Genomic DNA, 72,089 nt, shown 5'->3' with positions numbered 1-72,089 from the left:
GGTAAAAGAGATATCCATCTTTTTTTCACCATCATGTCCCTTTAGGGGCTACGTAGGCAACAGATGTTCACTGCATATGATATAAAGCTTATACCATGCCTTATAACTGCTTTAAATCATTTGCTAATAATGTTCATGTCACTTACTTTAATTGTTAACACTTATTATTTATACTCATGTTTATGTCACTATTTCCGTTTTTATAGAAAATCACAACCAATCATAAACATCTAGGAAGTCTCCATTTCAATATGCTTTCGCTGTGATATACTTGTTGCATTTGGTCAAAGTCTGTTAAGGAAAGTCTAAGTTTGAAATTTCAATTTATTTTTAATATAAATATTAGGCTCTACTTTGCAGTTCTTCATGTTATGAATGACAATAAAAACAGATCTGATTTTCCCATAATGACTGGAATCTGTCAGTTTGTCATAAAATTATTGCGTTTTTAATCAGTACATATCTCAAGAGACTGAGTCTAATAAACTGTCATTTTATTATATTATCATCATCATTATTATTGGATGGTGGCACTAATCTCAGGTGAGTTCCTGGTTAGGACACTAAAGTGTGCTCTAGGAGTTTAATATGCTCACTACTTGTGTAAATGATTTAACAGTCAGTAACAAAAGTTAAAGGGGGGGTGAAATGCTGTTTCATGCATACTGATCTTTTTACACTGTTAAAGACTTGGAATCCCATACTAAACATAGACAAAGTTTCAAAAGTTAAGGTGGACGTTTGATGGGAGTATTTCTTTGTCAAAAATACTACTTCCGGTTAGTCATAAGTTTCGGCAAGTTTTTTGAGATCATGCGTCCCCTTTGACGTTAACGGGGGCGGAATTTCCTTGTATGGGCCTTACGGACAATTCTACCGGAAGCGCGTGAGAGAGAGAGAGGGAGAGAGCGAAAGTAACAGGCTACGCCCATCAAAGCGCTGGCTCGTAGGCTGCGCTGCACAGGTGATGTGCACAATTAACAATGACATCAAAAAGTGCGTTTTTGGTTGCCAGACCAAGACAGTCCTGCACAGATTCCCCAAAAACCCCGCGGTAAGGCAACAGTGGATGTAATTTGCTTTTCCGGATCAGCAACTGCGCGAATGTTTATATCTGTTCGCTGCATTTCGGTGCCGACTGTTTCATAAACAAGGCCCAGCTCGACGCCGGATTTTCCCGATCGCCTAATGCTGAAGGATGGAGCAGTCCCAACGTTAGAAGGGTGAGTGAGACTGCTTCAAATGTCTGTGTTTTTGCCTATGCTCATCAAGTAGCCCAAACATGATCACGTATAGTTAATTGATCAATGGAGCATGCGATGTGTAGTGCGTGTACATTTGTTTAGCTGGCCACTATATGTGTAACTTTATGTTTGTGTATTGTAAAAGCACTCCAAACAACAATACACAAAGAGTGGGGAAATATGTTGAACTAAATAAGCGCGCTTCTTCATTCAAATGCGCAACTATTCCATGTCTTTCTATGTAAACACTAACTTAGCCTGCCGTGCAAAACCGGTCCGCTTACTGTCTACACAAACCACGCGTAAACACACAAACACACGTGCACAACTGCACTTCCCACATGTACACCTTCAAAGACAAAAATACGACGATATAATTCAAGTATAAATATGTAAATAACACAAGTCGCTAAGCATATTATATAGTTATTGTATAACTTGTACCACATAGAGACGTCCTGCTCTAGTCGTTTTTGCTGCTGCTCCTGTTCAACTGCAGCCTCTGGGTCTGATTCCGGATCATAGATGTATGGCTGTATCTGATTAAAAGCCATATTTTTATTTTGAATAAAGTTTTTTTCCCGCTGTTAGGGATGACGCACTCGACCCAACACAATCGCAGCGCGCTGCTGCACACGCATTATTTAGCTCCGCTCACACGACACGCCCCCACCCGCTCGGCTTTTTTCGGAAAGACTCGGAACAGCGCATCTTTCTTATATAATTATAAAAAAAATAAAGACTTTTCGGAGATATGCAGGATGCAATGCTACTCTATAGGTACTCAAGATTGACATGACACTGACTGAAACTGAGTGTTTCACCCCCCCTTTAAAGGCATATCTCCGAAAAGTCTTTATTTTTTTTATAATTATATAAGAAAGATGCGCTGTTCCGAGTCTTTCCGAAAAAAGCCGAGCGGGTGGGGGCGTGTCATGTAAGCGGAGCTAAATAATGACGTGTGCAGCAGCGCGCTGCAGTGAGGAAAGTGAGTCGCTCTGTGAGGAAAGTGATTCGGTCTGTGAGGAAAGTGATTCGCTCAGTGAGGAAAGTGATTCGCCCGCCGCGTGAGGAAAGTGATTCGCTCTGTGAGGAAAGTGATTCGCTCAGTGAGGAAAGTGATTCGCCCGCCGCGTGAGGAAAGTGAGTCGCTCTGTGAGGAAAGTGATTCGCTCTGTGAGGAAAGTGATTCGCTCTGTGAGGAAAGTGATTCGCTCAGTGAGGAAAGTGATTCGCCCGCCGCGTGAGGAAGTGAGTCGCTCTGTGAGGAAAGTGATTCGCCCGTCGCGTGAGGAAAGTGCTAATACAGATCGACCGCCGGCCTATCAGTGGGTAAGTCAGTAGCTACTGGTTATATCACCTGTTTAGCATCCTACAAGCCAGCGCTTTGATGGGCGTAGCCTGTTGCTTTCGCTCTCTCCCTCGCTCTCTCTCACGCGCTTCCGGTAGAATTGTCCGTAAGGCCCATACAAGGAAATTCCGCCCCCATTAACGTCAATGGGGACGCATGATCTCAAAAAACTTGCCGAAACTTATGACTAACCGGAAGTAGTATTTTTGACAAAGAAATACTCCCATCAAACGTCCACCTTAACTTTTGAAACTTTGTCTATGTTTAGTATGGGATTCCAAGTCTTTAACAGTGTAAAAAGATCAGTATGCATGAAACAGCATTTCACCCCCCCTTTAAGGAAATATGTTACTCTATGCGCATGCCATATTAAATAATGATTTTAAAGTGAGAACAATGACTGTATTACTTTTTGTGTGAAACTACTGTTATATTGTAAAGTGCTTTGTGGTTTATCAGTGCATAATTGTCTGAAGTTGTGAAAATATAAAAAATATGCGCACAGAATCAGCGCTGCATGCCACAGATTATTGCGTAACATGCGCAGCTGCAAGCAGTGATGATGAAATAACGCTTCCTGAACCTGAAGCTTCATTCCTCATTGCTCTCTAGTGACACCTGGCCACTGTGCAAAAAAATAGCCAGTAGCAGACAAATCCATTAATCCTGAGCCAATGACCTGAGCAGACGTTTGTCTGTTGTTTGGGTATAAAATAAAATATCCCGTATGTATTTTTCTCTGTCTGACGTTACTTGCACAAAGACAACTGTCAGACACACTGTTAATTATTTCTTTTTTTATATACTGTGGTCAACATATCCAGCACATGCCAAAGGACACTTAATAATAGAGGAAAACTATTAGAGAAAAACTATATAACCTAGTGATAATGTAGTATAATAGCATAATGTAATAATGTATATCCCTAACACATATGAACCTCAATAACGACTGACACAACAACTCTCTAACTCTCTGACACTCACACTACAGGTGCTGGTCATTTAATTAGAATATCATCAAAAAGTTGATTTATTTCACTCATTCCATTCAAAAAGTGAAACTTGTATATAATATTCATTCATTACACACAGACTGATATATTTCAAGTTTTTATTTATTTAAATTTTTATTATGACTAATAACCAAGGAAAATCCCAAATTCAGTATCTCAGAAAACTCTAATATTGTGAAAAATTTCAATATTGAAGACACCTGGTGCCACACTCTAATCAGCTAATTGACTCAAAACACCTGCAAAGGCCTTTAAATGTTCTCTCAGTGTAGGTCTGAAAGCTACACTATCATGGGGAAGACTGCTGACAAAAAACGACCATTGACACCTTGCACAATGAGGCCAAGACACAAAAGGCCATTGAGCCCCAATTAAGTATTGAGTGCTACATGCTCATACTTTCCATGTTCATGCTTTTCATTTGACCAAGATTTCTAAAAATCCTTTCTTTGTATTGGTCTTTAAAGGGGTGATGAATTGAGGAATCAACTTTCCCTTTAGCTTTTGATATATAAAAGGTCATGGTAATATAAGATTATCCTCTAAGTTTCAGAGCTGAAAACTTCCTATATTAAATATTTAGACAGCAGAAAACAGTCCTGTGCTTCATACTGACGTCAGTGCGTGACGAAACACACCTCTACCGCGCGTCTGATCCAGTAGCCCGCCCATTGACTCATGGAGGGCTCGTGCTAGCTGGTCAACAACAATAAACATGCTGAGAAAGATAGCAAGATATTGCGCTATTCCTGGTTGTGGAAGAACACAGTCGCTGCATTAGCTTCCTTTGGATCCTAATATTAGGAATGAGTGGTTGAACTCAATCGCACACTTCATTGGGTTGGCCATCAGTCCAACTCCCCACAATGACCTCAGGACAGCCCTCAGATGCTGCATATGCCGCTGCCAATCATTACTGAATATAATGATATCATCTAGATAGGCAGCCATATATGCCGCATGGGGCCGCAAAATCTTATCCATGAGGCGCTGAAAGGTAGCGGGTGCCCTGAACAAGCCAAATGGAAGGGGGAGGGAGAGAGTTAGAAGGCAAGGGTTCGCCGACCCCTGGGCACGCCACCATGTGGTCCTCCGCCAGATCGATCACCTGATCCACATCGCTTCCCTCGGCCAGTAGCCACTTGCGGCAGGAGTCCCGGAGCTGTTGGGCCTCTCCCTCGCTTCCGTCTCTCCTGGCGTTTTATACTCTCTCTGCACCAATTACTGAAACGAGAAACAGGTGTTGGTAGTTTGTGTCCAACCCACTCACTTACCGTTCATCTCCCGACTCTCTCTCCCACTGCAGACCTCGCTAAACCACGCCCCCCCCTGCCACAGGTGCTTTTTTGAATAATCATATCTCTCCATTGGCAGCAATTGTTGCTATTCTGATAAAAATCTTTTTTGATAAACAACATATAAATCACAAAAAAGCATTATATTACAGTAAATGTTTCATCAGTGACCCATATATCTATTTATTATTTAAACACATCAATGTTCAGTGTTTTCTAAAACAGATGAGAACTAAACAGTGAGTTCTGCATGATACCATCAATTTTGCAACTTGCATCGACTGTTTTCTGTCCAGGCACTCAAACGCAGAAAAACAACATGTTGTCGGTATGTCTTGCACCATAAGATCCTCTTCAGGATGTGGGATCTAGGTGTGATAGCAACGCTTATTTTCTGAGAAGCTTGTAGTTCTACTGAAACATCACGTGGTATACAATGCAAGATAAAGGTCATGAACAACCAGGGCAATCTTAACCCAAAGTATATGGCATTTTAATCTGTCACAAACAGTAAGGAGAATGCTTTGTATGGTAAACGTCAGCATTCATGGGTTCATAGTATTATATTTAATAGCAAAACTGTTTTGTGAGCTTCGTATCAACAGGAATGGGGAACAAAAGGGCCAGAGAAACACAATCTTCACACCTACACTCAAAAAAACACACAGGCTTTCAGTTCAAACCACATTTCTTTTCAGATCAGAAATCGGCAGGTTTCATTTTGACTCCCAGACTGAGTTAAATTGTTGAACGCATTCAGTCAATCATAGTCATGATTGAAAAAACGGCAGAAAATTGCTATTTTAACTAAGGACCTGGACGTTTCAGCATAGCGTTTGAGGAAGTCGCCTGTCAATGGCGTCATATCTGCGCTACCCTCGGTTTCGGGTTTTATTTGGCAGGAGCGCTTTACTCTAGCAGTGTGAACAAGTGAACGCACGGAGTAACGTCATAACATCATTTTCAACACACTTAAATATATCTAATATGATAAACAGAGATGCATTACCTCATAATCATAACCGAAAGAGCAGATCAGTGCAGGCGCCCGGTGAATGTGTCCCGTCCCGTCATAATAAAAGTCCCATGTTTGTGTAACAATCGCTCCGGCGGCCGTGCTCAGCTCCACAACACTCGGTCTTGCTCTGCTTCGCACTACAGTAACGTTAATAACTGCATCCATCAACATGATTTCTGCCCAAGTCCTATTTTCCACCGGCTGTGAGGTGAAGACCACATGTCCCAAGATGCTGCACTCAAACTTTGCACATTCAAATGAAAGTTTCATAGTGCACCTTTAATGTAGTTCCAGCTGACGTGGGGAAGACATTCACTTCATTTCAATGCGGAATCGTTTGTAAACAAATCTCCGGTCGATGCTGGATTTGGATCCGACAGGAATGGTGCAACATACTTATGTGAGTAAAATGTGTTTTTATATGTAATAGTGTTGCATTGTTATAGATCGTTTTGCTTATGTGTACGTGTCTAAAAGAGCATACCTTTAGCACGACACATATGGGCTAGGGCTCACAAAGCCCAGCAGGCTGATCAATCTCATGATATTCCGTTCTTGATCTGTTCGGTTATCTCTCTCGACCACTCTGAACTTGACATTTGAAGGGCGGTGCGCGTGTGATTGGTAGATAGGTGGAGGGTGGTAGCCTAGAAATCTAGACGCACCCTAGCAGCAATTTTAATCTGCCGCGAGTGTCGTCTAGCAACTCTCAATACACGTCTGAGCTGTAAAAACCAAACTCTGGTCAGGCCAATCACATCGCGTATAGAGTCGGTGGGCTGGGTTTAATATAATGACGGCAGAGTTGCGGAGGTTCCAAGTGCTAATTGCAAACAAAAAAAAGGCTGGCGAACGGCGGTCTTTCGAATCGGCTTTGACCGCGACTTGGAGTTGAGCTTTTCTCTGAGAAAAGAACAAAGAATGGCACTGAAGTCATTCTTAAGACCAGATACGGAGAAAGTTTAATCTATCAGCTAGCTCCGCTTCACCTTCTTCGGTGCTCTAGTTGGTTAAAGCACTATACAACTGTGTGCAGAGGGAGTTTGAAAGACAACCATTAATCCCACCTCTCAGATTGAGCTGTCAATGGTGAGTTCCCAGACCAAACATCTTAATGTGGGTCTGGCTTGTCAGGCTAGGAGGGCGGAGCTTCAGGCCAAAACACAAAATGTCATCATCAACATCAGTCGTGGGCTGCAACAACAACTTTTAAATGACAATATCCTGGCCGGACTACTGTTGTCAGTGATAGAAGTATTTGAAATTAACATTATTTCTTAATGTCTAGTGACATATCAGGGCCACTTTATGATTAATTGAAATACATTTCTTACAAACAGTTCCTGTAAATTTCGTGACTGTCACAAACTGCCGTGAGACTGGGTTGAGTCTAGATAAGCGGCCTACATTTTGAGGACGTCAAACTGATGTTACTCGTCTCTGCATGCTTTCAGCGACTTCCTATGCACCTGCTTCTATTTCGGTCTGCAGCAGAGTCGGGGGTGGAGGACTTGAGCAGGTGTCGGGCTGGGGTTCTCGGTCTTGTCGTGCTGGTGCTCAGGTTTCAATAAACTCCTCTTTGCTAGCATCACTAGCACCAGCATAGCCAGGCTCTTTGTTCTCGTCGACTTCTGAAAAAAGTGAAGATCCTGCTAACCTTCTTCCTTTTAGCGGAAGTCACGCTAAAAGTGGTTCCACCGTTTTTTCCACTGTTGTTTGTTATTTCGTTGTCCTCAACTCTCTTTTTTTCACTCTCTTCTACCGCCTATCTTGCCGCTGTCAACAGTCTCCCCAGTTGACTCATTGTCATCATCAGACACAGCCAAAAAGATGATCATGATACTTTTTGTTATGTGCAAATAAATTATTATAACACACACACTCATTAAAGATTTTTAATTGAATGTAATAATCTTGAAGGCCTGTAAATGTGTGATTGTTAGAACAATATAGAATAAAGCTTTGTTTCATGTTGTTGACTTACATTCATTCTTTGACTCATTTATTATTTTATTAGCTCATGCATTAAGGCCTAGCATTATTCACATCGGCTGTATTTGTCTAGTGTAGATTTATCCATGTCATATGACAAGAAATTGTATTTTGCTTGTTTTACTAAAACAATATAATTTCAGTAAAAAATAAAAGTAATATCCTTAAGTAGCCTATTGTTCAGCATTTGTCATTATTATTGTAAGTGTTGTAGTGATGCTTACATTTTTTCGAAATACGAAAAATCAGAATCATGAATCAATACGCTGATTCATAACCGTTTTCGTTAGTTACTCCCTAGAAGTGATGGAAAAATACAATTAATCACAGAACATTTGTATGATAATAGAAACATTAAAACAAAGACTCGTGAAATATATTCATTTTTAAATACTCAGACATTGACAGACACAAATAGGCTATGATGTTTATTTTTTATTTTTAAAGGAGTAATATCACATTCTTCAGCTTCTTGTGCTAGAGCTGGAAATACCTTCTGACTTTAGCACTTGTTATCTGCAGGATCACATCAGTATTAAAGGTTACTGTTCTTACGCTCTCATGACACACGTCCAGTTTCTCATGCAGTGAAAAAACATCGAGGAGAAAATATGACACCTCGCAGATCAGACAGAGCAGGGTTTGATATGAAACAGTCTCGGCTTTCATGATATTTTCACTTGTTACAGTATTACTTTTTTCTATTTTTTAGTTTTTGTTTGTTTAAATACAAACACCAGCACAGGTATTTCGTAATAAAGTTATGTCTGTGTAAAGCAGAAGTAAAACTGGGAGCATCATATGTGAAGGAATGGAAAAACACTCTTAACCCACACGCTATTGAGATCACATCAAGACAAACACGGACAAACTTATTAAAGGGATAGTTCACTTTAAAATGAAAATACTGTCATCCTTTACTCACCCTCAAGTTGTTTAAAACCTGTATGGATTTCTTTCTTCAGCTGAACACAAGGGAAGATATTTTGAAGAATGTCAGTAACCAAACAGTTAACTGGAGCCATTGACTTCCATAGTATTTTTTTTTCCTACTATGAAAGTCAATGGCTCACATCTCTGTAGATAGAATAATTCAGAGCACAGCAGATCGTATTTTTTGACTCTCATGCTGAGCTGAGGGCCTCAAACGGTCAGGGGCTCGAGGACGATTTTACAGACCAACAAATAATGACAGTATTAATCTAATATTTATTTATTTTCTTTCAAATGTTAAGCCATCAAGCTGAAAACTTGTATACTATTCCATACAGGGGAAAACTAGAGCAAAACTGAACAATATCTCACTGAAAATAAAAACCACACTTTAGCGGTAAGTGATCTCACAGCTGGAGCTTCCACTGACTGAAGACTGAAGTTTATATTCTGTCTAACACCTGCATACACCACTTCATCCTCCTCTTTAACATGCTGCAAGACATGCAAATATTTAACCAAATTATATTATTAAAACTGCAGTCTGTCATTTTGCCTCTTTGTAGCCATTTCTGTTTCGAAAGCTGCAATTGCAGTTATTCGCGGAATTATCAACTTGACGCGAGTTGTGCCTTGGCATGGCACAACGCGAAGGAATCCAATGTTTTGCGGAGAATGTGAAGCTGTCAGTCACCGTGCCGGTGTGGATACCGTCATTCAGAGTCAGACTCTACTGTTTGAAAGTATCACCAAAATAAGAATGTCATCTGAACAAGTAAGTAGCTAACATCCACTTTTGTTCTGACCAACTAAGGAGAAACAAGCATTGCAATAAATCACGATGATAAAAATCGAAGCGCTTAATCATATAACGTCAAACCGTGCAGATTATACTTGTTTTCACATTGTTAATGTTAACATCAGCATTGCGTGACTAAATTTAAGGTGTAATAAGGTAGATCTAATTTCTATTCATCATACCAACAAATTGATGTGGAGTAGAGGTGAATGGCTCCTTCATAGCTATAGCATAAAATATTAAATGTTACCATAATGCACATAGCAAAATGAGAAAGGCACAACAAAGCTGTGTTCACGACCTTTCAAAAGCCCTTTTTAATCTGGTTTTTGCATCTGCCCGGTTTAGTCTCTTTTTTTCTGTAGCCAGTCTGCAGTCGTTTGCAGTCTCCAGTTGTCACTGGTGATTGTTGTTTGAACTTTTCTGTGTTCGGCATCAAATGGATAAGATTAATTATATCAAGTGCTGTGAGAAAAGACTATAAATCTTCACCTCCAACATCCTCAAACTACTATCCGGGACACCTTCTTTATGTGTAAAGATGAAACGTAATGATCCAGATATGCCCGAATTTCCTGGGGGAAATCCACCTGTACCACTGGAATTAAAAAGCTTACCATTGTAAACCGAGCTACGGTAAACATATAGTGTTGAATATATCAACCCTTGACGTCATGGAATGCAGAAACGCTGCCTTAACAGATAAATAAGTACGCCTGCTTCTGTAGCCCCGCCCACCGACTCGTGGAGCAAACCGGATCACGCTACCGAGCAATAAACATGCCTTATGCTACATTCACACCGAACGTGAATAGAGCGTCAAAATCAGTTCTATCACGTCAATTGTGAACATTTTGAATCCATTTTCCGCGTAAAAATCAAGCATTTGAAGCGAAATAGACGCACGTTCAAGCCTAGTTCCATGAGAAATATGTCATAAAACACCACTCTGCCTCTTTTCAGTGTTAACAGCCACACAAATGTGGTTCAGCAAACGCATTAACGTTACCTGGATCTTCACTGCATGTATATTTTTATATCCTTAAACTTCACTTTGCCTTCAGTCAAAATGGTTTGGTAGGCAACAATAGATTCATTAGACCACAGATCCCCCATTAGATGTATACAAGACAAATTATATCTCATGTTTAACCTCTACAGAGACATCCGAGCCAGCGGCAAACGCCAGAAGGACTGGCCGAGGAAAGGCTGCTCTCGCTGGGGTTAACGAGCGCTGAGCGCCCGGTGATCGGCTGGATTTTTTTTTTATATAGGTGCTGTCTTTATAAATAAACCACATATTTTAGCTTTAAACAACTGCATTATCAACTGAAAAGCTTTAAAACTACATTTAGTGACAAAATAACAGCATTTTTTAATTATATGCAGGGTTTGTCATTACGTCACTTTACCACGTGACAGCAGCAAGCAGGCTCCTCATTGGTTAACGCGGCGTGAATTGACGCCAAAGTTAAAAATTTTCAACTCGGATGTAGACGCGAATTCGCTTCAAACGTGTGAATGCACAAAAAGCACCACTCGCATAAGACACTCAATTCGTAAAAAAAATGTTGTGAACTGGACACGCAAATGATGCGGAATCGCGTCCATCGCGCCACAGGACCTCCAGACGCGCGTCAACACGCTTTTCCATTTATTAACATGGAAATCGTTCGGTGTGAACCAGAGTTTCCGCTAGAAAAAAATGGTGCCGAGGTTGCCGTGGTGGCAGAGGTTTCGTTTTCCGGACATTTTGATGATATGCTGGTCAAAAACTCCTGAAAGCAGTTTATGTAACTTACAAAGTTACATAATTTTTGTAACTTTTGTGATGACATAATCAGGCCGTATATGCAACATGTTTATTTGCCTAACTTTCAAATAGACGGAAAAAAACCCATGAACGTCCGATTGGCGTCAATCAACCAATTTTTGTTTCACATTTCGTAGTTTAACAAACCAACATAAAATATCCCCACATAAAATATCCGAATATAGCATTGTTTTTACTCAAGAAAATGTAATTATAAACTCAGTATGTCTCATTTAGTTGGTAACATTTAAATTGGCCAACGTGTGAAATGACTCCTTGTCACATGAACTTGAACAAACAAATGACTAGGCCTATAACATTGTCTCGTGTCATTTTGACTACTTTTTACGCTTTTTTGCAGTGCTGAATTGTCCAGCTGCCAACTTAAAATCAAAAGTTCCCAGTGTCTCTCCACAACTTGCAATGCGCTTAAGCCGCGTAACCTTGTTCTCCGCAAGACGACTTCGCTGCTTCGTCTTTATCCGATTCTGCAGCGAGAACCCCCTCTCTGCAGGAACACTCGAGACAGGGCGTTTTGGACATCTTGGCGAGCTTGGTCCACTCTGGATACATTTTGCGGAAATCACATATAAGGACTTCGCAGGCTGTGGAGAATTGCAATCCTCCATAGCCAAGGAGCGCTGTCATGACAGCGAGGGCATCACGTCGCAGGCTTACGGTATCGATAAGAGGCAGTTTTAATGACCGAAAAGATTTCATTTTGTCGGACATTTAATTTTTTTCCCGGCCAACAGAAACCCTTGTGTGAACGTACCTTAAGAGAATAACATATTACGCTGTGTCAGGTTGTGGAAGAACACAGTCACTGCATAAGCTTCCTTCGGATCCTAATATTTGACATGTTATTAATGATTAATAACATGCTCACGCAATCAGGACACGTTTTGTATTTCCCCTTGAATGTGTCGGCTACTGGTATTTTAAAGTTCTTTACAGATCGTGTTGCATTGTACCTTGAGGATTAAAATGACAGAGACAATTACTTGACTCATTTTTCCTTCCACTCAACAGCAAGTATGATCAGAATATATTAATATTTGAACTGTTTTGCATGTACAGCGAAACTAGGATAATTTAAGCATCACATTTATGAAGAGATGATTTATTCATCAATAATTACTTAATACTATTTATCAGTAATACAACTACACAGGTTAGAACATCATCTATATTCAATAATGATCATACATTATGACGTCGCCATAACGATCCACCATCCAGTACGTATTGGATCTGATCCAGCTACGGCATCGTGCTACAGGCTGCAGCGAGGGGTGTATCCATGAATGTGCCAGGGTCACGCGCATGTGTGTTTTATGCATGTTCGTGGTTATATCCAGCAGTCGGGTCGGACAAGTAGCCTACATTTTTTTTATATATAAATGGTCGGTGAGAGAGAAATCATTTTGTTTGATAAAGACATTTTGCGAGCCCTGTGGGTGAATCATGCTGGTTACCGTTTTCTAGGGCTGCACGATATTGGAAAAAAATTACATTGCGATATTTTTTCCCCCAACGATATATATTGCGATATTGAGAGCCATCAATCCAGGCTAAAGTCAATAATTACCATTCCATGATATTAATAATTTCAGTAATAAGCAAGCTTCATTACAAGTGACAAAAATAAATTTTGGAAAGTATGTGCAAACATGAAACTAAACCTCCAGCAGGTGACCGTCTTAATGAGCGAGTCACTGAGACGTTCAAACGATTCATTCAAACGCTGAATCGTTCACGGTTGTTATGGGTGAGACGTGTTACGGGTCTGCTGTGAACGAATTTAACTGCTGAAATAGAACAAAAACAATAAATATTGCATTTAAAATGTAAATGACTACGTGAATGTTAATTAGTTGTTTGGAATCAGTGTCATTTACAGTCGTGATGGTATTCAGGAAAACGCTTTAGTGTTGTGATTTCTCCTCGAGAGGCTGCACGAGCGTAAACAGCGCGACCTTATTATCGTCAGTTCATTATATATTATCCACTATCGATCGCCACTTACACTAAATTAATGCACAAACATTCTTGCATTTTGGTGATTCGCTAGTTATTTTTTGTTTTAATCCGGCTCTTGTCCGTCAGTCAAGTAAAATTCTCTTTCATTTGTCCCTTCAAAACACCCACATGTCCTAGACAAGCGTTAATGTCGAGCCCTGCTTTGTATTCGGCGTAAAGATCTTTGTGGTGCCGTTTTAAGTGATCAGACAAATTGGTGGCGTTTTCTTGTTTTGTGGCCACAAGACACTCCATGCAAAGTACCTCTTTTTGTTCAACATCCTCCTTTATGTAGCCGAAATAGTCCCAAAAAGATGATTTCTTGTACGAACATTTTATTTTTCCTCTTCGGATCCTCTTCGTCGCGCATTTTAGCAGTGAATGGTTCGCTGTGCCGCTGCTCACCGCTCACAGCCGAACATTCACTGCTAAAATGCGCGACGAAGAGGATCCGAAGAGGAAAAATAAAATGTTCATACAAGAAATCATCTTTTTGGGACTATTTCGGCTACATAAAGGAGGATGTTGAACAAAAAGAGGTACTTTGCATGGAGTGTCTTGTGGCCACAAAACAAGAAAACGCCACCAATTTGTCTGATCACTTAAAACGGCACCACAAAGATCTTTACGCCGAATACAAAGCAGGGCTCGACATTAACGCTTGTCCGGGACATGTGGGTGTTTTGAAGGGACAAGTGAAAGAGAATTTTACTTGACTGACGGACAAGAGCCGGATTAAAACAAAAAATAACTAGCGAATCACCAAAATGCAAGAATGTTTGTGCATTAATCTAGTGTAAGTGGCGATCGATAGTGGATAATATATAATGAACTGATGATAATAAGGTCGCGCTGTTGACCTTAAGGACAAAATTGTCCTTGTAACAATGCACTGAATGTGTATTTAAAAAAAAACACTAATTCAGTGCATTGTTACAAGGACAATTTTGAAAATACAGTTTAAAATATACTAAAAATATATTTTAAAGTAATATTCACATAAGTACAGTTTTAAAAAAGTACATAACTTTCATTTTAAGTAGATATATATATATATATATATATATATATATATATATATATATATATATATATATATATATATATATATATATATATATATATATTTTAAATCTATATATTTTTTATACTTTAAAGTGTGTTAAAAGTTGTGTTGTGAAAATATGATGCTAATATACTTTATATATTTAAAAATGGCACAATTTTTTGTTAGTACAATATAATATTGAAAATGAGAAAATATTAGAAACACTTTTTTTCCACCAGGGTACCCTTTTTAAGTATTTGACATTTTTAGATTTAACTACTAAATTAGCAAATGTTTGTATTTATTTTTCAATATATCACATTGGCTGATGTATAATCATCATCATCATCATCCGGCACATGCTAAACTTATATTTAAATGTGAAAAGTGAATTCATATTGTTCTAGTTACCCAGATAAAGTTACCCAGTTATCTTAGTTACTTTTATTGTCATTTAATCTGGGTAACTAAGCTATCTGTTGTGTTTTAAATGATCAAATTTTTTTTCTTACTTTACCTTTACACTAAATCTTAAAATCTGAGGTGAAGCGAACTCGTGTATTGTGTGGGTGGTTTACGCTGAACCCGGAAAGAAACCGTGTCAGACTCCATTACAACAAAACAGCCACGACTTAACGAAGCTTTGAATCTCTAATATATCGTGTTCAGTCAGTTAAAAATTATGAGAGGTTATATGATCTTTCTGCTGGTTTTTCTCATTGATGGTAAGACCTTAATACTTCATTTTCACCTTTACATTTCATAGATGACGCAGTTTCAGCTCAGCTCATAATCTTTCATGTCTCTAAAAAAGTCTTGCCTTAAAATCTCTTAAAGTCTTTTATTCTCTTCTGCATTGTTTTAAATACTTTATTATGATATGTGGACAAAATGTTTTCGCTATACATCTACTTTATATGTCGTGGATGGTTATGTAGTTTTTCTAGACTCAAATTGCAGACGGAAGTGGCAGTGTTTCATCAAAACACTTATGATCGCTTAATTCTTCTTAAAGCTACAAATCGCTCTTTCATTTCTTTGGACTGTGTTTCTTAGAATGTGGGATAATTGTACATTTGACTCCTTTTTCTGATCTAATGCACATTGAATCTAATTTTAAATTGTGCTGCATTATTATAGTTTTGTATACTCTAATGTTGCATGATCAAAGTAATTATATAAAGCATGAATACAGCAGAGAAGGTTTTAGCAGGCTTTAGGCACATCCTATTCGGGGTTTTTGTGTATGTGTGTGTGTCAAGGGGGTAATCTAGCGCTCGGAAAGCGTTCCACCCCTAGGGGCTGCCATTGCTAACCAAGCCATCACCTGCTGTTAGCATCCCATTGACTCCCATTCATTTTTGAGTCACTTTGACAGTGAATAACTTTACATCTGAGGCGTTTAAAGACTCCATTTGTCCATTGTTTATTTCTAAAGAAACACGACAATGCATAAAAGGCTCCATTACCTTGTATCTTACACTATCGCCCCGTAGAAGCTGTTTTTGTAAAAATAGGCTAACTATTGCGTCATAACCAACGCGACTCTGTCGCACAGTTGAGAAATTACCGTATAGACCTGAGGAGACGCTCGCAGGCAATCTTTTACTGTCTATGAGACAGTCGGGGGGACGTGGAGACATAAAGTCTGATAAAGTCAAGGGGGAAGAATGGGGACAAGCCCATAGTGAGCCAAAAGCAACGGGAGAAGATATTTAAACAACGTGATTCAGCTTTCGCTTTCCACAACTACTAGAAGACCTACAGCTGTCAGACAGGAGGCTCACGTCACATCTACGTCGTCAAGCTCAATCTGAGCCTGCGCAGTTCACTCAGCCATCAGGAAGTGAGTGCTTCTATACTGACATCACTTAACGCCGTAGAAGGCAATGGGATAGCTCCGTCCATTTCTTTTACTGTCAATGGAAGGAGCACGTCCGTCTAAAAAAGAACCGAAAGAATCGGTTCAAACCTCCTTCGAAGTTTGCAGAGGATTACCGAGGACTCAAAAGGAACCGAACGAGCCGGTTCAACCAGCTGTCGAAGTTTGCCAAGGATTCTGATTATTGAGTTTGCGATGCAAGTCTGAAGGCACGTCAGTAATTATATAACATTACTAAAACCTGCAAAAACCTTTCTTTCGAGAGATTTAAATACATTTGCTGTAGTATACTGTGTATATTATAAATACAACATATTGTTTTCAATCTTAAATTGACTACACTTGATGTTGGATGTGTAAAACTGAACAACATTGTCAATTAAAAGTCATTTGTATAAGCAACTTTCACATCAAATGTATGTAAGCAGCTTACACACACACACACACACACACTAACTGCTGTGTCTTCAGGTGTTTTCAGAGCTGGTGCAGAAGTGAAGCCAGAGTATGTGTCAGTGAAGGAGAGCGATTCAGTCACTCTACCCACTGGTGTTACCAAAAAACATGAAGACATTATGCTGTGGTATTTTAATGATATCCGGATTGTTCAAATCAACGGAGAGCCAAGTAAGATTTGTTTATATGACGGTGAAGGCGGGAGATTCAGAGACAGACTGAAGGTTAACAATGAGACTGGAAGTCTGACTATCACAGACATCCGACCTGAACACGCCGGACTTTATGAAGCAGAGCACATCAGAAGCAAGGGAAAAGGAACCAGCGAAAGCTTGAACCGAAACAGCAAGTGTAACAGCACAAAAATCTTCAAAAAAAAAAGCAGCAACAGCACTGATGAAACCATAAAGACATTCAATGTGACAGTCATTGGTGAGTCAATGTCATTGACACCTGTATTCATTTTACAGATTGAATACTGCCAATAAATTATTTCTCATTTTGGACTTTTGGGTTTTAGGTGGGACACTGTCTCAAATTACATTATTGTTCATATAATCATAACCTGTTTTGCTGCTCAAACTGAATTTAACATTAAACGATATAATCAGTGTTGGGTAATTTACTCAAAAAAAAAAAAAAGTATTTTATTTACTTATTACTTTTTAATTACTTTTTAAATCTTATATCGACCTTGAGTTAAGCAATTCATGGTTAGACATGGCTCTTTTAATTAATTCAAATAAATAATATGAAACTACATATATTATTCTTATTAACTGACCAAAGTATTACAAATGTGAGGATACATAAAAACATACATTTTAAAGTTAGACTTTAAATGTTAATGTCATTTCCACTATTGTATTATATATAATTATATTTAGTATTTAGTTCATTTACATCAGAAGTAGGCTAACTGTAATTAAATTACAGAAAAAATAAGAGTAATCTCTTTACTTTACTTTTTCAAGGGAAAAGTAATTCAATGCAGTAACTAATTACACCCAACACTGGATACAATGTACAAAAAAAAAAAAAAAAAAACAACGTTTATTGCCATGCTGTTCATTTTATTGCATTATCTAAAGTTAAAAATTGTATTTCTGATCTGGTCAAGAATAAACTGTCAATGTGTCGCAAATAGCCTGACAAGCCAGACCCACATCAAGATGTTTGGTCTGGAAACTCACCATTGACAGCTCAATCCGAGGGGCGGGATAAACGGTTGTCTTTCAAACTCCCTCTGCACGCGATAGGATAGAGCTACACCAACCAGAGCAACGAAGGTGAAGCAGAGCTCGCTGACAGATTAAACATTCACTGTATCCGATCGGCTAAACTCCGAACACATCTTACCTTTTTAAGAATGACTTCAGTGCCGTTCTTTGTTCTTTTCTCAGAGAAAAGCTTAACTCCAAGTCTTCCAGAGTCGCGGTCAAAGCTGATTCGAAAGACCGCTGTTCACCAGTTTACTGTTTACTAGAAGCACGCAAACGCAACTCGGCCGTCGTCATTATGGCCCCGCCCGCCGACTCTATACACGATGTGATTGGCCCAACCAGAGTTTGGTTTTTACAACTCAGAAGGGTATTGAGAGTTGCTAGACGACACTCGCGGGCAGATTAGATTTGCTGCCGCTAGGGTGCGTCTAGATTTCTAGGCAATCGCAAATGTAGAAAGGACCCAAAAGCAAAAGCTGGTTATAGTTATTTATTGAACAGCAGATAAAGGACAAAATAGGCTGTCTGCTGGAGATCAGGAGAAGGAAACTTAATGGGACAAGACATCAAAGAGGCTGGTGCAGGGAGCTATTGTCAGAGAGTGCACACTGGAAACACCAAACACTCACTTCATTTGGCATTGCAGAAGAACAGACTTGGCAGCAGATTGCCGGATGAAATCCCCGTCTGACTCTGACACACACACACACACACTGACACACACACGCGATAAAGGACTAGACGAGCAGACGATGACAAGTCGTTAGTAGCAGACATGAAGGAACAAACAATAACCCGACAAAGAGGAGAGAAGAGCATGAGAACTAAGGTGATCAGGGCAAAGGAAGAACAGGTGTGAGAAACGCAGAGCATGACCACTGATTAAAGGGTTAGTTCAGCCAAAAATGAAATTGCTGTCATTAAAGACTCGCCCTAATGTCGTGCCTCACCCGTAAGACCTCCGTTCATCTTCAGAACACAATTTAAGATATTTTATATTTCATGTTTTCAATCATTAAACAAAGATTCAAACGGTTATGAATCAGCGGATTGATTCATGATTCGGATCGCCAATGTCACGTGATTTCAGCAGTTTGACACGCGATCCGAATCATGAATCAATCCGCTGATTCATAACCGTTTGAATCTTCATTTGAGGTTTGAAAACAAACGCGGAAGAGAAGACAATGCTGAATAAAGTCGTACTTTTTGTTTTTTTTGGACCAAAATGTATTTTCGATGCGTCAAGAGACTCTAATTAACCCACTGATGTCACATATGGACAACTTTGATGATGTTTTTATTAGCTTTCTGGTCCTTCTGGAAAGGGACAGTATACTGTGCATATGTTTTCAATGGAGAGACAGAAAGGTCTCCAGTCTCCCCATTCAGTCATTAAGAAATTAATGACTGAAATTACAATTTAATAGGAGGGGACAAAATTAGCTAGAAATAAACAGAACAGTAGAAAAAGTATTTCATCAGCGAATGAACTGTTAAGCAGAAACGTTTTCAATCTGGAATTAAAAGTATCTTTCAATGGGGCACCTGTGTCCTTAGAGAGAATATTTCCAGTGACAATGGTATAAACATCAGATTCACTCACACTAATGACTGTTTCTCTTCATCTGCTTCAGGTTCAGATCCGTCTGCAGGTTCAGCTCTGTCTGCAGAAGGTGTAGCAGGAATAGTTGTTGGTGTTCTGCTGCTTGCATGTGCAGCTGGTGTGATCTGCTGTTGCAAAATGAACTCTAGAAAAAATAGGTAACACCTACAGATACTGTACTGAGAGGAAAACATCTTTATTGTCCAAAATGAATTTTTAATTGTGTGTAGAAAATGCACACATGAATTAAGAGACTGCACTACTGTAGTGTGTCTTTATAGACCTGTGTTTGAATTAACCTGCACTAAATCATCCCGACAGAAAATAACGATTTTCAACAGAATTTCACAGATTGATGATGGATATGATTTTCTGTAGTTCATTTTTTTTTTTAACCTTCTCTGATTTTGTTACTTTTAGACAGGACTGAGAAACATGCACTGAGAGGATCCCAGCAGCTCCTGCATCATCATCCCATTGAATGAAATCAGCTAAAACGAATAATCCACTAAAAATCATCAATCCCCCATTGATGATTTTTAGTGGATTGTTCGTTTTAGCTGATGAGCCGAAACATCAACAAAACTGCGTTGTGAAACTGATGTTAATATTCATTAATATGAAGGAAAAAAACAACTTCATAAAAATGTGTTTTTCAGTAATAGTCTTTCCTGTCATTTTTAGTTTATTTTTACTAGTTTATTTAGTTGTTAAGAGTGTTATATGTCCTAGAAAGTGTTTTGTGAATGAATGGATAGGATTTAATCGTTTTTTTAAATAAGCAATTTGAGTATATGTGTGTGCGTCAATAGAACTATTTTTTGAATTTGATGCCTTCTAGACTGAGAAAAGCCATACAATGTATTTTTGGCTCATGTGGATGAAAAACAACAACTCCCAGAATGCACTTGCTTCGCTGCCCTGGCCACTCCATAGACTGTAAAAAAATATGGGCGTAGTGACGCCACCCATAGGATTCCGATTAGCCGTTCTGAAGCGTAAAGTAGAGACGAGCTGGGCGTCGCCATCTTGCGAGCATCGTCTAAAGCCTTGTGTGTCTTAAGTCTTGAGACACCTCTCGCTGCAGCCCTTTAGCACGATGACGTTGCTGGATCAGATCCAATACGTACTGGATGGTGGATCGTTACGGCGACGTCATTCATACCGATCTCTGGGTTAATTTATAATGCGCTAGTCTTAATGTATGATCATTATTGTATATTGATGATGTTCTAAACTGTGTCGTTGTAGTACTGATAAATAGTATTAAGTAATTATTGATGAATAAATCATCTTTTCATAAATGTGATGCTTAGGTTATCCTAGTTTCGCTGTACATGCAAAACAGTTAAAATGTTAATATATTTTGATCATACTTGTTGTTGAGTGGAAGGAAAAATGAGTCAAGTAATTGTCTCTGTAATTTTAATCCTCAAGGTTTAATGCAACACGATCTGTAAAGAACTTAAAATACCAGTAGCCGACACATTCAAGGGAAAATGCAAAACGTGTCCTGATGGCGTGAGCATGTTATTAATCATTATTTTTGTGCGAGCGGTTTGAATATTTATCTATCCAGCAAAACTCTCCTGTGCGTTCACTGATGTCCCCAAAACTCTTCTGCGCATGCGTGTATGACGACATCGAACTGTGAATGAAACCACCGCGCATGCGCGTCCAGTACGCGTTGGATCTGATCCGGTACGTCATCGTGCTACTGGCTGCAGCGAGGACTTCTTGGAAGTCTTGACATTTGAAGGGCGTGCGTATGTGTATGTGTGCGCACGTTTCGCGCATATATAGAACGATTGTGTGGGCTATGTAATACAAAAAAAAAATTGTCCAATCAATCGCAGATGGATGAGAAATAAATCATTGTGTTTGTTTGATAAAGACGTACTTGAATCATTCCAGTTGCCGCTTTCAAAACGACCCCTCCCTCATGTGAACTGAACTGACAGGGGCTAGATATGACAGGAGCTGAAGCTCATTAAATATGCAAATCTTATCCAATCCTAGCCGTGGGCGTTTACTTCCAAGTCTCCAGTGACACGCCCATCAAAACCCAGTGCTCAGGAGAGAGCCTCAAAACCAGTGTAGAAAATAGCCTATTACTTAGTTATGATGTGTTTAACTGTAAAAACCACACGAACGTCATTAGTTGACCTCAGACAACAGTATAAAAGGATATTATGTTATTATTATTCTTTTTGAAGGTGTGATATCAAGAATTAACTTCAGTCTCACGTGCTAGAGCTGGAAATACCTTCTGACTTTAGCACTAGAGGTGGGCAGATCGATACTAATATCGATAATATCGATACCAACGTTGGTATCGGTATTGATCGATACCAACGTGAAAATATCCATACTTAAGTTTTAGTTTCTGTCGTTTTGCAACCCGGCCGTGTTTGTCAAAATGCTTCTGCTGTCACAGAGCAGAGGAAGCTCTCAAGAGAGTGCTGCTCGTGCTCGACACTGCTCTCCTCTCCCACTCCTGTTTTGTACCGTCACGTGACTCACCACTATAGCGCTACCACCAGCAGTCAGGCGCGCGCGCCGCTCAGCCGCGCATTTTAATTTTCTAACAGCAGTCAGTCAGAGGCGGAGAAAGGCAGCAGAGAGAAAGAGGAGCGTTGTATGGCTGTATTTTCAGGCCGAAAAGGAGACAACAGCGACTTGTACCATTTGTAGAAAGTTTTTAAAATACAGTGGCAATACAACTAATTTGTACAAACATATGAAAAATCACGGACTAGAAAATGCAGAGCTGCAGAAATGGAGAGAGGAGGAGAAAAATCCCCCTACCCCACCCCCTGGCCCTGACAGACCCGCGAGTCACTGCCAGAGGCATTTCAGTTTGGCAGAGAATATCCAGGTAGATAAGAGTGATGAAAGACATATTTTAGTCATCTTCTTCAGCATTAGTTAATAATTAATAACTGGTCTTTTGTTACTTTAGTCAACTTAAGAATTATGCTGAGACCTAGAAGTAAAACATTAATTCCATTGAAGCGTGTTATTTAAATGAATACATTTACTGGAACTGAAACAAATATACTGAATATAATGTAGGTCATATTTGATACTTTGATACTTTATTTAAATAAAACAGAAGTAATCAAAAGTTGTTTCTGAACAAAAGCTTTTGTAGTACTGATTAATAACCCAAAATGCAAATCACAAAAACAAATTAAAAGTCATGAAAATTCATTTAGATTTAGGTTGAAGACGCATCCACCTTAATTATTAAAAAGTATCGGTATTGGTATCGGTATCGGCGATACTGGCCCTGTATTTACTTGGTATCGGATCGATACCAAATCTAGCGATATCGTACACCTCTATTTAGCACTTGTTATCTGCAGGATCACATCAGTATTAAAGGTTACTGTTCTTACGCTCTCATGGCACACGTCCAGTTTCTCATGCAGTGAAAAAACATTGAGGAGAAAATATGACACCTCGCAGATCAGACAGAGCAGGGTTTGATATGAAACAGTCTCGGCTTTCATGATATTTTCACTTTTACAGTAGTTTTTTTTTTAACAACAGCATTGATGGGTATTTTAGAAAAAAGTTTTTTTCTGTGTAAAGCAGAAGTAAAACTGGGAACATCATATGTGAAGGAATGGAAAAACACTCTTAACCCACACGCTATTGACGTATCAAGACAAACACGGACAAACTGTCCATAAGACGTCCAGATATAGACTCATGCTTGTCCAGCGGATCAAACCACATCTGTAGATAGAATAATTCAGAGCACAGCAGATCGTATTTTTGACTCTCATGCTGAGCTGAGAGCCTCAAACGGTCAGGGGCTCGAGGACGATTTTACAGACCAACAAATGACAGTATTAATCTAATATTTATTTATTTCCTTTCAAATGTTAAGCCATCAAGCTGAAAACTTGTATACTATTCCATACAGGGGAAAACTAGAGCAAAACTGAAAAATATCTCACTGAAAATAACCACACTTTAGCGGTAAGTGATCTCACAGCTGGAGCTTCCACTGACTGAAGACTGAAGTTTATCTTCTGTCTAACACCTGCATACACCACTTCATCCTCCTCTTTAACGTTCTGTAAAAAAACACAAGATATAACAATGAAGCATTAGAAACTTAGCCATTTGATGTTCAGTTTCAGTTGAGAATGGTGTGTTTTTAGTAAGAGCGATCAGGTCCAGCTCCTTACTAACGTGGGAACGAGGGAAGGCCATCAAACATTTTGAAATCTTGTTGATACACTTAACTTAGACATGCAAATATTTAAATAAATTATATTAAATTGGATATTAACGACAAAAAATTACAGATCTGAAGTGTTTAGAGAGCCAGAAATCAAAAACTTATTATAAAATTGTTTAAATATTTAGGTACCATTATAGATGATAAACTTTCATTCCAGAAAAAATGAGGACCATTTACACAAAAAAGGAAGACAGCGTGTAGGTCTACTTAGGAAACTAAGTAATTTTAATATAGATTGGAGGATTTTAACTATTGTTTATAGATCAATTATTGAAAGTACTTCAACCTTTAACATCATTTCATGGTATGGAAATGTAACGATAAGGCAGAAAAATGAACTGAGACGAGTAATTCATGGAAGCAAATAAGATTACCGACCAGAAACCGAGTACAATACAAGAGCTGTTATCACATTTTATGGAGAAAAAAAAGGCAATTGCAGTGTAATATCTACAAAAGATAATTTGTTCCTTTGGCAGTGACTGTTAAACCAAATTCTTAATTATGGTATTGATCTATATGTATATGGGTAGGTGCTTGTACACATATGAGAGAATGTGTTGTAAATTGACCCATTTGTATCCTTTTCTCCCCTTTAATTTTCTTTCTACTATGTTTTTTACAAAGTAACTGACATTATCATATGGTGTACTACATTACCCATAATCCCCTGATCAAGGTCTATAAATAGACCTCACTTCCTGTTTTTGTTCTTTTGCATTGGTGAGGTGTGGGTGTTTGAATGGACACTCAACCATGAGTCCTTTCCTTAGGATGTTTGTTTGACAATTGTATGATTTGAATTTGTTGCTATTAATTGGGTTTAATAATGATTTGGATTGAATATATATTGTTTATTCATTTATTTTGTTTGTATGAGTCTGATCATCTTTTTGTATGGTTTGTGATGTAAAGTCCGATTCATTTCCGCGAACCGGTTCTTCTCAGACAGTTCGGCTCAATGTTCAAAAAGCCGATTCCTGACGTCATCATGCAATGATGTCACTGTGCATTTCTTTTATGCTTTTTAATACATTTCTCTGTGTTATGTTATATCAAGTGAACATTCAAATAAAGTTATAATCTGTATCAATGCATATTGAAACAATCGAATAGTTATTTGCATGAGACATGAGTGCATTTCTGATTATTGCCTTTCATTCACTTAATGGTGTTGTGTTCAGTTAATTAATTTATCCTTCGCGTCGGATTCAACTGAAAATTGTGCAACTATAGAACACATTACAGGCAACAAACGCGGATATGTTACATGTCTAAAGTAGCCATTTAGAAAGAATAAACCAGTTTTATAAAAGTATACATTTTGCTTAACAATAATCTGCATAATAAATTACAGTAAAGTGTAGGCTTTGGTTTTTGCATGTTTTAATAAAATGTTATTTAATAACAGTAGTCATCATCATAAGCATTGTCCAGTAGCCTCAGACTTGCGTCATCAACTCAATCACCTTCGCCTCGGTAATCCTCGGCAAACTTCGACAGATGCTTGAATCGCCTCAATCGGTTCTTTTTCATTCGGACGTGCTACTTCGGCTTTTGCGTCTTGCGTCATTAACACAGAACTAAAGTTCGATTCAGTTCGATTAGTGAACAGGCTCGACCTTTTACTTTCTAAGAACCGTTCTTAAAAAGTAATTTATTTATTTTGTTTGTATGAGTCTGATCATCTTTTTGTATGGTTTTATAGTAGTGATGCAAAGTCCGATTCATTTCTCAAAAGAACGATTCGTTCAAGAACCTAACATCACTAGTTTGTAGTAACTAAAGACCATCACGTTCATCCTATCCTGATAATCCTGTCCTTCTATTAACATCCTTCATGTGAACTTGCTCCCAGTATCTCCATGTGCTTTGGGTTGTTCAAGGAATTCAAGATTTAAGCATCCTGAACCTAATAAACTAAAGACTTTAATGACGATATCTTTTTCCAGTGTTTTAATCAGACACACCACCAAGTCTCTACAATTCTGACGAACTTTGGATATTTAAAGCAGCACTTGGCAACTTTTGCTCTCGGGGTCCCCCTACAGTTTGGAAAAAATAATGTCCTCAACTACTGTCGTAAGCTGTCATCCTACATCGGGGATGCCATCGCGCGTGCATTTGTTGACATGACAACCCTGATAGCCCTGAACTAGTGATGCGCGGGTCGTCTCATAACCCGCGGACCCCGTATGTCTATTTAATGTTCGCAGGTGCGGGGCGGGTTGTAAAAATATATACAGTGGTGGGGGGCGGGCCAAATAACTTCATAAAAGCGGCCCGCGGGTTGGTGCAGCACTAACAGTTCCCCTGAACATTGCAAGAGGAGTTCACATGCAGGTTTTCTTCTGGCGGCGCGTGTGAAATGTCTTCATCAGGTACAGTCAGTGGCATATGTTTCAGCATGTCATATGAATATAATTTCATGGGTTTTATTTTTTTCAAACGCCAAATAATCACAATGCTCACGTTTACAAGCCAGCGTCATTATAGTAGTCTATTGGTTACCGTTTTACAGAATCTATATGATACTTCAGTTCAATGTTTGAGTGGTAGCTCACCGTAACAAGCATGACAGCATCGGTCGGGCACACCTCCTTCAGCTCACGCCGACGAGCAAACGCAGGTCACATGTTGATCCTCGTCCTGCCTTTAATCACATCACTTTTTTGTTTCCTCTTATTGCTTTCCTCCAACAAAACCTTTTCTTTCTTATTTGTCTGTGCTGCTTCAAGTTGGGCTCGCACGTCCGAATGTAAGGAAGTGTGGGTTTTGGTGGAAGTGACGTATATGGCGTAAAGCAGTCGAATTTTGTAGTTCTTTTTGTTCTCGGGTTACTACCCGAAACCCAAAGTTTAAAAGTACGATTAAAAACGATACAGACCCCATCAGGCTATGGCAGACGTGTCATTCAACCTATTGTAAGTCGACGTATCATCACAAGAGTCTTGAAAATATATTATGACGGTTGTATATAAAAGTTACCTAGTGCTGCTTTAACAGCTGACATCCAACAACATGTATATACATATTTATTGTCATGGTATGGTATTTACTATGTGCTTATGTTTTTTTTTACAGGATCTAATGTGTTTTTACTGTGAAAGTGTGGATGTATAGTAGTGCCAGCATCAAAAGATGAATTTGATGAACAGACAATAAAGTTCTAAACTAAACTAACTAATTATTCTATACGACAGAGATGGATAGTAAAACTGTCCACTTTATCAGCGTCGCTGGTTCTGGAAGTTTTTTTCCATAGATTTTTCCTATAGGATTGTAAAAAAAGTCTTTGTTAAAGAGTTGCATGCCATGAAACCAGCCAATCAGCTAAAAGGTGAATCACAACACTACAAACTTTGTTTTAAAGTACACACAAAAAAATGGAAATCTGACAAAAACACTTAACAGTTTTAGTGAAGGGAAAACTACAATCCCATTAAGCATTGTGAGAGTTAAAAAAACGATAAATAACGATATATATATATATATATATATATATATATATATATATATATATATATATATATATATATATATATATATATATTCACAGTCATGGCGAAGATGCTGACCGGACCGTTGTGCAGAAAACCATCATCATCGCAAGTGGTGACCATTTGAAAGTTGAAAAGTCTAAGTGTTGATGAAGGTCCTGCAATCTTTCAGTGCTCGTCTCATAATTTGCAGATGGAGCGGGTAGAGCATGTCCCTACTTTTTGCCAGGGTCTACATTGTCCCAACTAGGGGTATAACGATTTATTTTAACAACGATTCGATTCGTATCACGATTTAAGGTTGTCGATACGATTTAAGGACGATATTGGTTCATTCAGAATGATATGATCTGAAACGATTTAGTGACTTAAAATCGAATCAGTAACTTTTTAGCCAAAAATTTAATTCAGTGTAACTAAGATTTATTTCAGTCGAATCGAATCATTGTTAAAACAAATCGTTACACCCCTAGTCCCGACCACTTTTTAAAACATCTCATGGCACGGATGTACCTAATAGAAAGAAACAAAACCACATAATTGTACAAGTCATCTGAAATTAATGTGGTAAAAAATTAATAAGTGCACTGTAAAAAATGATTTAGAAAAAAAGTTACCTGGTTGCCTTAACATTTTGAGTTCACTGAAATTAAAATTTTGAGTTAATACAATGAACATTTTTTGAGATTCAACAACCTTTATTCAAATATTATTAAAAGATTTTGTAAGCATATTGGGTGATTGTGTGTGTTTTATTTCTGATGACGCAGTGAAACATGCCGAATTGTGCTATTTTCCTGATTTATCAAACTTTTTATGTGGTTTAGATACAATAATATTTTAAGTTTCTATTTATTAAACACATTTCCTTCATTGTACCAACTCAAATTTTTAATTTCAATCAACTCAAATGTTTAAGGCAAACAGGTTACTTACTTTTTTAAGTTAAACCAACAAAAACCAACAATTTACAGTGTGGATTCACACAAACTGAGAAAGTCAAAAAGCGTTGCGCACCACTCTCCTCTACATGAGGGCCTCTGACACACTGAACAAAAGCTCAACCACCAGACCACTGCTTTCTCAGTTGTTTAAAAATGTATTTCAATACAAAATAAACTGGGAAGTTGTCCAGTAAAAACGGGGTCATGAATATCTTGCATGTTGCTGATCTGTCACATACAACCAAAACTATAAATCTGACTGCTGAAATAATGAAGAGATGCACAATATTGTTTCAGTATTGTTATACTTTTTTGTAACACTTGCCTTCTTTATCAGTTTTTCTACATTTCTTGCAGATGTAAAATATCCCAATGACAGCAGCAACAATCAACAGAGATCCAGCAGAGATCAGCACTATTAGAGAGACAGGAACTGAAGGAGAGTAAGAGAGAGACAATAATATAAGTCAAATGGGTCTGATCTACAACAAAATCAAATCAGGTAAATAAACAATAGGTTACTGTTGTAACCCTGGTTTGCTGAAACATTGAGTGGAGAGATCCACCTATGGGAAGGGCATCCAAACCTTCTGACAAGACAAGCAGGAGCGCGCAGCCAATGATCATTAAGGCCCACTCCTCACCCAAGGGCATATATAGCCTGCATACTTCATTTTTGTTTTAAATTCCGTCTCTCACAGTTGCAGTGTACCTATAATAAAAATTACAGACCTCTACATGCTTTATAAGTAGGAAAACCTGCAAAATTGTCAATGTATCAAATACTTGTTTTCCCCACTGTACATTCGCTTCTCGTGCGGCAAGCGGGACAAAGCTGGTGGATCTCCCTACTCGATATTTCAGAGAACCGGGGTTACGACAGTAACCTATTGTTATCTTTCATCATCTTGTGTTCGAGAGCCACCTATGGGAGAAACATGGACAGCTCGCCGATTGCCCAATACACTCACAGTGAGGTCCTGTTAGCCGGAAAAAGCGTGCACCCCGAGGGGCGGTGCTCGACACGTCTCAGAATCATGAACCCGCCACACTGACAGACATGTAACTGTGGGGTACAAGCGGCAAGGTTAGGAAGACCCCACCCCCAAAACTGAATCTGCTACCGAGGTTCTGGTGACATCCAGCCTGTAGTAACACACAAACAAATGGGGAGAAGCCCAACTGGCAGCAGAGCAAATGTCCTGCAGCCATACTCCCCTGAACAGCCAAGCCCCTCGTAGAATGAGCTCTGATGTCCCCTGGGGGCTACACTCCCTTTGATTCGTATGCCAAAATGATAGCGTCCACAAGCCAGTGTGAAAGGCATTGCTTAGGCAAGGCATTGTTAATTAAACTAAGGGTTGGTCACTCTTCTGGAATGCACTGGTCTTAGCCAAATACGTCTGAAACGCACAGACCGGAAAAGGGTGGAGGGTGAAAAGCGGACAGCTCCAACACTTCCGATGTGAACAAAGGGAAACATTTCACCACGAAGGCTGGAAGGCTGGATTAGGCTTAAGGAAACCCTTATCTCCACCCAGAGAGAATTTAATAAACAAGGGTGGACCGAGAGTGCATGTAACTCGTCTTGGCTTGTCTTGAAGGACAGCAACTTAAGGGGTATATTCCCCAGAGGCTCAAAAGGGGAATTGAGACAGAGCTTCCAGCACCATAGAGAGGTCCCCTTCAGGGATCATTCTCCTAATGATGAGACGGGCACCCTTCATAAATCTGCAGACTAGAGAATGCTGCCAAACCGTTGAGCCATCAAAACCCACATGACAAGCAGAGATAGCTACCAGATAGACCTTAATAGTGAAAAAAGACCTGCCCTTATCCATAAGGTATTGGAGGAAACACAAAATATCAGAGACTGAGCACTGATATGAAGTGAGACCCCCCTAATTTATGCAGTCGGCAAGCGAACCGTGAGTTAACATTCACCTGAGGTCCAGAATAGGACAGAGGGAACCGTCCTTCTTTGGAACCAGGAAATAGCGAGAATAGAAACCCTGGTTTATCAGATTGTGGGGTACCACCTGAATTACACTTTTGCTCAGAAGAGAGGAGATTCCTCCAGACACGCGATACCTTGTTTAAAGTCGAGCGGGTCACTCCAGTAGTACCTCATGTACTTAGTGCATGCAGAAAGAACGAGCAAGAGTTGTTTCCCCGGGCCGGGGGAAGCTGCCAGCACTTTCTCACCGTAAATATCCCTCTCCTGGTTGGTGTCGCCTCTGTGGAGCCGGTCACTCAATGTTGAGACAAGTGGCCGCATCCAGGAGGATGGATTGAGGCAAGCCGTGGTGCGAGCCTGGGGAATACAAGAGGGTGGGATGGCCTCCTCTGGGTAGAAGCAACTTTAAGGTGGCGTCGCAAGAGTTTCTTAGACAGCACCAGGCAGTAACTGCGGTTCTTCGGATTCTCCAAGGCCTAAAGTAAACCACGCCAATTCTGAGCGCCAATAAGAGCACCACACACAGCCGGGCATCTCCGTGTTAAGCTATTGCCGGAAAAAGCAGGAATAAAGAGTGACATACCGGCAAAGACTCAGAAAAATCTGTGGCGGGCAGCCGTGGGACAGCAAAGACGAGCAAGAGCACGGCTGGCCCCAAGAGCAGACAAAGAAACTGGCAGAATAGAAATTGTCACGCCTGGCGGAGGCTGATCTGAAGATATTTCCTCCTGCAGACAATAAGTGAGCAGCGCAAATTCGACCAAGCTGTGTCAGTACAGAGATCACGAGACATGAATGTCACCTGATGGTACAGTAGAACATGCATGCTCTGTATGCCCGGAGGTGGGCCTTTCCGGGCATTGGCAGTGTGATCCTGTCTGTCTTGTCAGACTTGGTGCAATTGGATGCTTCTGCAGAGGTCAGGTACGGATGCCCTTCCCATAAGTGGATCTCGAACACGAGATGATGAAAGAGAACACATTATATCAGCCGTGCTGCCGTACCTGCACATGTGTGGCAGAGTTGAGTGATGTTGGGATGTCTGGTCTGGTTGCTGATGGGATTGTTCAGCACACAGCTGTAGGTGTTTTTATCCTGATATTCCACCTCCAGAGGTAGAGAGAGACTGATGCTGAGATCAGACACACTGATGCTGGACAATAAACTGTTTCCTTTGAACCAGGAGAGAGTCACATGACTCACATTCAACACCGAACACACCAGTGAACATGAGGATGATGATGAGGATGATGAACAGTGTGAAGAGTTACTGCTGATGACAGGAAAAGGCAGACGAGCTGGAAAAAACAGAATAAATCATGCTGTGTGTTAATATGAGTTAATACACATTTTTGACAATTTTTTTTTATTACAGTTTTAGTTTTATTCCAGCATTGGAATAATTAAGATGCAGAAAACCATTGAATAGGTTGGAAAATCAGGTAATAAATAAATAGTTATCTAAAATGATATGTTTACTTCAAAGCTGTAACAAATTAAAGAAACCAATATTAAACTCACCATATACAGTGAGAATGAAACTCTTTCTCACACTGTTTGTCTGTAGTTTATAATCTCCAGCGTGTTCATTTGAGATGTGTGTGATGGTCAGAGATCCAGTTTGATGATCCAGCTTCAGTCTGTCTCTGAATATCCCGTCAGGACCATCATATACAGTGATTCTGTCGGCCATTACACTGATTTGAGCTATTAAAGTGTTTTCAGCTCCAAACCTCCACTGAATCAGATCATCATCATCTATATCAGTGAGACCAGTGTTTAGAGTGACAGAATCTCCCTCCATCACTGACACTGACTCACCAAACACACCTGATGGACAGAGAGTTTACACAGATGTTTAACTACTTAAAGGTGAAATGAAAAGAAAGAGACACAAAATGAAATAGATCAACAGACAGAGAAAAGGACCATTGAGAAGTTAAGCTCCACAAAAAAATGACAACAACATAGCAAAAAGAATAATACTAAAAACTAAAGCATGAGCTAAATCAGTGATCACATATAAAACATACATTTGTAACTTACCAACTAGATGCCACAAACACAAGAGGATCAAAACAAGAACCATTTTCTTTGGGTGTTCCGTTCATTTCAATGAGAAACCTTTGGCGTCATACACAGACGCACTGGGAATGGGAATATTATCGTCATGGTGAAATTTATTTTTTTATTTATTTATTGAAATTATTTATTGGTTTATAATTTTGCCATTTTGACATGTTGGAGTGTGCTTCTCAATTAAATCAGCAAGCATAATTTCATTTACATTTATTTTATTTACGCTATTTAGACACATTTTAACATGTAACACAACCCCACCCCATCCCTAAACCTACCCATTTGTGTGAACATGATATAAAACACAGGATAAAACATACCAAGAGTTATTCAAAAAAGTTAAATAATCCAAGTTTTCCGAGGCCAAACGATTGATTTGTATGAAGAAAATCCCCAAAAGCGATCAGCATCTCCATCCGCCGAAGATCATGAACACATCAAATTTCAAATATTGCCGCCCGTTACGTGAGATTTCATAGTGAAATTGCATTGGCTCTCGTATGTCTTGTGACCAATTGCGTCAATACTCAGCATTGATTGTATAATGTCATTAGGCTTGTTCGACTTCACCTAGCGATACGCAGACCGATCGGCGGCTGACTTGAAGCAGTGCGTGCCGGTTAGAAATGTTGTCCGACTTGAGACCGCGCCGATGGCACGTGACTGTGACGTATGTCAACAAAGTACCGCGAGAGCGATTCGAGAGCAGGCGGCTGATGCAGCCGCTGCAGATTCTCAAGGGGGACTGCAGGAGGATGCAAGAGCTCTGATGACGACACAGCTGATCCACGATTGGCCGATTCACCGCATGACAGCAATCACGTGTGTTTCGTGTTTATTCTAAAACCTTACGTTATGCTAATGTTCACAAATCATTTATTTATAACAGTAAAACCTCTTTTCATGTAGTCGCGATGTTATATCATCATGTTTATCAAACTAAAACTGATAAAAACCGCTGACAACACTTCATTGATAGTGTAGGTTTATATGTTGAACTTTAATCTTGTCCAAATAGACGCTTTATTAAGCAGTACATAAAGTATTGGATGAAAATGTCATTTGAAACATCTGTGATCTGTGAAGATTTGAGAAATATTGCATTTATTTAACTTCAGCTGTGATAAAGTTTGCAAACTTAGCGCAAGCGTCACCACGGGAAGCAGAAAATGTCCGACTTCACTGCAATCGGCTACTCTCGCCGATCGTATCCATCCAGCCGCAGCCGATGTCGAACACACCTAGTGGCTCTCGTGTGTCTTGTGACCAATTGCGTCATTACGTCAGCATTGATTGTATAATGTCATTGGCTCTTTCGTTTGTCTTGTGACCAATTGCATCATTACGTCAGCATTGATTGTATAATGTCATTGGCTCTCCTGTGTCTTGTGACCGATTGCGTCATGCTCAGAGGTCTTTTGAATTATTTGAATGAGTTATGAATGAGTTCGTTCACGGGGCAGCGGGATCATTTCAGCGATTAAAACATCAAGATCAACTCTGTTCTTCACATGAAGACATCGTATGACTTCATATGACTTGGAATGCAACATGAGCTAATACTTGTATACTATTTTGGTCAGATTTTGCAATCAATACTTGTGACTGTACATTTATTTGCCTGTTATGTGTTTTATATTGTTTAGATGTGGGTAGGTTTAGGGTAGGAGTGGAGTTAGTTGCTCCAAAATATAAAAGTAGCCTTTAAATATTAATAAAATCATGTCTGCTTTTACAAACGCAAAGAATTAAATGCGTCTGTTTATGACGCCAAAGGTTTCTCATTGTAATGAATGGATCACCCAACGCGTCGAAAATTGACGATAAAGGTACGCCCAGTTCATTGAAAAGTGACGACAAGGGGTCCGGGTCAAGCGTCCATATGTGACGAGTTGGGTGTGAGAATGTGTTGGAACTGAATGTCCTTCAGTATGGAATGTCAGGGCTGCCAATATTAAAAATAAATTAATATACAAAGATATATAAAGTTTCGTAGACAGCACCAGGCAGTAACTGCAGTTTTTCGGATTCTCCAAGGCCTAAAGTAAACCACGCCAATTCTTTGCGCCAATAAGAGCACCACACACGGCCGGGCATGCCCGTGTTAAGCTATTGCCGGAAAAAGCAGGAATAAAGAGTGACATACCGACAAAAAACTCAGAAAAATCTGTGGCGGGCAGCCGTGGGACAGCAAAGACGAGCGAGAGCAGAGGTCAGGTACGGATGCCCTTCCCATAAGTGGATCTCGAACACGAGATGATGAAAGAGAACACTTATATCAGCCGTGCTGCCGTACCTGCACATGTGTGGCAGAGTTGAGTGATGTTGGGATGTCTGGTCTGGTTGCTGATGGGATTGTTCAGCACACAGCTGTAGGTGTTTTTATCCTGATATTCCACCTCCAGAGGTAGAGAGAGACTGATGCTGAGATCAGACACACTGATGCTGGACAATAAACTGTTTCCTTTGAACCAGGAGAGAGTCACATGACTCACATTCAACACCGAACACACAAGTGAACATGAGGATGATGATGATGAAGATGAAGAACAGTGTGAAGAGTTACTGCTGATGACAGGAACAGGCAGACGAGCTGGGAAAATTTAAAAACAATAAATCATGCTGTGTTAATAAGAGTTAATACACATTTTTGACAATTTTTTTTATTACAGTTTTTGTTTTATTCCAGCATTGGAATAATTAAGATGCAGAAAACCATTGAATAGATTGGAAAATCAGGAAATAAATAAGAAATAAATAGTAATCTAAAATTATATGTTTACTTCAAAGCTGTAACAAATTAAAGAAACCAATATTAAACTCACCATATACAGTGAGACTGAAACTCTTTCTCACACTGTTTGTCTTTAGTTTATAATCTCCAGCATGTTCAGTTGTGGTATGTGTGATGATCAGAGATCCAGTTTGATGATCCAGCTTCAGTCTGTCTCTGAATATCCCGTCAGGACCATCATATACAGTGATTCTGTCGGCCATTACACTGATTTGAGCTATTAAAGTGTTTTCGGCTCCAAACCTCCACAGAATCACATCATTATCCATCATTTCAGTGAGATCAGAGTTTAGAGTGACAGAATCTCCCTCCATCACTGACACTGACTCACCAAACACACCTGAAGAACAGAGAGTTTACACAGATTTTTAACTACTTAAAGGTGAAATGAAAAGAAAGAGACACAAAACTTAATGAAATAGATCAACAGAGAAAATGACCATTGAGAACATGGGCGTAGATTACAAGGGGAGGAGAGGGGGGCGTGTCCCCCTCACTTTTAATAAAATCTATTTTCATCCCCCGCAATTTTAGCCTACTGGTCTCACCGTTCCTAGTCGACCCGCTCCGAGCGGGATTCGAACCGAGGTAACCCTGCGCGGCGGCGGGCAAATTAACAGGGACGCTAAAGACAACTTTCTCTCTTCTCGGTTGATAGCGCGCTTCACGCGTCACGGTCAAATGCACTGACATAGAAACCAATGTGAATACATCAAGATTTAAATTCAGAGACAAAAAATAATCTATGTAGCCTATGACCTGCCATTTTATTCACATTTAAATATAAGGAGGGCGCTCTCACAGAAAGTCCAAAAGCGGATTCGTAGAAGTAATACTGTCACGGTGGAGCTGCAGCTGAAGGAAAACAATCGTTATGAGTGATGAAACGTGACGACGACAATCAGACGATTGCGACAATATAGCCTATGCTTTATGTGTGTTTTTCAAGCCATCTCAATGTAGCCTATTTATTGACAATAAAGCAGACTATCATATGAATAATGCACAAAAATTAATATTTAATATTATTAAATATATTAATATTAATATTGATAATAATCATAAATGTGTGTTGATCATCAAATCATCATATGAGAATGATCGGCAAAGGATCATGTGACTCTGAAGACTGGAGTAATGATGATAAATTCAGGAATAAATTACACTTTACTATATATTCACATAGAGAACAGCTGGTTTACATCACTATATATATATATATATATATATATATATATATATATATATATATATATATATATATATATATATATATATATATATATATATATGACTTTGAATAAAATATATGGAGACTCAATGCACAAGTGTTTGTAGTAAACCAATCATAAAATTGGCATAAAATATATGAGAAAAATATTATAGATACTAGAGGTTATTGTTCAGCAGTGTATTTTATATCTTACCAAATTAAAAGCAAAAGATGCGATAAATTATATAGGTAAAAAAAAAAAGTATTTATATATGGTAAAAATGGTATGACATTTCTGTCCCCCTCACTCCTGAAAAGATGGCTACGCCCCTGAGAAGTTAAGCTCCACAAAAAAGGACAACAACATAGCAAAAAGAATAATACTAAAAACTAAAGCATGAACTAAATCAGGGATCACATATAAAACATACATTTGTAACTTACCAACTAGATGCCACAAACACAAGAGGATCAAAACAAGAACCATTTTCTTTGGGTGCTCTGAGATTATAAAAATGTGATCTGAAAACAGTTTTGAAATAAGAACCACGTGGAACTATGTGGATCCCCCTTAAACAGGAACTGAATGTCCTTCAGTATGGAATGTCAGGGCTGCCAATATTAAAAATAAATAAATATACAAAGAAATGTAAATAAATAATAAATAAATACACATAGAAAACCCCAAAAAACTAAAATGAATAATTATTTATACATTTCTTTCCATATTTATGTATTTATTTATTTATTTCCATATATATTTATTTATTCTTTTATTTATTTATACATTTATTTATTTCTATTTTTATTTATTTCTAGATGTATTCCTTTCTACTTTTATTTATTTCTATATTTATTTATTTATGCACTTATTTATTTCTATATTTATGCATTTATTTCTTCCTACATTTATTCGTGCGTAGGGTAATGAGGAGGGCGAGGTTTACCTCAGACATATCAGTCGAGCTCAGAGCAGGCGAGGGTGAAGCATTGAGGCCACAGTGACACCTTGTGGTGTGGCCGAAATACAAAAAGTACAGCTTACTGAAGCTGATTAGCCCAGAAATCTAGACGCACCCTAGCGGCAGCAAATCTAATCTGCCCGCGAGTGTCATCTAGCAACTCTCAATACACTTCTGAGCTGTAAACGCCAAACTCTAGTCGGGCCATTCACATTGTGTATAGAGCCGGTGGGCGGGGCCATAATGACAACGGCCGAGTTGCGCTTGCGTGCTTCTAGTAAACACAGAAACTGGCGAACGGCGGTCTTTCGAGTTAAGCGTTTCTCTGAGAAAAAAACAAAGTACAGCACTGAAGTCATTCTTAAAAAAGGAAGATGTGTTCTGAGTTTTGTCGACCGGATACGGCGAATGTTTAATCTGTCAGCGAGCTCTGTTTCACCTTCGTTGCTCTGGTTGGTTGTAGCGCTATCCTATCGCGTGCAGAGGGAGTTTGAAAGACAACCGTTTATCCCGCCCCTCGGATTGAGCTGTCAATGGTGAGTTTCCAGACCAAACATCTTGATGTGGGTCTGGCTTGTCAGGCTAGGCGCTGATAGCAGACCATTGCATTTTAATGTAACTTCCAAAAACAATACTGACAGCAACAGAAACTAGGGCTGTGCGATATTGAAGAAAAATGCGATATGCGATATCTTGTTAAATAATGCGATATTCAATATGCGATACGATATTGCAATTAGTGTGTAAAATCTAAAAAAGAAAAAAAAAAGATTTATTGTTAAAACCTGAAAGACGGATTCAATATTCGTTTACCTCAAGACAGAAATAGCACACACACCTCTACATATTCTCCTTGTGTTTTCGTCTCATTGGCTTAAATGCATGTTTCACTTGTTCAAGGATATGAACAGAAAAGTGACTTTATTTAAAAGTATTGTTGTTAATTATTGTAGACATTGATCAGATTGAAATCACTGTGAAAAGGCTTATATTTAACAAAAGAAAATAGCGTGTATGAGTAGTGCCCCTCACTTCCGGTTCTGTGGTTGCGGTTCTGAAACTGTCGTGCGTGGGCCTGATGAAAGTGGCGCAGTTTCAAAACACTTGTGATCGCTTAATTTTTATTAAACCTACAAATCTCTTTCATTTCTTTTTCTTGAGAATGTGGTATAATTGTACATTTGACTGTCTTTTACCTGATCTAATGCACATTAATAAAATAAAATGTCCTGCATTGTTATAGTTTTGTATAATCTAATGTATTGACAGTTGCATCAAAACAATTATATATAGCATGACTACAGCAAAAAAACAAAACAAAAAACAATTTACTTTATATTTTTTTTTTTATTAACAATTGCAAGCCATCTATAAATACAAGGCATTTATATAGCGCTTTCATATGTACTACTGTACGCCCAAAGCGCTTTACACTCATGACAGGTGTCTCTCCTCAACCTCCACCAGTGTGCAGCGTCCATTTGAATGATGCGACGGCAGCCACAGTACAACGGCGCCAGTGCGCTCACCACACACCAGCAATAGGTGGAGAGGAGAGAGGGTGATAGAGCCAATTCAGTGGATGGGGATTATTAGGAGGCCATGATTGGTAAGGGCCAATCGAGGAAATATGGCCAGGACACCAGGGTTACACCCCTACTCTTTACGAGAAGTGCCATGGGATTTTTAATGACCACAGAGAGTCAGGACCTCGGTTTAACGTCAGTACAGTACAGTGTCCCCATCACTATACTGGGGTGTTAGGACCCACATAGACCACAAAGTAAGTGCCCCCTGCTGGCCTCACTAACACCTCTACCAGCAGCAACCTAGTTTTCCCAGTTGGTCTCCCATCCAGGTACTGACCAGGCTCAGCCCTGCTTAGCTTCAGTGGGAGTTGTATGGAGTCAGTATGGAGTTGGAATCGGTCAATCTGACAGCGCGACTCACAGAGGAGCACATCAAGTCGGTGTTGAACTGCTTGAATTTGTTCAAACGCACAACAGCGGTACCAATGAAACATTTCCAGAGGCTCCTGGGGGATATGGCATCCGCCGCAGTAACCCCACTTAAATTGCTTCATATGAGACCGCTTCAACACTGGCTACATGGCTGAGTCCTGAGATGGGCGTGGCAGAGTGGCTCCTTCCATGTCTCAGTAACACCGAAGTGCCACCAAACCTTCAGCCTGTGGTCGGACCCTTCATTTCTACGGGCAGGAGTTCCCTTAGAACACGTGTTCAGACATGCTGTTGTCTAAATGGATGCCTCATCCACCGGCTGGGGGGCCACGTACAAAGTGCTTGCAGTTTCGGGTCTGTGGACGGGGCTTCAACTGCAATGGCATATCAATAGTCTCAAGTTGTTAGCAGTTTTCTTGCACTGGGCCGTCTCAAAGGGCCGCTACAAGGCAAGCACGTTCTGGTTCGTATGGACAGCACTGTGACCGTTGCGTAAATCAACAAATCGCATGTCACAACTCACCTGCCATCTCCTCCTTTGGAGTCAGAAGCATCTGAGGTCTATTCGTGCCACTTACATTCTGGTCCTGCTCAATTGTGCAGCCGATGAACTCTCACGACAGCAAGTGCTTCCTGGAGAGTGGAGACTCCATCTCCAGGTGGTCCAGCTGATTTGGAGCCGCTTTGGGACTGCACAGGTAGACCTGTTTGAAGCCCCGGACACTGCCCATTGCCAATTATTTTATTCCCTGACCGAGGGGACCTTGGCTCGGATGCTCTGGCACACAGCTGGCCCTGGGGCCTACGCAAGTATGCGTTTCCCCCAGTAAGCCTTATTGCACAGACACTGTGCAAGGTCAGGGCAGACAAGGAGCCGGTTTTGCTGGTTGCTCCGAATTGGCTCAAGCAGATCAGGTTCCCCGAACTAGTGCTCCTCGCGACCACACCTTGGCCCATTCCTCTGAGGAAGGACCTCCTGACTCAGAGACGGGGCACCCTGTGGAACCTGCGTCCGGACTTCTGGAAACTCCATGTCTGGTCCCTGGACGGGATGCAAGGTTCTAGGTGACCTACCACAGTCTGTGGTAGACACCATCACTTCCTCTATGCATTGAAGTGGAACCTGTTTGTCGAATGATGTTCTTCTCGACGAGAAGACCCCTGAAGATGTTCGATCAGTTCTTTGCTTTCCTTCCTGCAAGGAGGGTTTGAGCGGAGGCTGTCTTACTCCACCCTCAAAGTGTATGTTGCCGCAAATCACAACATGGTTAATGGTACATCTCTAGGGAAGCAGGATCCGGTCGTCAGGTTCCTGAGGGGGGCAAGGAGACGAAATCTGCCTCTCCCTCACTCTATACCCTCTTGGGACTTATCTCTGGTCCTAACAGCACTGCAGAGACCTCCATTTGAGCCTTTGCAGTCAGCAGAGTTAAAAAATTTGAGGCAGGTAATTCTTAAGTAATCATGAGACCCCGGCCCGGATACGTGCCCAAGGTTCCCACCACTCCCTTCTGGGACCAGGTGGCGGACCTGCAAGTGCTGCCTTCAGAGGAGGCAGACCCAGCCCTGGTTTTTCTTTGTCCCCTTCTCTCCCTGCAGACTTATGTGGACAGAACGCAAAGCTTCAGAATGTCAGATCAGCTCTTCATCTGTTAAGGAGGCCAGCAGAAGGTAAACGCTGTCTCCAAGCAGAGGATGGCCCACTGGATAGTGGATGCCATCGCTTTGGCGTATGAAATCCAAGGCGTGCCTTGCCCGCTCGGGTTGACGGCCAACTGCACTAGGAGTGTGGCCTCGTGGCACCTCGCTGACAGATATTTCACGAGTTCACACTTACATATTATTTATAGAGAGTACATTTAAATGCGTATTTGGCATGCTGTCCGGGAGGAGGGCTTCGAGCTTAGACTTTGGCCCGAACCCAGAGTACCCCCCATGTGTAAGTGATTTAGAACTAAAACAATTAGCAAAATGTGGAAAAGGGGTGGTGGAGGGATGCTCATAAACTGTCAACACAATGGAGGTAAGATGGCTGCATATATATATATATATATTTATATACACCTCTTTTGTGGATTCGCTGAGTACTCTCCATCTGTGTCAATTATCTAAATGAGCTTCTCCCGAATTTTGTTTAATAAAAACACCATATGTAGAGCTGCGGGCTGGGCGACACCTAACCCCTGGCACTTCCATTTTTTGCACTGCCCATGGCCAGTCCATAAGTGTATGCTCCCCATAATACCTCCCATAATACCTCCAGTCGCAACATTTGCTGTACCATCACTGTGGGATTGAGTCACTAAGTTCTGCTCCTCAGTGAAAAAAGGGTGCACTGCATCTCCTTCCGCTTCATACCCACGCTGCGGGGCGGAGTGCAAGATGCAAATCTCATACGCCAAAGGCCATTGGCCTGTTCTCTATATCTCTAAGCTGATAGGGACTGCCAGAAGGGATCCCATTTTGTCTGTGACGTCCGACCTACATCTCCGTTCCCCCGTTTATTGAGTCTTCAATTTTAGTTTCTGTGCATGTGAAGAACAATTCATAGCGCTCTCTACTCTAGTAGCTTCTGTGATCTAAAACAGGGGTTTCCAAACTTTATGATGCCAAGGACCCCCCAAATATGATGAACCTTTTATGAGGGACCCCCTTTCTAAATCCATCCATCTATATATTTTTCTGTATGAAAAAACATTTGAATTATTAGTGTGTTCTAGTGTGACATTATAAATACAACATATTGTTTCCAAACTTAAATTGGCTATACTTAATGTTGGATGTATAAACCTGAAGAACTTTTTCAATTAAAAATGATTTGTATAAGCAACTTTATATGCCCATGTGACTCCACCCAAAGATCCACCTCTATTGTGTTAACAGTGCCAGATAAAAATAACTCTCTGTTCTTCAGGTGTGTTTGGTGAGTCAGTGTCAGTGATGGAGGGAGATTCTGTCACTCTAAACACTGATCTCACTGAAATGATGGAAAATGATCTGATTCTGTGGAGGTCTGGAACTGAAAACACTTAATAGCTCAAATCAGTGTAATGTGTTCATACTTTTCAGTTGGCCAAGATTTCTAAAATCCTTTCTTTGTATTGGTCTTAAGTAATATTCTAATTTTCTGAGATACTGAATTTGGGATTTTCCTTATAGTTGTCAGTTATAATCATCAAAATGAAAAGAAATAAACATTTGAAATATATCAGTCTGTGTGTAATGAATTCATATAATATCAGTTTCCCTTTTTGAATGGAATTAATGAAATAAATCAACTTTTTGATGGTGGAAAAGGGGTAAACGGAGGATCTTTGGAGAGCCTTTGAAGGGTCAGCATCCTGAGCAGCAACTTGTCTAAAAGAATTATATTAAGAGCCAACCATTTTGTTTTTCAACAGGAATCATTTCATTAATTAAAGCCCTGTTATTATGATGTCCATATTGATTAATGTTCAAGCACTGATGCTTTGTAGTTTTATTAGTTTATATTATTAGAAAATCGTAGCCTCATCAATTAGCCTCATCAATGAAAACATAATGCAATCTGAGTCATTTTGTGTCATATCTAAATTACTGTCTGATTTTATTTCAACAGCTTTGAATTAGTTTGCTGTGAAATGGTGTGTGTGTGTGTGTGTGTGTGTGTGTGTGTGCGCGTGTGCGCGTGTGCGTGTGTGCGTGTGCGTGTGCGTGTGCGTGTGCGTGTGCGTGTGCGTGTGTGTGTGTGTGTGTGTGGGTGCTCATGAATAATGTGTACTGTGAACTATCACTGAAGTATTTCAAGCTCTTGATATAAGCATTAATTTCATTTAATAGCGTGGCCTGCATAAAATGTTTAGCCTGACAAGCCAGACCCACATCAAGATGTTTGGTCTGGAAACTCACCATTGACAGCTCAATCCGAGGGGCGGGATAAACGGTTGTCTTTCAAACTCCCTCTACACACAATAGGATAGCGCTACAACCAACCAGAGTAATGAAGGTGAAGCGGAGTTTGTTGATAGATTAAACATTCGCCGTATCCGGTCGGCAAAACTCCGAACACATCTTCCCTTTTTAAGAATGACTTCAGTGCCGCTCTTTGTTCTTTTCTCAGAGAAAAGCTTAACTCCAAGTCTTGTCAAAGCTGATTCGAAAGACCGCCGTTCGCCAGTTTCTGTGTTTACTAGAAGCACGCAAGCGCAACTCGGCCGTCATTATGTTAAGCCCCGCCCACCGACTCTATACACGATGTGATTGGCCCAACCAGAGTTTGGCGTTTACAGCTCAGAAGGGTATTGAGAGTTGCTAGATGACACTCGCGGCAGATTAGATTTGCTGCCGCTTTTATTAGACTCCAGGTTGAATTAAAAGAAATTGAAAGAGTTGTTTTTAAACTGAGCACGTTTATTGCAGTACAAGCGCGATAGTTCTCGGTTTCCCCCGCAGTGCTGGTCAACTTGATTCTGTTAAACCCTGGTGCATTTGTGTGCATCTTACATTATCACAAACATCCACAGGGCATGACAGAAAACAGAACGCAGGTCAGTATATTGGATGAAGCGGGCTTTTGTTGAATGCTTGTGCTGGGATTTTGAGGAGATGCGTGATGCGAGAATACACTGTAAGCTCTCATATCCGAGGTAAATCATAACCCTATTACCACTTACAGTACATGTGTTTTATTGAACTAAATACATTACAGTCGACTAAAAAGAATGTGCCACGTCCATGTTCCTCTCACTGCTCACGTGAATCAACCGCGGCACAGTTTGGCACACTCAGAGCACCTCCTCCAGGATTCGGTCTCGGGTTCGGTACCCTGGTGCGCTCCAAGGTCTACATGACAGCTTTCACATTACCAATTTTTCATACGAACTTTGCCCTTTTTGAACTAATCTACCAGTGTAAAAACTCCCTTTAGTTATATTCTTAAAATGAGATAAATCACTGCTTGTTGAGAATTTTTTTTTTAACTTAGGCTTGAGACATGAATAAGTTGAAAAAATCTATGACCTTTGATACATGTCTAGTCTTCATGCTCTGTTGAGTATGGTTTAAACGTACATTTGCATAAAGCATATAATTAATCCACTCATGTTGTTTAGAGTATTAAAAACTTGAAAAATATTCATTTAAGATACATTTAGAATTGATTAAAATGTGTGATTAAGTTGCGATTAATTGTGAGTTAACTCATGACAATCATGCGATTAATCACGATTCAATATTTTAATCGATTGACAGCCCTACTTCATACCAAAGGTTGTAATGTTGTGCTTCATATTAGTGGCTGATGTTTGGTTCATGGCTTAGAGAACTATATTTGTCAAGTCTTAATGGTCAAAATAAATGGAAAAAATACTTCCAGAAGCCCCATGAAAAATAGCTGTCAGTTTATTGCACTTATTCTTGTAACAGTTGTCAGTTTGACAGTGTTCATTTGTTTTATTGTTTCTGTGGATATATTGTATGATTTTATCTCCTGTCTTAAACATTTAATTCCGCCCGTCATGACAGTTTTGTGACTGAGTGCTTTCATACTCTGTATCGTTTTGAAATAAACACTTGAAATGCTGCAAATGTGTTTTAATTCCAAAATTTACAATTTGATGTCAGTAATGAAATGTTAAAGTTAGACATTTGGGATAAGATGCCCATCTCTGATTTTGGGCAAAGATAATAAGAATAATGATGCAAATAGTAATAATAGTGCAATTCCAACATCTTCATCGACAGTGCAGATCAAATGAGTGGAGTAACTCAGACTGAAATCAGAGCTTATTGCTATCATAACATCTCTTTAATTAAAAATAGAGCTTTTTCATCAGTTCATTAGGTGATGCTCATTTTACATTTAGAATTTGAAGTTGTTTTAAATTACATGACACATATATTTGTATGGCCAAAGCATTAGCTCAATAAAATCAGTGCAAAATGGAAGTGCAAAGCAACATTACATGAAATAATAAAAATATGTATATAATTCCCAAAGAAATATACAATTGATTAAAGAATGTTGATTGGCCACCAGATTGCCCTAACATACACTTTATTAAGGAAAGCATTTGACCTCACTAAACAATACCTTTGACCACACTCTTTTGAATATCATATTTCTTTCCTCATAAAAAGTGTGGTTTGCTTTTCCATATAATATAGAAAAGCATTTATATTTTTATAATCCATTTGCTCCCACCTCAACTCATCAACTGATTGTATTATATAACTGTATTTGAATTGAAATTTTAAATTATTTTTAATTTAAAATTAAATTCTTATAAAACTCCAACATGTCGGAATATTTGTATGATCTGTTTTCTCTTCCTTTATTTAACCACTTGTATATCTGATGTCATAAACCAGAACAGCCACAGTGGCCACGCCCACCAGAGCAGAGACAACCAATCGGATCACAGCTTCAGTAGAATCACAGCAATGGACATGGACTTCTGGAGAAGAAACACACACACACGCGCACACACACACGATAAAGCATTGAGCAACAAGATTTTCGACAAGTTGGCTTTAGTGTCTGTCAGGAACTTGAGAAATAACAAGACAAATATATACACATGACAATAAATCACCATAAAAAAATAAACAAAATCTCATATCAGCCGTGCTGCCGTACCTGCACATGTGTGGCAGAGTTGAGTGATGTTGGGATGTCTGGTCTGGTTGCTGATGGGATTGTTCAGCACACAGCTGTAGGTGTTTTTATCCTGATATTCCACCTCCAGAGGTAGAGAGAGACTGATGCTGAGATCAGACACACTGATGCTGGACAATAAACTGTTTCCTTTGAACCAGGAGAGAGTCACATGACTCACATTCAACACCGAACACATCAGTGAACATGAGGATGAGGAGGATGAAGAACAGTGTGAAGAGTTACTGATGATGACAGGAACAGGCAGACGAGCTGAGAAAACATCAGAATGAATAAATCGATAATCTTTTCATCCATTCAACATGTATGTGATTAGTTTAATCACAGTGAGTGTCCTTCATCTCTACTCACCATAGACAGAAACTCTGAATGATTTTTTTGATCGTTTCCCTCTATTTATCGTTACTTCATAAACTCCAGCATGTTCAGTTGAGATGTTAGTGATGGTCAGAGATCCAGTTTGATGATCCAGCTTCAGTCTGTCTCTGAATCTGCCATGAGTGTCATTATATGTGGAGGAGATTCCATCATCGCTAATGATTTGAGCTATCAGAGAGTAATCAGCTCCATATTTCCACAGTATGTCGTCTTCTTCCTGTATTTCAGTGAGATCAGTGTTTAGAGTGACAGAATCTCCCTCCATCACTGACAATGACTCGCCAAACACACCTGGAGAACACAGATTTTTTTTATAGGTTTATGTTTTTTTTGTGTGTGTGTTTGTATTGTACATTTACATTTACATTTAATCATTTAGCAGACGCTTTTATCCAAAGCGACTTACAAAAAAGGGGAGAGTAATAGAAGCAACGGAACAGACAAGGCCAAAAACCTGTAAGAGCTGTAAGAAATCTCAATTAATTAGTACAATACACATTTTTTTTTTTTTTTTTTTTTTTAAAGACAGACATCTACAACAAAAACTCACGTCCGCACAGTGCCGAACACTGTATTCTGATAGCTAAGATAGCTACAACCCATTAGGACTAAGGCTGTTGCCCCAGCTGTTGTCGTTAATGCAGATTCAGTGGCCCAATGGGTTGGTTTTGTATTCTAGCTAAACGCGCAGCAATAGCCATCTACAACAAAAACTCACGTACGCAATATACAGAACACTGGATTCTGATAGTTATGATTACTATGTAACATACCCGCCTGAAGGCGCAAATCCGGATGAGAGACGTAGATATGATCCCGGAGTGTACGCTTTTGGTCGTTGCTGTGGTGATCAGTAAGTGCTATTCTGTATTGGTCAAGTGCAAATGGAAAAGATGTGTCTTAAGATGTTTTTTAAGAATGGCTACAGACTCGGCAGCACGAATTGAGATCGGCAGGTCATTCCACCAGGTAGGAACGGTCCAGGAAAATGTCCGTGAGAGCGATTTCATGCCTCTTTGGGATGGAACCACGAGGCGCCGCTCGTTCGCAGAACGCAAGCTTCTGGAGGGTGTGTAAGTCTGAGCAAGTGAATTTAGGTATATTGGTGCCGAGCCAGAGGTTGTTTTGTAGGCGATAACTAGTGCCTTGAATTTGATGCGAGCAGCCATTGGCAACCAGTGCAGTTTGATGAAGAGAGGCGTAACATGCGCTCTCTTCGGCTCATTAAAGACCACTCTCGCCGCTGCATTCTGGATCAGCTGCAAGGGTTTGATAGTGCATGCTGGAAGCCCAGCCAGAAGAGCATTACAATAATCCAGTCTGGAGAGAACAAGAGCTTGAACCAGGAGTTGTGCAGCCTGTTCTGATAGGAAGGGTCTAATCTTTCTAATGTTGTATAAAGCAAATCTGCAGGACCGGGCTGTTGCAGTAATGTGGTCAGCGAAGTTTAACTGGTCATCAATCACAACTCCAAGGTTTCTTGCTGTCCTTGATGGAGTTATGGTCGATGAACCAAGCTGAATGGAGAAATTTTGATGAAGTGCTGGGTTGGTTGAGAAAACAAGTAATTCTGTCTTTGCAAGATTGAGTTTAAGATGATGCTCTTTCATCCAGTCAGAAATGTCTGTCAGACAGGCAGCGATACGAACACTGACTGTAGGATCATCTGGTTGAAATGAGAAGTAGAGTTGAGTGTCATCCGCATAGCAGTGATAGGAGAAGCCGTGTTTCTGAATGACAGAACCTAATGATGACATGTAGATGGAGAAGAGAAGTGGTCCAAGGACTGAGCCCTGGGGAACCCCAGTAGCTAGATTATAAGACTTAGACACTTCACCTCTCCATGACACCCTGTAGGACCTACCAGAGAGGTAAGACCTGAACCACTGGAGAGCAGATCCTGAGATCCCCGTCCTCTTAAGTGTTGACAGGAGGATCTGGTGGTTAACTGTGTCAAAAGCAGCAGACAGATCCAGCAGAATGAGCACTGAGGATTTGGAAGCTGCTTTTGCCAGTCTCAGTGCCTCAGTTACCGAGAGCAAGGCCGTCTCAGTCGAATGGCCGCTTTTGAAGCCGGATTGGTTGTTGTCTAGGAGGTTGTCCTGTTCAAGAAACCTAGAGAGTTGATTGAACACAACTCGCTCAAGGGTCTTTGCAATGAAAGGCAGAAGGGATACCGGTCGGTAGTTTTCTAAAAGTGCTGGATTCAAAGAGGGTTTCTTAAGCAGTGGGGTTACCCGAGCCTGCTTAAATGCTGTGGGAAAGGTTCCCGTGTGAAGAGAAGTGTTGACAATGTGAGTGAGTGCAGGAGTGATTGAAGAAGAAATAGCCTGAAGGAGGTGAGTGGGAATAGGATCAAGTGGACAGGTAGTAGGGTGATTGGAAAGGATGAGTTTAGAAATATCTGCCTCGGAGAGTGGAGAGAAGGATGGAAGCGTGTTCGTGTTAGTTGTTGAGATAATGAGAGCTGTTTTGTTGGTGAAAAATGATGCAAAGTCATCAGCTGTAAGAGTTGATGAAGGAGGGGGAGGAGGTGGACAAAGGAGAGAGGAGAATGTTTTAAAGAGTTGGCGAGAGTCAGAGCAATTGTTGATTTTGTTGTGGTAGTATGTTGTTTTAGCAGTGGAGACATTTGTAGAGAAAGAAGAGAGAAGAGACTGATAAAAGGCAAGGTCAGTATTGTTTTTAGATTTATGCCATTTCCTCTCTGCCGCCCTGAGTCCAGAGCGATGTTCACGGAGAACTTCAGACAGCCAGGGGGCAGATGGGGGGCAGATTGTGTTTAACTTTTCGGGCTAATAAAAATAAGAACAAATAAAAACAAACAATAAAACATCTATTAAAAGCAAGAGGTATGACTTTAAGCAGCACTTGAAAATACGTAGCGTCGGGGATGATTTTTTTTTTTTTTTTTTTTTTTTTAACCTAAAATACAACTCTATATCCAACAGCCTGGGCTCAAACAGGGCTCTTTGTGTGGTCTAAGCATGTGTTTTTGCTCTCATAGAATTGTTACCCATTCACATCATTATATGTCACACAGCAACGGTCGGAGTTAAAAATCTTCATTTGTGTTCTAATGAAGTAATAAACACACCTACACGTTGGATGCACTGGGGGTAAGCAGATAAACATCACATTTTCATTTTTGGGTGAGCTATCCCATTAAGTTTGACTTTAATGTCTTGTTTATAAATCCTGAAAGCAACCGTAGTTTTCACTACAAGTTCAGCAGAACTTAAGATCATCTACAGTGACTGGACAGTGGATTGTGTTTGTCTGTGAAGAATGTGTTGTGTTGTAGCGACAAAATTGCTTAGTTGGCATCACTGAGCGCTTCCTTCTGAATGTGTAAGAGTAAGCTTTGGGACGTACAATCACATCACAGTCTTTAACGGACAGCATCTCTCACTTTAAGTTACACATCCTGTCAAACTGACCTGTCAATCATCTTCACAGTTAACATCTTCCACACTTCATTTCATTTCCTTCAGTATCAGAGAGAAAAGAAGCAGCTCATTGATCTGCAGTCGTGGGTCTTTCATGAGACTCTCCTCATATTAATACAACGATGAATATAAAGTTAATGGCCAAACAGATCCTTATACAGGTTCAGTGTTGCAGATTAAATATAATGAGGAAAACATGAAATACTTAACTACTTAACCCCTTTATCTAAACCTCTTACGTGCTGGACTCACACATCTGCCATGTTTGTAGTTTTTTACACTTTTATTGTGAACTTTTATTATATTTAAAATATCATTGCAAGAGTGGAATCAAATTAATTTCTGCTTTATTTCTGCATCTTTTATTTAGGAATAACAGAGAAGGTAAATCATTTTGATAATTTAAAAAAAAGCTGATTACTTTGTGTTAAAAATAAAGCATAATGTAATGTCTTAAAATAAACAAACTTACCAGCCATATGCCACACACAGCACAAAATAAACAGATGAACCATCTCAAATAACACTGAAATATGTGAACACACACAGTGAAGTAACTCAAGTGTTAAACTGTGATATTAATATAGTTCTGAGTGTGAATCCTCCCCCACCGGATTTGACCACCACACACTCACCCACATGTGTGTGTTCCTGTAAAGTTCCTCATTCTCACTTCAAGCCTTAATCTATTCTTAGTGACAGACAGTATTGATTATTTTACAAGTTGTACTATTTAAGTTCTAAATCATTGTGGATTATTAAACCTCTGGCCTTGTGAAGCAAAGCATCACTATTGTTCTCTTCCACACTTCATTAGTGGGGCTTGCACTTGTCATTGACCCATAAGGTGTGAAATCATGTGTTTGTTTTTTAAAAGAGATGTGCTATGACTTTTATAAGCAATCAGGCAAACAGTGTTTGAAAAATTACATTGACTTAAATGGGGATGAACTTTGACGGGTCATAAACGAGGATTTCGTAGAGACATGGGTTACCACATTTGAAGAGGCTGTCAGGCTCTGTAAAATCATACCTCACAAATGGGTGTAAATTGTACCCCTGGTGTGCAGGAGCTGCCCAAATTTGCCCCATATACACACTATGGTGAAGACGCGACCCGTGAAAAAGGAAGTGCTCATTTGTGTTTTTCCTACTATGGGAACTTGCATAGAAATATTGTATTGAACATAACTCTGGATCCCAGTGTCATAAAGACAAGGGGAGAGGGGCCCATTTCACTTACGCAACCAATCAATGTCTCAGGATCATTGTGAAACTATCAAGCCATGCCCTAGTAACCATTTAGAGCACCCTAGCAACTGATCCAATAAACTGCCATTATAAAGGCCCAGATGGATGTCTTTGCAGCAGTGTCATAGAGATGGACGTGAGCTCGTGTAACAACACCCTAGCTACAAATGTCAAGCTCCCTAGAAACAAGTTCCATAGACTTCTATTTAAAGGACAACTCCGGTGAGAAATGAACCTTGGGGTAATTAACAGATGGTTACTCTTCTCTGTTGCGTTCAGTGTTTTCTTCCGGAAACAACGAACCATATGAGATTCCAAGTCACAGTTCATCACTTAGCAGAGCGCTCGTGGTTCGACTCGTCGAGACTGCTTTCTAAGATGGCTGCTGTCTGTAAACGCGTAATGCACTGTCTTTATAAAGTAGCTTCTTAATAAACACTTACAAAGTTCTCAATGCTTCGGTTTGCATGTAGGGACCCTCATTATGCTACCGTGTTAGTGTGAGGCTATTTTGAGCCTTGTTAGTGGTATTAACCAGTGTTGGGGCTAGTTACTCAAAAAAGTAATATATTACATATTACTCTCAAAAATAGTAATGCCTTACTTTACTTTATTACTCCCTGGAGAAAGTAACTAGTTATATTACTAGTTATATTACTAGTTACATTTTTTCTTAATTACTCTATAATTGCCTGAGATGCATCAGATGGAGGGAGAACATACAAAGGAGGAGTGTTCTTTAGGGTCTTTATTACGCCAACAAAATACTGGCACTGTCTAGCACAAATACCTACAAACAACTGTACTTGTGCAATCAAGTACAAACAAGTATTAACTTCCTCAATGTTTAACAAACACCGTCTGGTGCAAACAATCAATAAATTTGATTGTCAATTTATAACAAGTCCAAACATATATTAACTTAACTTTAAGTTGGAGGTAGAGTTACAAGCGGTGGAGAGCAGCTTTCTCCCCGGGCAGAGTGTGCACTTCACCGTCAAGTTATTGTCCTTCCGTTGAACATATTCAAAATAATTACTGAATCTCCACCCGTCGAAACTAGCTTTCTGTTGCTGGGAACCTTCCTCTGAAAAAGAGCTTGCCGTTGTTGACGCTTCCATTTTTCCCCATCTGTCTTTGAGGGTGCCGCTCTGCTGCTGGCTGCTGGGTGTCGACCAATCGGTGATGGTAAATGATACCTCGTGCCAAACCCAGACCAATCACTGTTCCATTCACGCCCTCCTACCCCCCTCCCTTCTGTTCTCTGTGTTGTGTGCCTTGTGTGTGATGAAGGTGCTACTGGCAAATGTAACGCAAGTAACTAGCTCGGGAAAACTGTAATAATATTACCATTTTCAGACGAGTAATGCTTTACACTACCAGTTACTGAAAAAAGTAATATTATTACAGTAACGCGTTACACCCAACACTAGTATTAACTAGCGATTTAATTTCACTACCCTGTGCCCCATAGACAAGTGTTATTAGCTAATCTGTTTTTAAAGATAAAACTCTTTACATTCGATTTTCATGAAAACGCATCCCAGAGAACGATCTACTCTGTAACCATCCGTTAATTACCCCTAGGTTGATTTCTCACCGGAGTTGTCCTTTAAAGAGATTAAAGGGAATTAAATTAAGAGAATGTGGGTTCATTTGACTCAGGGCAGTAAACAGCCAATCATGAATCATCTTCAACAATTCCTAGTTATGATCTACCCTAGCAACCCAAACCCAAAGAGGATATCTTCGAATCTGAATAGCAGAGGCATTGGGGTTGTTTTTATCTTTCATACTGACAAGCGGACTTTGGAGTATCATCTTTGGCAGTTGCCAAGCCACTCCCTAACAACCAAACAGAGTACCCTAGCAACCCTTTAGCAATACATTTAGACCTTATAACTATGTTCTCAGCAGACTGGAAAAATGTTTAAAGGATCAACTCATTCATAAATCTGTAAGAACTTACCTTCATGCTGTGGAAATACAAAGCAGAAAAAAGAACACAATGGGTGCAGCGCTAAAAAGGCCACAAAAGTCTATATCTCTGCATTAGAACACCATATAGACATGGGGTTAGCTCTTTTGGCAGGACTTCGTCATGCTACACATGCTAACAGTGAATAGCTAACAACATGGTAAATGCTAGCCATGGCTAGCTACATGTTCAAATATGTCAAAAAAATGCTAAGAAAAACATACTAGCAACAGTATGGTTTAATGCTGCCTTCACATGCCATCGGAATTATCGTAAATGACAGAAGCTCAATCCAAATTGCTCGAGGTCCAATTTAAAGTTTCCACAGTCAGTGATGGTTTGGGGTGCCTGAGGTCCGAGGTCAACACAGCCGTACACCAGGAAGTTTTAGAGCACTTCATGCTTCCTGCTGCTGACCAACTTTATGGAGATGCAGATTTCATTTTCTAACAGGACTTGACACCGGCACACAGTAGCAAGCAACCAGGACCTGGTTTAAGGATCATGGTATCTCTGTTCTTAATTGTCCAGCAAACTCTCTTGGCCTTAACCCTATAGAAGATCTCTGGGGTATTGTGAAGAGGAAGATGCGAAATGCCAGACCCAACAATGCAGAAGAGCTGAAGGCCACTATCAGAGCAACCTGGGCTCTCATAACACCTGAGCAGTGCCACAGACTGATCGACTCCATCCCACGCCGCATCGCTGCAGTAATTCAGGCAAGGAGCCACAACTAAGTACTGAGTGTCCCTGGTTACGACTGTAACCTTAGTTCCCTGAGAACAGGGAATGAGACGCTGCGTCAGCTGACGCTATGGGGAACGCCTCCAGCGTGACCGGTGTCTGAAACGTTTATCCAATCACATCAGTCCTACTGACCGGCGACAGCCTCTGACGTCATAGACGTGCGACCAGGAAGTATAAAAGGGCGCCTTGCAAACACAACCGCATTCAATTCGTCTGAAGGGACTGTTCGCAGGCAGGCCCGAGGCATGGCAAAAGTGACGCAGCGTCTCGTTCCCTGTTCTCAGGGAACTAAGGTTACAGTCGTAACCAGGGACGTTCCCTTTCGAAAGGGAACTCGAGCTGCGTCAGCTGACGCTATGGGGAACGATATACCCACGCCGCCATGCCGAGGGGAGTGCATGCCTACTGGCAGTGACAACTGTCAGGACAAGCAAATTCAACTGAAATGCCTGAACCACTCCCCCTCGGGTCACATTAGGCTGTCAGTGACAGCATTCCCTACGGTCATAGCCCGAGCTGTGGCCTTGGGGCACCTTCATGTACCCTACCCCGGCCGCTCAAAGGCCTGGAACCAACCTGTTCAACAGAAGGGGTTCTTTTAAGGGAATGTGGCTAGGGGACCCGAGGCCGCCCCAGCCAGTCACTATTCGGGAAGAACTTCACCGAATGCCACCAGGGAGGCTTGACCTGGCGTCACTATGCGGGACGCTTCCGTCTGCCAACCCAGTCTGTTAACAACAGAGCCTCTGGAAACTCGCCTCTGGAGAGGCATCAAGCTGAGGGACTGTGAACTGGCAGTGTCCGCCTCAGGCCGGAACTCAGAGACGGGCTATCCCAGAGAACAGCGCTCAGCGTAGTGCTTTCCCACCCTTGCTAGCGAGGGGAGTCAGCTGCTCGATCCTAGGATCTACCGAGCACATACATTACAGGGGTGCTCAGGAGGCCTGAGAAGGCCTACGGTCTGATCTAACAGGGAGGCCCCGAGGGGCCTACGACCAACTGACCAGGCCCAGGCGGCCGTAAGCTCACAGACAACCCTCATAAGAGGGGAGCTCTTAAGCCTGCCTGGTAGGTACCATGCTGTAGGCAACCTATGCAGGTCCCTGTCCTGTAAGGACCGCATAGCAGCAGTGTAAACTCGTCGTGCTAGAGTATGCACCCGCCATCAGGTGCTGCCGGCTAGGACCGAAGCCTGACGGCAGGAACCACTAGCTGTCAGCTTGAGTTCCAGTTCTGTGTCTCCTTCCAAGGAACCCGTTCCCCCAGGGAGGCCCCGCAGGGCCTACTACCTGCCAGGCTACTCGTAGCCGGCACTGCGGCCGGGGAACGACCTCAGGGAGGCCTGGTGAGGCCTGCTACCTGATAGCAGATCATGCTAGCCGCCCTGGCTAGCAACCATGCTCACTGCTCACCTTCCGGGAGGCCTAGCGAGGCCTAACCCCTGTCACCCACAAGGCCGAGGCCCTGGACCACCCCCTCAGGGGAAGCCAGATGAGGCCTGCTGCAACCCAGCAGGCCCTCCGGGAGGCCTGGTGAGGCCTGCTACCTGCCATCTGGTGACTGGAGCCCAGGAACTGTTATCCAGCGCTAGTTCCCTGGAGTACCCCCTCAGGGGAAGCCAGATGAGGCCTGCTGCATCCCAGCAGGCCCTCAGGGAGGCCCCGCGAGGCCTACTACCTATCATCCAGTGACTGAAGCCCAGGAACGACCCCTTGGGGGAAGCCAGACAAGGCTTACTGCTACCACAGCAGGCCCTCAGGGAGGCCTGGTGAGGCCTACTACCTGCCGTCTAACACCTGAAGCACGGGAATACCCTCTCAAGGGAAGCCCGGCAAGGCCTGCTGCACCCCAGCAGGCCCTCAGGGAGGCCTAGGGAGGCCTACTAACTGGGCTTGTAGCCATGCCAGCGATGAATACTCGCTGGCAGGTCGGATGAATGCTGGCCGCTCCATGTCGGGCTAACAGTGGCTGTCTGCTTGGCTGACGAAGAACTAGTCGTTCAGTTACCACCTGGGGACTCATCCCCTGGGAGGCCCTACGGGGCCTGCCTGTTGACGAGACACTACTCTTTGTGACAACAAAAGGGAGATTTTTTTTTTTTTTTTTTTACCATCCCGCACACGGGCCCCGATGTCGTCACTCCAACTAGAAGGCCTGTCGAGGCCTCCTGTTCAGAGTCTACTGCCTGGACTGTCCGGGCTGGCTGCTCACAGCTCACAGCTGGCTTCATTCGGAGGCTCACGGGGTCCTCCCTGCGAAGCCCAGTCTCCTCCGGCAGAACCTACAACACAGACCTAATTGCATCGCCAAAGCGGTGTACTCAACACAAACATTGCTCTTACAACCCCTTTAAGTGAGGGGAGTTCACCTTACCACACCAGCCCCGGGGAGACCGCTGCTATTTCCAGCGGTCCGCAGTTTACTCCAAGGCGTCGCCATGGTGATGCTTGGCTTCCCAGGGGAGCATCCAACGCTGGGCCCTCAAGAGGCACACAGGTTGTGCGTGTCGCTCACCCCGAGCCCTACGAAAGGTGGAGCAAAAAACACAGGGCAAAATTATTGCAATATGCGAATAATGGTTACCACAGTCCCACATCCCTTGGATGGGATAAAAGTATTTGGCCCAGGTGACCCACAAACCTTACTTACCGCCTTACAGGCTAGGTTGCAAATCTATAATGCTCTCACCTTTTCCCATCTGCATTACCGCACCCCCGAGCGCAGACCCGGGGGCGGGCCCTGGCCAGGCGACTCTCACATGAGAGGAGGCTGAATAGGGGTTTTTATCATCCTGTACAAACACAGCCTAAGCTAACTGCCTGTATACCAGTCTCTGCTAAGGCTGGGAGCACCCACCCTAGCAACTTAACGTCCCAAGCCCATATCTCGAGGGTTGGGTACACATATGCTTCGTTCGTGTGTTAGCCTACTCACCCTCGCGCTTACTTACGTCCGCAGGGGTTAACGCTACAACACTTGCCCTCCGGTGGCCCGGAGCTTTTAGCCGAACCGCTAGGGACACCCACACTCGCTTAGTTTCCCTCTTGAAACATATTTCCGCGAAAATGAGCGGTAACCACTCTCAACGCACTGAGAGAACACACCACAGTAACATGTTTACTTTACTGGCTTAACGTGACGGCTACTCTCCACTAGCGAGGCTAGCTCTCACCAGCCATCTCACGGCTTCCTTAAATAGATCGTTCCGGCCACCAAACGGGGAAACACCGTCACAACACACCCTCGGCGGGGAGCACACAGCATTTTAAGAACATAAAACGTCCCTCATACTGAGGGCTTACCCGCTGTCCACCGGCGCGTGATGACATCCGTGCACAGGCATATACTCACAGCATCCAGCGTGCGGACACACCGCCCGAGGGTTGTTTTCCGATGAGGCGTCCAACGCTGAATATTCCTCTACGACCCCTCATGCCCACTCAGGGAAGCGGTCGAGTTTACTCAGACGACTCCTTTCCCACAAGGAAAACGCCACTTTTCCGCTTCTAGTGCTTATGATAACTTCTCTATAAGCTCATAAAAGAAAGCACCCCAAACCTGACGGGGGCGCCTGCTCACCAGACCAGACGGGCCGTCAGAGTCTCACGTCCGCTCATCATTGGCCCCGCCCGGACTGATGTCAAGCGCCAAGGGAAAGGGTGGAAGGAAGGGCTCACCTACTACCTCCGCTTCGCCCTCGTAGGCGGAGTTTCCCCCCGCCTACGCTGGTTCCGGTCTTCGGCACCGGCACCCTTCCTCCAGTTCCGGGTGTCCCGCCTCTTTTGCGCCCTACTCCGCCATGGAGGGGGCGCCCGAGAGGCCACGCTCGCTCGCTGGTCTTGTCTCCGGTCCTCAGACCGTGACGTACCAGGGACACCCGCCTGCCTGGGCGCGGCCCCGGACCTCAGTGGGATGCAGGTCTTAAAAGCCGCTGAGCGCGCCTTCGCCTCTCTAAACCTTCCCACCACCGCCTCGACGGAGGTGCCGAAGAGCTCAGAGGGCGAAACCGGGGCATCGAGGAGAAAGGACCTCTCTTTCCCCCCGATGTCCGCAAGGTTCAGCCACAGATGTCTCTCCGTGGCCACCATAGCCGCCATCGACCGTCCGATGGCGACTGCTGTTTGCTTGGTGGCCCGGAGAGCTAAATCCGTGGTGCGGCGGAGCTCAGCCATCGCCTCAGGGGGTAGGCCACCCTGGCGTTCCCCCTGATCGAGGTCCCTCAGCAGGTCGGCTTGGTAAGCCTGCAACACCGTCATGGTGTGCAGCGCCGCCGCCGCCTGACCTGCTGACGTGTACGCCCTGCCGTTTAACCGTGAGGTCGTTCTCAACGGCTTAGACGGCAGGGTGGGAGTTCTCAATGTCGATGCCCGGCCAGATGCGAGATAGTTCGCAAACGTCTCATCAACTGGCGCCATCGACACGTACCCCGCCTCGGCCACTCCCTCCACATCAGCGAAATTCGCCCGCTGATGGCGGAATAAGCGAGCCGAGAACGGGGTTCTCCATGCCCCCGCGATCTGCTCATGGAGATCGGGGAGGAATGGAAGGCTCCCAAGAGCTGGGGGGTTATGGCCGGAGAGAAACCGATCGTCCAGGCGATTTGGACAAGCGGCTCCTCCCCTAGCGCGCCGCCACGGCAACTGTAGCCGCTCGGCGGCCCGCTCCATAACCTCCAACAGCTCCCCGTACACGGGGCAGGATGGCTGGGAGGGTTCGGCCTCGGCCGCTTCACCACCCTCCACTTCCATCCCTTGCTGATGTGGGAGCTCCTCCGCCGACGATAAGGAGGAGTTATCACCCAACTCCTCCTCCGGCGGCCGCCCCTCGTGATCTGGCCCTTCGCCGAGCACAACCTCCGTCTCTAGACGGCGGGCCAGATCCAGCTGGGAGCCCCAAGACATAAGTCGCCGCTCGGCCTCGGCCGAAGCGGGACCACTCCCAGCTGCTGGACCCCCTTCCCTCGAGAAGAGGGCCAGACGAGAGCGGAGCGTCTTCAGAGACAGACGCTCACAGTTCGCACAGGAGGCACTTTCCTCAAGAACCTCCCGTGCGTGCTCCTCACCCAGGCAGAACACACAGAGTGTGTGTGTGTCCTCAGGTGTGAGGAACCTGGGACACGGGTCTGCACACTTTCTGAAGCCGTGCTTCGACTTGTGCGTACGCTTCGACATAATGTTTTTCTTGTTTTTGAATCAGACAAACAGTCCCTGAAGACGAATTGGATGCGGTTGTGTTTGCAAGGCGCAATTTTATACTTCCTGGTCGCACGTCTATGACGTCAGAGGCTGTCGCCGGTCAGTAGGACTGATGTGATTGGATAAACGTTTCAGACACCGGTCACGCTGGAGGCGTTCCCCATAGTGTCAGCTGACGCAGCTCGAGTTCCCTTTCGAAAGGGAACATGCTCATACTTTTCATCTTCATACTTTTCAGTTGGCCAAGATTTCTAAAATCCTTTCTTTGTATTGGTCTTAAGTAATATTCTAATTTTCTGAGATACTGAATTTGGGATTTTCCTTATAGTTGTCAGTTATAATCATCAAAATGAAAAGAAATAAACATTTGAAATATATCAGTCTGTGTGTAATGAATTCATATGATATAAGTTTCCCTTTTTGAATGGAATTAATGAAATAAATCAACTTTTTGATGGTGGAAAAGGGGTAAACGGAGGGTCTTTGGAGAGCCTTTGAAGGGTCAGCATCCTGAGGGGCAACTTGTCTAAAAGAGTTACTAAGAGCCAACCATTTTGTTTTTCAACAGGAATTATTTCATTAATTAAAGCCCTGTTATTTTGATGTCCATATTGATTAATGTTCAAGCACTGATGCTTTGTGGTTTTATTAGTTTATATTATTAGAACATCGTAGCCTCATCAATGAAAGCATAAAGCAATCCGAGCCATTTTGTGTCATATCTAAAATACTGTCTGATGCAGACGCACACATTTTTCTTTAGCAACAAATGAAAAGAGTGATCAAGAAGGTTTTTGGAAGATATTTCTATATTCATGTGAATAAATACAATTGGTTTATCTCAACAGCTGTGAATTACTTTGCTGTGAAATGATGTGTGTGTTATCATGCATAATGTGTACTGTGAACTATCACTGAAGTATTTCAAGCTTTTGATATAAGGATTGATTTCATTTAATAGTGTGGCCTGCATAAAATGTTTAGCCTGACAAGCCAGACCCACATCAAGATGTTTGGTCTGGAAACTCACCATTGACAGCTCAATCCGAGGGGCGGGATAAACGGTTGTCTTTCAAACTCCCTCTACACGCGATAGGATAGCGCTACAACCAACCAGAGCAACGAAGGTGAAGCGGAGCTTGTTGACAGATTAAACTTCTGTCGTATCCGGTCGGAAAAACTCTGAACACATCTTCCCTTTTTAAGAATGACTTCAGTGCCGCTCTTTGTTCTTTTCTCAGAGAAAAGCTTAACTCCAAGTCTTCCAGAGTGGCGGTCAAAGCTGATTCGAAAGACCGCTGTTCACCAGTTTCTGTGTTTACTAGAAGCACGCAAACGCAACTCGGCCGTCATTATGTTAAGCCCCGCCCACCGACTCTATACGCGATGTGATTGGGCCGTCCAGAGTTTGGCGTTTACAGCTCAGAAGTGTATGGAGAGTTGCTAGAGGACACTCGCGGCAGATTAGATTTGCTGCCGCTAGGGTGCGTCTAGATTTCTAGGCTATAAAATGTTAGCATATCACTTGATATTCATTTTTGAATGTTTTGTAAATTATTGGTTCATCATTAAATAACCACTCATGTTCCTCTATTTGATCCGTGGCGTAGCCCATAGTTGGAGAAATCGAGAGCAGCCAGATGTAAAGGATGCAGCAGCAAACGGAAATGGGGAAAGAAAAGGGCTAACATTAACATTACTATTCTAAAACAAGTGGTGTTATATAGCCTGACATAAGCTACCACATTTTCTGTGTAACTTTTATTAGGGTGCATTCACATTTGTCATGTTTGGCTTGATTAAAACGAACCCTGGTGCGATTGCTCGGTTAGTACGGTTCATTTGGACATATGTGAACGCAGCCATCCGAACCCTGGTGCACACCAAACAAGGGGACCGAGACCGCTAAAAAGATGAGTCTCGGTCCGCTTCCAAACGAGCTCTGGTGCGGTTCGATTGATATATGAACGCAACACGGACCAAAGACATGTAAACGAACCAAAAACCGGACGTAATGTCACAAGATATGACGCATAGTCAGCTGATTTGACGACGCGGAAAGATCGTTGTATCCAAAATGAGTAACATTAACATTAGAGGGCAAACGTAGAGCAACGAGGAGGTGCCTAATCAATATTTGGTCTGACGAGCGTGTTTCGAAAATGCTAGAAAAAACGCACAAAAAGCATACCTGGTTCTTATCATCAAAGGACCGTTGTTGTCCATTATTAGCAGGTACAGACGACAGAACAGCCGTCTCTTTTCTGCACAACGGAGGAAATACTGCTGCTGTTTTGAATGTTTTGAACATTTTATGAGCTCTTCATGAGTTCTCAACGGGTAAGAATAATGCCATATGTACACGCATTAAAATGACCGTGTGTAATGCAGCACGCAGCATTGTTTTGAATGTTCGGTAAGCGAGCTCTTACGTCATATAAGCCGACCAATCAGGTTGTGAGCGTCTCCCTATGCCTTTGGTTCGGTAACTTTAGGTTCGCTGTTAAAAATGCCCGTGTGAATGCTAAGCGGACCAGGACTATATGTTTTGTTTTTGTTTTTTGGTCCGGACCAAACTAACCGAACTACATGTATGAAGGCACCCTTAGACTACAGGTTGAATTAAAAGAAAAGAGCGTTTTTAAACTGAGCACGTTTACTGCAGTCCGAGCGCAATAGTTCTCGGTTTCCCCCGCAGCGCTGGTCAACTTGATTCTGTTGAACCCTGGTGCATTTGTGTGCATCTTACATTATCACAAACATCCACAGGGTATGACAGAAAACAGAACGCAGGTCAGTATATTGGATGAAGCGGGCTTTTGTTGAATGCTTGTGCTGGGATTTTGAGGAGATGCGTGATGCGAGAATACACTGTAAGCTCTCATATCCGAGGTAAATCATAACCCCATCGCCACTTACAGTACATGTGTTTTATTGAACTAAATACATTACAGTCGGCTAAAAAGAATGTGCCACGTCCATGTTCCTCTCACTGCTCACGTGAATCAACCGCGGCACAGTTCGGCACACTCAGAGCACCTCCTCCAGGATTCGGTCTCGGGTTCGGTACCCTGGTGCGCTCCAAGGTCTACATGACAGCTTTCACATTACCAATTTTTCATACGAACTTTGCCCTTTTTGAACTAATCTACCAGTGTAAAAACTCCCTTTAGTTATATTCTTAAAATGAGATAAATCACTGCTTGTTGAGAATTTTTAAGCTTAGGCTTGAGATATGAATAAGTTATTTGAAAAAAAATCAGTGACCTTTGATCTAGTCTTCATGCTCTGAGTATGGTTTCACTAATAATAAACGTACATTTGCATAAAGCATGCAATTTATCCATCCATGTTGTTTAGAGTATTAAAAACGTGAAAAATATTAATTTAAGATCCATTTAGAACTGATGAAAATGGGCGATTAATCGTGAGTTAACTCGTGACAATCATGCGATTAATCACGATTCAATATTTTAATCGATTGACAGCCCTACTTCATACCAAAGGTTGTAATGTTGTGCTTCATATTAGTGGCTGATGTTTGGTTCATGGCTTAGAGAACTATATTTGTCAAGTCTTAATGGTCAAAATAAATGGAAAAAATACTTCCAGAAGCCCCATGAAATTTTTTATCTCCTGTCTTAAACATCTAATTCGGCCCGTCATGACAGTTTTGTGACTGAGTGCTTTCATACTCTGTATCGTTTTGAAATAAACACTCTAAATGCTGCAAATGTGTTTTAATTCCAAAATTTACAATTTTATGTCAGTAATGAAATGTTAAAGTTAGATATTTGGGATAAGATGCCCATCTCTGATTTTGGGCAAAGATAATAAGAATAATGATGCAAATAGTAATAATAGTGCAATTCCAACATCTTCATCAACAGTGCAGATCAAATGAGTGGAGTAACTCAGACTGAAATCAGAGCTTATTGCTATCATAACATCTCTTTAATTAAAAATAGAGCTTTTTCATCAGTTCATTAGGTGATGCTCATTTTACATTTAGAATTTGAAGTTGTTTTAAATTACATTACATATATTTGTATGGCCAAAGCATTAGCTCAATAAAATCAGTGCAAAATGGAAGCGCAAAGCAACATGAAATAACAAAAATATGTATATAATTCCCAAAGAATAATAATAATAATAATAATAATAATAATAATAATAATAATAATGTGTTCGATTTATATAGCGCTTTTCAAGGCACTCAAAGCGCTTTACATTGAAGGGGGGAATCTCCTCAACCACCACCAATGTGCAGCATCCACCTGGATGATGCGACGGCAGCCATATTGCACCAGAACGCTCACCACACACCAGCTGATTGGTGGAGAGGAGACCGAGTGATGAAGCCAATCAGGAGAGGGGGATGATTAGGAGGCCATGATGGAGAGAGGCCAGTGGGCAAATTTTTGGGGCCAGTGGGGGATTTTTAACGACCAGAGAGAGTCAGGACCTCGGTTTAACATCTCATCCAAAAGACGGTGCTCTTTGTCAGTATAGTGTCCCCATCACTATACTGGGGTGTTAGGACCCACACAGACCACAGGGTGAGCACCCCCTGCTGGCCTCACTAACACCTCTACCAGCAGCTCCTGGTTTTCCCAGTTGGTCTCCCATCCAGGTACTGACCAGGCTCAGCCCTGCTTAGCTTCAGTGGGAAACCAGTCTTAGGCTACAAGGTGATATGGCTGCTGGTAAAGAAATATTAAATTGATTAAAGAATATGAATTGGCCACCAGATTGCCCTAACATACACTTTATTGAGGAAAGCATTTGACCTCACTAAACAATACCTTTGACCACACTCTTTTGAATATCATATTTCTTTCATCAACTCATCAACTGATTGTATTATATAACTGTATTTGAATTAAAATTCTTAAATCATGAATTCTTATTTCCATATTTATAGATTTATGAAACTCCAACATGTCACAATATTTGTATGATCTGTTTTCTCTTCCTTTATTTAACCACTCGTATATCTGACGTCATAAACCAGAACAGCCACAGTGGCCACGCCCACCAGAGCAGAGAAGACCAATCGGATCACAGCTTCAGTAGAATCACAGCAATGGACATGGACTTCTGGAGAAGAAACACACACACACACACACACACACACACACACACACACACACACACACACACACACACACACACACAAGATAAAGCATTGAGCAATAAGATTTTCGACAAGTTGACTTGTCAGGAACTTGAGAAATAGCAAAAATACAGATACTGTAAATTTGATGCAAATGGTCAGAAGAGAACCAGACAAATATATACACACTTGACAATAAATCACCATAAACCTTTTGTTTAAAAAAAAGAAATCACATATATCAGCCGTGCTGCCCTACCTGCACATGTGTGGCAGAGTTGAGTGATGTTGGGATGTCTGGTCTGGTTGCTGATGGGATTGTTCAGCACACAGCTGTAGGTGTTTTTATCCTGATATTCCACCTCCAGAGGTAGAGAGAGACTGATGCTGAGATCAGACACACTGATGCTGGACAATAAACTGTTTCCTTTGAACCAGGAGAGAGTCACATGACTCACATTCAACACCGAACACACCAGTGAACATGAGGAGGAGGATGATGAAGAACAGTGTGAAGAGTTACTGATGATGACAGGAACAGGCAGATGAGCTGGAAAACGTGAAAAAGAAAAATAGGTCAGTTTACTGCAGCATCAGTGAGTTTGACAGTAATCGTCATACATTTATAAAAGTGTATTATCTACATGCAAGGAGTGGACAATATCAGAGAGGAAAAGTATGCTTAGTTGAAATGATTTTTTTTTTAAATTTTAAAGATTAAAAGAAAACATCAAACTCACCATATACATTGAGACTGAAACTCTTGCTCTGACTGTTGGTCTTTAGTTGATAATCTCCAGAATGTTCAGTTGTGGTGTGTGTGATGGTCAGAGATCCAGTTTGATCGTCCAGCTTCAGTCTGTCTCTGAATCTCCCGTCAGGACCATCATATACAGTGATTCTGTCGGCCATTACACTGATTTGAGCTATTAAAGTGTTATTAGCTCCAAACCTCCACAGAATCACATCATTATCCATCATTTCAGTGAGATCAGTGTTTAGAGTGACAGAATCTCCCTCCATCACTGACACTGACTCACCAAACACACCTGAAGAACAGAGATTTTTATTTTATTTTATTTTTTTATTATTATTATTATTTATAGATTTAGGTTTCTGTTGTTTTTTGTATTCTCTTGTGTTTATTTATAGAGCACTTTTCAGTCTAATAAAAAAAGAACAAACAAAAACAACAAGCAATAAAAAATCTATTAAAAGCAAGAACAGGTATGACTTTAAGCGGGACTTGAAGGTACTTAGTGTTGGGGATGATATAAGCGCAAAAAGGACAGTTATTCCATAATCCATAATCTGGCCAGTGAAAGCGTGGTCACCCTTACATTTAAGACGTGCTCCTGGGATCATTAATAATAATTTATTTGAAGATCTCAGCATTAAAGGGATAGTTCACCCAAAAATGAAAATCTGCTTACCCCCAGTGCATCCAACATGGTGTGTTTGTTTCTTCAGTAGAACACAAATGAAGATTTTAAACTCAACCGTTGCTGTGTGTAGGTCATATAATCATGTCATGGGTAATGTTAACAGTTCTATGAGAGCAAAAAAATATTGACTAAAATAAAAGAGTCTTAAACTCTGTCATCCTACATCAGGGGATGCGTGTGCATGTGTTGACATGACAACCATGATAGCCCTGAACTAGTGATGAGTGGGATGTCTCATAACCCGCAGACCTCGTATGTCTATTTATTGGTCGCGGGGTGCGGGACGGGTTGTAAAAATATATACAGTGGTGCGGGGCGGGCCAAATAATTTAATAAAAGCGTGACCCGCGGGTTGGAAAAAAGCCGACCCGTGCATCACTAACAGTTAACTAACCCCGAACACTATTCACATGCAGGTGTTCTTCTGGCGTCGCATGTGAAATGTCTTCATCCCAGGTACAGTCAGTGGCATATGTTTTTAGCATGTCATATGAATACATAATTTCATGGGTGATATTTTTTTCAAACGCCAAATGATCGCAATGCTCACGTTTACAAGCCAGCGTCATTATAGTAGCCTAGTCTATTTTACTGTTTTACAGAATCTATGATGCTTCAATTCAATGTTTGAGTGGTAGGTAATCACCATAACAAGCATGACAGCATCGGTCGGGCACGCCTCCTTCAGCTCATGCTGGCCCAGTGTTGATCCTCGTCCTGCCTTTAATCCGATCACTTTTTCGTTTCCTCTTATTGCTTTCCTCCAACAAAACCTTTGCTTTCTTATTTTTCTGTGCTGCGGACATGACTATATTATCCGACGAACAAACGATAGTTGGGCTCGCACGTCCGAATTTAAGGAAGTGTGGGTGTTGGTGGAAGTGACGTATATGCCGTAAAGCAGTCGAATTTTGTAGTTCTTTTTGTTCTTGGGTTACTACCCGAAACTCGAAGTTTACAAGTACGATTAAAAACAATACAGACCCCATCAAGCTATGGCAGACGTGTAATTCAACCTATTGTAAGGCGATGTATCATCACAAGAGTCTTGAAAATATATTATGACGGTTAAGAAGTTACCTAGTGCAGATTTAAAAATCTTCATTTGTGTTCTACTGAAGAAACAAACACACCTACATGTTGGATGCACTGGGGGTAAGCAGATAAACACATTTTAATTTTGGGGTAAATTATGCCTTTAAGTTTGACTTAAATGTCTTGATATATGTTTGTGGCAGAGGGGGCGTGGTTCAGCGAGGTCTGCAGCGGGAGAGAGAGGCGGGAGACAAGCGGTAAGTGAGTGGGTTGGACACAAACTATCAACACCTGTCTCTCGTTCTAGTAATTGGCGCGGGGAGAGTATAAGAGCCCTGGAGAGACGGAAGCCAGGGAGAGAGAGAAGGACTACTGGCGTGTCCCCCAGAGTTCCCTGATGATCACAACACAGAAGTGATTACGATGAATGTTTTGAGTTGAGTGGCACTGTGGTGCAAAGACAACGTTCGCGCCGGAGCCACCGGGCAGTCAACCGTCCCTTTGACTGTCCCCCTGCACAAGATGGGACCGCAAGATGACCCGGAGGTCTTCCTGGAACTGTTCCAGAAATCCGCAGAGGCCTGCGGGTGGCCCCGTGAGCAATGGCCGATGCGTCTAATCCCGTTACTGTCTGGAGAAGCCCAGGTGGCTGCCCACCAACTTCCGGTTGCGAACCTCCTTGTCTTCGACGATCTGAAGCGGGCCATTATCCAGCGGGTCGGTCAGTCGCCCGAACAACACCGGCAGCACTTTCGGTCTCTGGACTGGGGCGACGCGGTCCGGCCCTTCGCATTGGCCCAACAGCTCCGGGACTCCTGCCGCAAATGGCTCCTGGCCGAAGGAAGCGACGTGGATAAAGTGATCGATCTGGTGGTACTGGAACAGTTCACCGTTCGGCTGCCGAAGAAGACGGCCGAATGGGTCCAGTGCCACCGACCCACGTCGCTGGACTTGGCCATCGATCTGGCGGAGGACCACATGGTGGCGTGCCCAGGGGTTGGCGAAAATACCACCACTATTTGTCTCTCTCTTCCCTCCCCTTCTCTCTCTCGCCCTGTCCCTCTGCCTAGGTCGAGACCACCAATACCTCCTCGGGCCCCGCCCCGGAGCTGGGGCCAAGGCTACTTCGGGTCCTCGAGGGCTCTGCCCAGGGGGGCGGGGCCTACGGCAGGCGGAGGAGACAGTGTTTCCATTTCTCCGCTCTCTCCGCGCCTCCAGCCCACTCCCCGCCACCGGAGCTGGCCTGTTGGCGTTCCGGCGACCCGGACCATTTTGTTGACCGGTGCCCAGTGATGGAAGTGGGGATGATGGTCCGGGTCCCAGACGTTCCCCAGGTCACCCCCGGTCAGGCGGGCGAATACCTGTGACTATCGAGGGGGGTACTTATCAGGCCTTGGTGGATTCAGGTTGTAACCAAACCTCCATTCATCAAAGCCTGATTCAATCGGGGGCATTGGATACAAGCCGCATGGTTAAGGTGCGGTGTGTGCACAGGGATGTGGTGGAATATCTGGTGATCCCAATCTCTATTCAATTTCGGGGGGAAAAGCATAGAGTTGAGGTGGCGGGTTAGTCTAATTTTGGGGACGAATTGGCCCGCCTTTCCGGTTCTATTAGGGGCTTTTTGTGTGGATGCTTCTTGGGGAAAGACGGCACGGAGGAAGGGGGCGCGAGTGCAGCTGGGCGAGACTGAGCCAGGACCCAGGGCTGCTGCCTCAGAGGAACCAACCGGGATCGAGAGACTAATTATCTCAGACCGGGATGACTTTCCTCTGGAGCAGTCCCAGGATGAGACATTAAAACACGCGTTTCAGCAGGTCCGTGCCATCGATGGCCAGTCTCTCCGACCTGCTCTCCTATCCGTATTTTGCCATTATAAAAGATTGGTTGTATCGAGTGACCCAAGACGCTCGGACAAAAATAGATACAACCCAGTTGTTAGTTCCAAAGAGCCGCAGGGAAATGCTTTTCCACGCGGCTCATATGAATCCTATGGCGGGACATTTGGGACAGTCGGCTACACTGAATCTTCTCATGACCCGATTTTTCTGGCCAGGCATTCATGACAAGGTGCGCAGGTGGTGCGCGGCATGTCCGGAATGTCAGTTGGTGAATCCACTGGCCGGCCGCCCCAAAAGCGCCTTTGCGCCCCCTTCCATTAATGCAGGTCCCCTTCGAGAGAATTGCGATGGACCTCATCGGGCCATTAGAGCGATCCGCACGGGGACACCACTTTGCAATAGTGATAGTGGATTATGCAACGCGGTATCCGGAGGCAGTAGCCCTCCGCAACATTTCCGCGAAAAGTGTTGCGGACGCGCTGTTTCGTCTTATCTCCCGGGTGGGGGTTCTGAAGGAAATCCTCACCGATCAAAGCACGCCGTTTATGTCACATACTTTATGCGAGCTGTACGGGTTATTGGGCGTTAGACCGATTTGAACTAGCGTCTATCACCCACAAACAGGCGGACTGGTCGAACGGTTTAATAGCACCCTTAAATCCATGATCCGAAAGTTCGTATAGGATGACGCCAAAAATTGGGACAAGTGGTTAGAAACCCACGGGGTTTTCCCCCTTCGAGCTCCTCTATGGACGCCAGCCCCAAGGGGTACTGGATGTCCTGCGGGAGGCTTGGGAGGAGGGACCTTCTCAAGGCAAAAACGAAATTCAATATGTGCTGGACTTGAGAACAAAACTCCACACTTTGGGGCGGCTATCAAGGGAGAATTTGTTACAAGCCCAGGACCGCCAGAGCCGGCTGTATAACAGGGGAACGAGACTACGCAAATTTTCACTGGGAGAGAAAGTACTCATATTACTCCCAACGTCTAGCTCTAAATTAATGGCTAAGTGGCAGGGGCCGTTTGAGGTCGCACGACAAGTCGGGGATCTTTATTATGAGGTTATACGGCCCGATAGGGGAGGGGTGCATCAGGTATATAACCTCAAGCTCCTCAAAGAATGGAATGAGGCCGAATCAGTGATGTTGGTGTTGGTGGTCGGGGGAGAGGAGGATCTCGGCCCAGAGGCGAACATCAAATGACAATCCTTCGCTCTGGCCCCAGGGGGAGATCACCTCTCACCGTCCCAACTCACTGATTTAACAACGTTACAGGCGGAGTTCGCCGACATGTTCTCGCCTCTACCGGGCCGTATATACCTCATTCAGCACCACATTGAGACCGAGCCGGGCGTGGTAGTTCGCAGCCGGCCGTATCGCTTACCTGAACATAAGAAAAGGGTGGTTCAGGACGAATTGAGCGCGATGTTAGACATGGGAGTAATCGAGGAATCTAACAGTGACTGGGCCAGCCCGATTTAGTTCCGAAAACAGATGGCTCCGTTCGGTTCTGCGTAGATTATCGCAAGGTGAATGCTGTGTCGAAATTCAATGCGTGTCCAATACTGACGAGCTGTTAGATCGGCTAGGCACGGCTCGCTTTTATTCGACATTGGACTTAACAAAGGGCTATTGGCAGATCCCCTTGTCTCCATTGTCCAAGGAAAAGACGGCTTTCACGACGCCGTTTGGATTACACCAATTTGTCACCCTTCCTTTTGGATTGTTCGGGGCACCCGCGACTTTTCAGCGTCTCATGAACCGGATTCTACGGCCCCATGCGGCTGCCTATCTGGATGATATTATTATTTTTAGTCATGATTGGCAGCGGCATATGCAGCATTTGAGGGCCGTCCTGAGATCGCTGAGGAGAGCGGGGCTCACGGCCAATCCAAAGAAGTGTGCGATTGGGCATGTGGAAGTGAGCATCTGGGCTTCCACTTGGGGCATGGACAGGTGCGTCCCCAAATTGATAAGACCGCTGCGACTGCGACCTAGCCGCTCCAAGACCAAAAAGGAGGTAAGGCAGTTCTTGGGGCTGGCGGGATAGTACAGATGGTTTATTCCCAATTATTCAGACCTCACCAGCCCTCTGACTGACCTTACTAAAAAGGAGGTGCCAGATACGGTCCAATGGACGGAGCTGTGTCAGCAGGCCTTCACTCAGGTAAAGGCTGCTCTATGTGGCGGGCCGCTATTACACTCTCCTGACTTTTCTCTCCCTTTTCTGTTGCAGACTGACGCATCGGACAGGGGGTTGGGCGCTGTCCTGTCCCAGGAGATGGAGGCAAACTCTCAAAGAGAGAGGCTAAGTACAGCACCATTGAGAAAGAGTGCCTGGCGATCAGGTGGGCCGTTCTCACCCTCCACTATTATCTCCTGGGGCGGGAGTTCACCCTCTGTTCGGACCATGCCCCGCTGCAGTGGCTCCACCGCATGAAGGATACCAACGCGCGGATCACCCGTTGGTATCTAGCTCTTCAGCCATTTAAGTTCAAGGTGATCCACAGGCCGGGTGTTCAGATGGCGGTGGCCGACTTCCTCTCCAGGAATGGGGGGAGGGGGCATGGTTCAGCGAGGTCTGCAGCGGGAGAGAGAGGCGGGAGACGAGCGGTAAGTGAGTGGGTTGGACACAAACTATCAACACCTGTCTCTCGTTCAGGTAATTGGCGCAGGGAGAGTATAAGAGCCCTGGAGAGACGGAAGCCAGGGAGAGAGAGAAGGACTACTGACGTGTCCCCCAGAGTTCTTGGATGATCACAACATGGAAGTGATTACGACGAATGTTTTGAGTTGCGCGTGCACTGTGGTGCAAAGACAAAGTTACCTTGAGTTTACCAATAAAAACGTCAGTAGTCCAGCCGGCCCCTGTGTCCTCTTCCTTACCCTACACACGATCCTATACAATGTTGTATATAAATCCTGAAAGCAACCGTAGTTTTCACTACAAGTTCAACAGAACTTAAGATCATCTACAGTGACTGGACAGTGGATTGTGTTTGTCTGTGAAGAATGTGTTGTGTTGTAGCGACAAAATTGCTTAGTTGGCATCACTGAGCGCTTCCTTCTGAATGTGTAAGAGTAAGCTTTGGGACGTACAATCACATCACTGTCTTTAACGAACAGCATCTCTCACTTTGTTACACCTCCACACTTCATTTTATTTCCTTCAGTATCAGAGAGAAACGAAGCAGCTCATTGATCTGCAGTCGTGGGTCTTTCATGAGACTCTCTTCATATTAATACAATGATGCATTTAAAGTTAATGGCCAAACAGATCTTTATACAGGTTCAGTGTTGCAGATTAAATATAATGAGGAAAACATGAAATACTTAACTACTTAAACCCCTTTATCTAAACCTCTTAAGTGCCGGACTCGCACATCTGCCATGTTTGTAGTTTTTTACACTTTTATTGTGAACTTTTTTTATAGTTAAAATATCATTGCGAGAGTGGAATCAAATTAATTTCTGCTTTATTTGTGCATCTTATATTTAGGAATAACAGAGAAGGTAAATCAATATGTTAACTAAAACAAAAAAGCTGATTGCTTTGTATTAAAACTAAAGCATAATGTAATGTCTTAAAATAAACAAACTTACCAGCCATATGCCACACGCAGCACAAAATAA

General features: G+C 42.1%; 2 protein-coding genes across 2 annotated transcripts; both read right to left on the bottom strand.

Annotated features, from left to right (window-relative positions):
• Window positions 1-22,540: 22,540 nt before the first annotated feature.
• On the bottom strand, window positions 22,541-39,920 carry LOC137039691 (SLAM family member 5-like). Its single transcript, XM_067414964.1, has 6 exons — window positions 39,890-39,920; window positions 36,888-36,944; window positions 35,262-35,570; window positions 31,362-31,655; window positions 28,726-28,833; window positions 22,541-23,786 (listed from the first exon to the last, which is right to left on the bottom strand). Exons 1-6 carry the CDS (start codon window positions 39,918-39,920, stop codon window positions 23,779-23,781), a joined length of 807 nt encoding a protein of 268 aa, XP_067271065.1. The 3' UTR covers window positions 22,541-23,778.
• A 5,355-nt stretch (window positions 39,921-45,275) lies between these two features.
• Window positions 45,276-56,263, bottom strand: LOC137039690 (CD48 antigen-like). The gene is made up of 8 exons (XM_067414962.1): window positions 56,198-56,263; window positions 55,935-56,105; window positions 53,681-53,853; window positions 53,069-53,075; window positions 52,700-52,709; window positions 46,373-46,690; window positions 45,983-46,273; window positions 45,276-45,800 (listed from the first exon to the last, which is right to left on the bottom strand). Exons 1-8 carry the CDS (start codon window positions 56,261-56,263, stop codon window positions 45,682-45,684), a joined length of 1,155 nt encoding a protein of 384 aa, XP_067271063.1. The 3' UTR covers window positions 45,276-45,681.
• Between the last annotated feature and the right edge of the window lie 15,826 nt (window positions 56,264-72,089).

The sequence above is a fragment of the Pseudorasbora parva genome, chromosome 14, assembly GCF_024679245.1.
Source record: "Pseudorasbora parva isolate DD20220531a chromosome 14, ASM2467924v1, whole genome shotgun sequence".
NCBI lineage: Eukaryota > Metazoa > Chordata > Actinopteri > Cypriniformes > Gobionidae > Pseudorasbora > Pseudorasbora parva.
Note: the sequence above shows the minus strand (reverse complement) of the source record. Positions and strands in the feature narration are given on the sequence as shown.

Coding starts and splice junctions, on each gene's coding strand:
- LOC137039690 (XM_067414962.1), bottom strand. CDS start 56,263: ATGGCGACGCCTTGGAGTAAACTGCGGACCGCTGGAAATAGCAGCGGT. Junction 56,106..56,197: donor GTCTCCCCGGGGCTGGTGTG/GTAAGGTGAACT, acceptor TCTGTGTTGTAG/GTTCTGCCGGAGGAGACTGG. Junction 46,274..46,372: donor ATTCAGAGTTTCTGTCTATG/GTGAGTAGAGAT, acceptor ATGTTTTCTCAG/CTCGTCTGCCTGTTCCTGTC.
- LOC137039691 (XM_067414964.1), bottom strand. CDS start 39,920: ATGCTTCTGACTCCAAAGGAGGAGATGGCAG. Junction 36,945..39,889: donor TCCAAAGGAGGAGATGGCAG/GTGAGTTGTGAC, acceptor TTATAATCTCAG/AGCACCCAAAGAAAATGGTT. Junction 28,834..31,361: donor ACTCTGCCACACATGTGCAG/GTACGGCAGCAC, acceptor ACTCTCCTTCAG/TTCCTGTCTCTCTAATAGTG.